The 72,089-nt window shown below is 38.3% G+C and overlaps 1 protein-coding gene across 1 annotated transcript in view; it reads right to left on the minus strand.

Moving 5' to 3' along the window:
• Positions 1–2,071, minus strand: part of LOC141643451 (L-ascorbate oxidase-like) — a 2,540-nt gene extending 469 nt beyond the window's left edge. The window contains exons 1-5 of the mRNA XM_074452621.1: positions 1,763–2,071; positions 1,556–1,648; positions 1,243–1,455; positions 876–1,061; positions 1–637 (exon numbers count right to left, since the gene is read on the minus strand). The exon at positions 1–637 is cut by the window's left edge and continues 469 nt beyond it. Of these exons, the coding sequence (XP_074308722.1) occupies positions 1–637; positions 876–1,061; positions 1,243–1,455; positions 1,556–1,648; positions 1,763–2,029 (1,396 nt within the window). The 5' untranslated portion in view covers positions 2,030–2,071. The remainder of the gene's footprint in view (positions 638–875; positions 1,062–1,242; positions 1,456–1,555; positions 1,649–1,762) is intronic.
• Positions 2,072–72,089: the final 70,018 nt, after the last annotated feature.

Consider the following 72,089-nt stretch of genomic DNA (forward strand, 5'->3'; position numbering starts at 1 on the left):
TCAAGGTGTTTGCATTTTGTAACACAATATCGACCGTTGTATCAAACTTGAGCCTATAAATAGCATTGCTAGCCGTGGCATTTGGGTTAGGGGGTGGGATATTAATGTCGTAGGTTTTGTAATCGTAGCTGTCAGGCGGGGATCCTTGATCGAACACTTGTTGGAGTTTTCCCTTTAGACGTTTCTCCCCGAGAGCCACTAAATAAGGTGTTGATGGTAAGGAGAATGTGACATTGTTGACGGACCAATGTAAGAACCCGTTAACCTTGTTTTGCGTGTTGAGCAGCATGATCACCCGGTCAGAGGTCGGGGGTGGGGGTTCGATGAACCCTTGTCGGGCTTTAATTGCTAAGCTTTGGGCTACTCTTGGAGCTGTGTTGTTCCATAGAGGTCCAGTGCTTGGAGTTGTGGGCGGGTTTTGTTCCGGTGAGTTTGGATAGTAATTGAAGATGGCCAGCCCAGTCGTTGTTTTAGGCAGTCGGCTTACCACATTAGTTGTGGCCCAATAATTCCGGGATGGGTCTTGGTTAGCTTTGATTAAAACCGAGTATGTCTCTCCGGAGTATATGAACAAGTTTTGGACATCAAATGGTTGGACGTAGTGTCCGTCTGCTTCAACTACCGTCATGTTGTGGCCCTGTTTGAATTACATCACACAAGTACAAACCTAATTAATATACATCTTGATTATTTGACCGAAATGATATTCCAATTATTTAAATAAGACCATTACACAATAAGACAAGATAAAACAATATAAGCCTTTTGGTTGAGTCCTAAAGCCTAGAAACTGAACCTGAAACCTTAAATTTATTGATTCATGTGACCATTTTACCGAAATTGTTCAAAAAGAATTCATGAAGCACAAAGTTTACCTCTATAGCAAAGCTAAGAGCAGACAAGGCAGTAAGACTACCAATCCGTAAACGGTATGTTTTGCCCGGAACGACAGTTAAAGCAAACGGGGCGCAGTCGGGACTGGTGGCATTACATATCGTGGGGTCCGCCGGTGTATTGACGGATGAGCAATTGAATCGACCTCTTCCTTGAATAAGTAAAGACTACAAAACCCGAATCAAAGAGAAAGATAAACTAATGGAATATAAATCGTAAAATATTTTGAAAATAATTGCTAAAACTCATACTCCGTGTAACATTAATGGCTTTATCTTCATATGTAAGACCGTCTAATAAAAGTTTTTATTTGGAAAAATGAGCAGAGATATAAAAACAAGTATATACCTGAGGTTCACCAACAAAGACAAACGGGATGGAAGACAATCCGGTAGCGGCCTCAAAGGTGGTCTTATGCCACCAATCAGTTAATAAAATGCTACGATCAAAGTCGTAAGTGAAAGGTTCTGATTGTCCATCAGGAAGCGACACAACGATCATGCCATTCAAACCCGCTTCTCTTTGCATACCATAATGAGCATGGTACAAGTATGTGCCCGCCTGCATCACAACCAAAATCCGACTTTTCATTAGTATTCATCACCACATACGCAACTTCATTGCTTTCATTAATAATTTATCAAGGTTGGAAAAAACTTACTCTGTCAACGATAAATGTGTACACAAATGTGTCTCCGGGAACAATGGGACATTGTGACACCCCGGCAGTTCCATCTGACCATGGTGTTCCAAACTGCGGAAAATCACGAGTTTAAACATTTAATTACGCGTCATTTTATAATACAGAGTACAATATTCCTTTTACATGCATTTTGTTGAAAATGAGTATGGTCCTAGATTCACCAACCTGGCGAATACCATGCCAGTGAATGGCAAGGTTCTCGGTTATCATGTTATTTGTAACCTCGACGACAACCGTGTCGCCTTGTTGAGCAGTGATGGTCGGACCAGGGGATATGCCATTGACAGTAATTGTCAACTTGTTAAAACAATCAGGGGATTTAAATTCATATTTAACGTCCCATTTATAATATACGGTTTTGGCCTCAACAGTTGAAATTGTTATCCGACCAAAGATTATTAGAAGAAGAGTAATAAAAAGTGGATATTTCATTGCAAATTTCTTTCACAATATTTGTGTGTTGTAGTTATGTTTATGCTAATTCATAATATGTCTCCTTTAATATATATACTAATCAGCCATATCGAGCAACGTATACGGTTGACTTTTCTTAGACCAAAAGTAGAAACGAAGTTTCATCGAAAATGCCCATACCTTTGACGGACTTTCTGGTGGTCTTTTTGAAAAGCAGGTCATAAACGAGACTCAGATCCTGTTTTTTTTTTAACTGAAATTGATTTAATTTTAACTTAACTATATTTATAGGATCTAAATTGAACTGAGTTAAATTTATAAGATCTGAACTGAACTTACAGCATCTGAACTGAACTGAACTGAACTTATAGGATCTGAACTGAACTGAACTTATAAGATTTTAAATGAACTTAGATTAAGTGACGTATAAGAGCTGAACTGACCTTATACGATCTGAACTGAACTGAATTGAACGTACAGGATCTGAACTGAACTGAACTGAACTAAACTTATAGGATCTAAACTGAACTTATAGGATCTGAACTGAACTGAACTGAACTTATAGGATCTAAAGTGAAGTTAAATTTAGTGATTTGAAGTCCAAAAGAATAGGGCCTTAGGAGTCGTTTGGTTGATAACGGAACTTCAACTCCCTAGGAACTTGCAATTCATAGGAATTAAGTTCCATCATCTAATTCGGGTAAATTTAGCAAAATTATTTGGTTGCCTACGTAGGAATTAAATTCCACAGGAACTTTCAATGACTAAGAGGGAAGTAGGTAAGCCATTTCCCACATCATGTAGGCATTGGAAGTTCCTAAAAATTTCTAATTCCTATAATCTCCCCAAAAAATGGCAACCAAACCACCTTAATTTATTTAAAATCATGGGATTTTCTAATGTCTGTATTTTTCAAGTGGTAACCAAATAACCCCTTATTACTATTCCTTCTACAACTCTCAATTCATATTATATATTAGAATTAATATTAAATATTTTGATAACTATAATATGTCCCATTTTAGTTTGATCATCTATAGATACAAAGTATGACTCATTTTGGATCTTATCCATACTTTGTGAAAAATACACTGTTGTAAAATTCGAAGTTTTAGCATAATTTGATAAATGTAACGTTTGGTAAATAACATGTCGAAATAGTTTACTTGGTTCAACCTAATTAGTAATTGCCTATTTACACGAGTAAGTCTTTTGTAAAATTGTTTTTAAAGTAAAACCGTTGTAAAATCATCTACAAATGTATTTTGATATTCTTGTCACTCAAACATAGTAGTTGAAAAAAATTCTTGTTAAAATCGTTTTATACCAGAATTCTTGTTACCGTAAGTGATAAATTATAATAAATGGCGATATTTATTTGTAATTAAATTTTAAATTGGGAAAAGGACTTTAATTCGATATTTGGTGCAACTCAAATACGGAGTATGCTATTTATTTTCCAATTTCTGTTGGGGAAGCGTCCTATAAACCCGGTGTGGGGAGTGTCACACCCAACAATGATATTAGGATGGAACACAAATAATAAAAGTAAGTAAGAACAAATAAAAAAGATACCACTATTTCTCACGTGGAAACCCTTCTCAACTAAGGGAAAAACCACGACTCTCTCGACAAATTAAATCACTAATAAGAAATTACAAAGTTCGTAAAGTACAATCACTCACACACTAGTATTGTCACTTTCTCTCAAACTTTGCCTCACTCTTATTATTTCTAATGGATGTTGAACTCTATTTTCTCTCGTTAAGAACAATAAGTATTCTCACCAAATTATATTAATTTGTTTCTCTCTTTTTTGTGTGTATAAAACTATTACCTCTAATAGCTTTTTATACTAAGATAATATCAAAAATTCTAATAAGTTATTAATTACTTTAATTAAAACAAATACATTACTCTTGTGCATTATATGTTTCCTTTTCCAAAAACGTAATCAATTTACGTATTTCCATTTGAAACATCAACACACTTTATTCATCATTTAGTATTAGGAGTTTGGGGAGATTAGTCCAACATTTTCACACTTTGTATTTGTTATTTATACGTAGTACTCCCTTTGTCCCGATTATTTGTTGTACTCCGTACTATTTTATTTTGGAGTCTCTCAATTAATTGTTGTCCTTTCTATTTTAATAATGAACTTGATGAATAATTTGACCATTTACACTCAATTTGGTCCACTTGTCATTTAGTAATTGGTCTACTTTTCTTTCCAACAATTAATTAGAACGAAGGGAGTATATTATTAGGTATATAATAGAAACATTTTCCGTGCTTAATAGCCCCTATTAATATTTTTTCCCGAAACAATGATATATGGCTTAACTTTTATTTCGATTCACATCTCTATAACTCTATTGATTCATGGCAATGTGAGCGAACATTACAAAAGTTATTACCTCAATCTTAATCATTTATTTAACTTTAATTAAATTGCAGTCGCAAAGAATAAAAAAAAGTGAATAAATAATTGAGACAAAGAAGTAATAGGATCAAACCGCCCTATAAATTATCTCATAGTTGTCACTGATGTAGAGACCTAATCAAATATTATTATCATAATGTTGTATCGGTAACAATCACAAATATGGTCAAAGATGGCTCCTTTCCGACCTTCCTGCGAAACGTAAATTGTGAAATTTTGTGCTTAAAATAAACAGCTGATTACACGGTTACACCTAATCTTCTTTTTTTTTTTTTTTTTTTTTTTTTATGTTTTCCCTTTTTTTTTCTATGTTTGAGTTCAAATTCTACTGATTTAGCTTATTATTGATCACAGAGTCTTCGTTTTATTAATTTAGGTAATGACCTATTTAATGTATGGAAATTCATCATGCAAATAATTTCAAGTTTGAAATATCCTTGAATAATTTCAAGCTTTGAGACATATTTTCAAAATGGTTCAGAAAGTAAAAAGTCAACTTTTTATATAAATATTGTATTGTTTTTCTTAAGCTCATTATTTGTTTTACAAAAATCTAAGGTACAAATTGTAATTATTTAGGTATAATTCTTATAAACTTTATACACACAAATTCTTTTTATAATGCTTAAAAACTATACCAACCAATTGTAATATTGTAATAATATCTACTAGTGGAATTAATATGACGTATAGTCATGTTTTCTTGGACTGAAATCGTCTGAATTGAACTCAACTGAAATGGAGTTGAACCGAATTAAAGTAATAGTTAATTTGTGAAAAAAAAAATTAAACTGAGCTAAATTAAACTGAAATAAGCTGAAATTAAGTCTAAAAAAATAAAATATTTTGTCTAATGACAGATTTTATAAGGGGAGAGTATTTCATAAACGTACTTTGTATTATTGATAAACTTGTGTTATGATATGAATACATGACACCGTATTTATAGTACTGACTCAAACCTTAACCCTAGATCTAAAACATACTAACTTATTCCATAAGACAATAATAATATCTCTTATTTTATGCTCACACAATATTTATCATATTGTGTTTCCTAATCTCACTCGGATACCTTATTACCCTCCCTCAAACTTATGGTAATTTGACCCAAATTTCCATGAGTTTGAAATTACAATACAATAATTAATAAGAAAAAAAATTGTCGACTTTTCTTCGTCTTCATTATCTTCTTCTTCATCGGTGCGTATACGACCCGCCGGCCACGATAATGCGTAATCGACTCGCCAGTCAAGATAAGTGCGTAACTCGCCAGTACATACGAGGGGTAACAACCTACCACTCAATTCAATACGTGCGTAACTCGCCAGTACTTTTGTGCGTAACCGACTCGCCAGTCAATACGACTATACGAGTGGTAACAACCTACCACTCATATAAATAAATACTCTTGTCTTACGACAAATAGATAAACAATACGCCTCGTCTCACGACACGAGGAGAGCCGAATTTTAAACATCACTCAAATTTGATCGAGTAAATAGACCGGATAGTAAACTGCAACCAAGGAACGCACACCGTGCGGTCTAACCAACAGATAACAATTCATCAACTTCCTAATCTTTCTCTGGACATACGTCCAATCGACTTGCTGAACAAGAACACCAATATTTTCCTTTTTTTTTTTTTTTTTTTTTTTTTTTTTTTTTTTTTTTAACCAGAACAAATACGGACGAAATAAGGGTACATAATTTTTTTTTTTTTTTTTTTTTTTTTTTTTTTAAAAAACTAGACATAACGAAATCCCGCCGGTAGGTTTCTTACGACATTATTAACCTACCGGCGAGGCAGCGGAAGCGATTTTTGTAGAGTCCTCAGGAAAGAGGCTCTGATACCATGATAGATTTTATAAGGGGAGAGTATTTCATAAACGTACTTTGTATTATTGATAAACTTGTGTTATGATATGAATACATGACACCGTATTTATAGTACTGACTCAAACCTTAACCCTAGATCTAAAACATACTAACTTATTCCATAAGACAATAATAATATCTCTTATTTTATGCTCACACAATATTTATCATATTGTGTTTCCTAATCTCACTCGGATACCTTATTATCTAAAGTCAACCTTTATGATTGGGACTCAGTCCGTGTTGCGTTATTGAAGTTTGATAATGATAATTCATGTCTTCGGAAAGATTAAGATACCTTTCGCGTTTAAACAATTCACATCTCATACCAACTAAACATGTCGTGGGCGGTTTTTTATATATTACTTCTCAATTTCTTTTCTTTTTATTTCCTCTACCTAAGTAATAATTTCTATTCTATACTCATTATATCTTTATTTGCATGCATAAATTTAGAGCCGTTAAATAACATTGGAATACGATCTGGATCGTATAAAGGAAATGAACCATCTATTTTTTTTACGAAATAGGGAGGATCTTAACTCAATTAACTTGTAGGACGTAATTGGTCATCAAGGATTAGGTGGCTTTGGTTGTGTGCTGGACATTTCTTAATTTTTATAGTCCTTAGTTTATTTACAATGTCTTTATCATTTTTTACGAGTATGTCCTTTTTACGGAGTAATTATCTTTATAACGGAGAATTCACACTTGCTATCTTTGTTGTAGTGGTAAGTCCCAAGTATACTACAGAGTTGAAGTTTAGAATGGGAAAGTCTCAAGCTCAGTATAAAATTAGATTATTCTTGACTTTGTTTATTGTCATCGCAAAACAAACAGCGATAATAATATATTCAAGCAAATAAAAGTTTTTTTTTTTTTTGCCAGCTGTAAAGATAAAAGCAAAATATAAGTATATGTTTTTAAATGAATTTTAAATTCATGATCAATTAAATTGGTTAAAAGTATCTAGTGAATATAACATGATTTTAATACATTTAAACTGATATAAAGAGCAAAGAAAAATCTTATATGGAGGGCCGACGGAAGTGAAAATAACTATATATTATCTCGACATGTTAAAATAAATGTACATTTATAAATTATACTCCTATAATATTTAGATCAATAATCCTAATGTGCCTAAATTGTAATTGGGCCGACATTTTCATTTCTTTAAATGCAAATATGACTAAAATATGAGTTCAAAACTATTATTCCCTCCGGCCGAATCATTTGTTATCTGTTTTTATTTTAAGTATATTATTCATTCGTTATCTATTTCCACATCAGGTAAATAACTTTTCACAAAATGACAAATATGCCCCTTACACAAATTATAGAATAGTATGACATCATACTGTAAAACGGTCTATTTTTATTAGAAAACTTTTTATTCAATGCTAATAAATAATTTGTATTTTTAGACAATAAAATCGTCTTATCGGCAAAACCGCTTCACAAAAACTACCATATCCCATATTATTCACTACTATCGTACGCACTATTATTCACTACTACGTACTCCGTAAGTCCGTATTACCTACCTATAAATTCTGATTTTGACATATAAACGGATAAACCTACCAAAACTTAAAAGCTAAACAAATTATACATAATCAAAAATATGTTTTAAGTAATTAACCATACCCAGCCACCTCCTCACTCATTTTACCCCCTCGTCCCATTTCATGTGGCTCTCTACCCCTATCTTAAAGTTCCGCCGCACTCCTCATCATTCACCTCTTATATTTTTAAGTTCATTTAAACCAATCTTTGTTCATCATCATCTTTCTCATTTTGTAGTCCTACCCATTCTCAAGTATCACCTTCACACTTTTCACCTCTTATTCCGATCTCCATCGGGTCTCCACCCTAACAGAAAAAATAAAGATAAATTTTCCTCTAATTTTCCGCCTATCGACAATTTACATCAATATACATATTCTTTAATCTTTAATGCCTTTTAGATTCGAATTTAATAAATTTAATGTCAATATTAGAGTTAATTGAAGAGTATAAGTAGAAGAAATTCATGTAGGTATGATCCAAAAATTATACTCTGGGTTCTTTTATTCGCTTGGTCCATTTCAAAGTACATTTTTTTTTCGATTTTTAAAATTTTGTAAATATGTTTTTTCCAAGATTTTTTCAGATCTAATATGCTTCTTATTTGACTATTTCTTATTTATTATATTTTAGTATATTCATTAAAGTGTTTTTTTTATGTTTCTTTTAGAGAATTATTCGTAAATATTTTTTTTTTTGCTTTTTTTCTCCGAAAATCTCCACTTCTACATTAATTGTTACTCGTATTTTTTTCATTTCAAAAGATTTATCAATATTTTTTTTCGAAAACCTTCAAATCTACAGTTTTTAAAAGATTCAGTAGTATAATTATAATTATTATGGTGATTTAATTTTTTTAAATAGGTCGATGTATTTTGAATGATTAGATTTATTTCCGCAAAACAATTATACACATAATATTTTTAGATACCTGGTATTTTTTTATTAAGATATTATTTCTTAAGGAATTTATAATTATTTACTATACTCCGTACTTCTTTTTTAAACATCAGTTTTTTTTAACATGAAACTATTTTATTTTTATTTTTTTTATGTAAGAGTTGACTTGTTGAAATTAAAAGTCAATATTAAAGTGGGTCGGAGAGTGATAACTGGTTTACAATTATTATCACTAATTATTGAATTGAGTAATTAAGAATTGATAATTGAATAATCAGAATAGAGTATAAATTTATTAGAGAGGAGAGAGGGTAATTAAATGAGAGGTAAAACATGGAGGGGCCCACACAAAGTCAATTTTATTAATTTTATCGGCCAATCAAAAGCCTTTAAAGAACCTAGCTTTTATACTAGGTAGATTAGAGGGAGTACTACGCGGTACATGCGTATAAATTAATCAAAGCGTGATGCCTTAAATCTTAGGGTTTTTTTATAACTACTACCTTTGTATTACCCTGTTTTAAGAACTACTACCAAAATAATTTTCGCTTAAAAACTACTACCAATAAGTTTGATTTTTTTAAAAAAACACTACCAAATTTCATCCAAACTCAATAAAACACAATCTCAGCCATTTATTTTTTAATTTCCATCCTAAGTTGTTATTTTTATACCTTAAACTAGTTAATTTGATGACGTTTAAGCAACTTTTTTACCTTAATTACGTTAGATAGGTGAATTAGATGAAGCTAATTTAAAGTAAATTTGCCCCAAAATGATTGGCAAACAGTAGTATTAGTAGTGCTAAAGGGGTAAAGTTTACAACTTAAGATGGAAATTCAAAAATAAATGGTTAAAATTGTGTTTTATTGGGTTTAGATGAGATTTGGTAGTGTTTTTTTAAAAAAATCAAACTTAGTAGTAGTTTTTAAACGAAAATTATTTTGGTAGTAGTTCTCAAAACCGTGTAATACAAAGGTAGTAGTTATCAAAAAACCCTAAATCTTACTATGGCCAGAAAGAATAATTTTTTTTAAAATAAATTGTGAAATTTTGTGCTTAAAATAAACAGCTGATTGATTACACGGTTACACCTAATCTTTTTTTTTTTTTTTTTTTTTTTTATGTTTTCCCTTTTTTTTTTTCTATGTTTGAGTTATTGATCACAGAGTCTTCGTTTTATTAATTTAGATAATGACCTATTTAATGTATGGAAATTCATCATGCAAATAATTTCAAGTTTGAAATATCCTTGAATAATTTCAAGCTTTGAGACATATTTTCAAAATGGTTCAGAAAGTAAAAAGTCAACTTTTTATATAAATATTGTATTGTTTTTCTTAAGCTCATTATTGTTTTACAAAAATCTAACGTACAAATTGTAATTATTTAGGTATAATTCTTATAAACTTTATACACACAAATTCTTTTTATAATGCTTAAAAACTATACCAACCAATTGTAATATTGTAATAATATCTACTAGTGGAATTAATATGGCGTATAGTCATGTTTTTTGGGACGTCTGAATTGAACTCAACTGAACTTAATGGCGCTGAACTGAATTGAAGTAAAAGTTAATTTATAAAGAAAAAACTTAACTGGAATAAATTGAAATAAAATGAGCTAAAATTAAGTCTAAAAAAATAAAATATTTATCTAAAGTCAACCTTTATGATTGGGACTCCGTCCGTGTTGCGTTATTCAAGTTTGATAATGATAATTCACGTCTTCGGAAAGATTAAGACTACCTTTCGCGTTTAAACAATTCACATCTCATACCAACTATACATGTGTGTTTTTTATATATTACTTCTCAATTTCTTTTCTTTTTATTTCCTCTTTAAGGGTGTGTTTGGATAGCAAAAGTGGAGAGAAAGGGAGGGGAGGGGGAAGGGGAAGGGAGAGAAGAGAAGAGGACGGGGAATGAAGTACGGTTGTTTGGATACAATTTCCCTCCAAATCTTGCCTATTGTGCAGAGATTTTAATTAGACTTGGAGGAGGGAAATTCGATCTCTCCAAATTTCTTTCCCCTCCATTTCCCTCCACACTCATTTGTTATCCAAATAAGGGATTTTAAATCCCCTACTCTCCCTCCCTTTCTTTTTCCTCCAAATACCTCATTCCAAACACACCCTAAGAGATATATAATCAGAGTAATAGTTTCTATTCTATACTCATTATATCTTTATTTGCATGCATAAATTTAGAGCCGTTAAATAACGTCAATTTCGATCTGGATCGTATAAAAGAAACGAACCATCTATTTTTTTATTTTTTTTTACGAAATAGAGAGGATCTTAACTCAATTAACTTGTAGTACGTAATTGGTCATCAAGGATTAGGTGTGTTGGGTTCCTTTTGTTGATGATAACATGCCCATTTGATTTGTGTCATCTTAGTTTACCTTTTCAGGATATATGATCATATCAAGCATGGATTAAGAAGTGTTGAAGTTGTTAATCATCCCTTTGTATTAAGTCAAGTGTCATCTAATGTACAAGTGAGAAAGTAGAGTATATTAGAGTAATAGAAACAGTCCAGAAAACTGTTGCTTTCACGAGTAAACAGCTGCTTGGATTGTTGCCACAATTCGTAAAACTTGAAGTCCCTTTTTATCTTTCAAAAGCCTTTCACGTGACTCTTATTTTTCAAAGATAAAAATCAGATTTTTATTAAGGAGATGGTCTTCAATAAAGAGTGGTTTGAGTTATTATTTTCAAAATGTTTCCTCTTTATGCAAATTCAACCCTTTGGTTCTTTAAGAAAACAAAGAATGCTTTTTGCCATTTTAGTGTTAACTTGTCATCATGTGACTTGTCTTTTCTCTCTTTGTTTTCTGAATTTACATGAGCTTTTAAGGATATCTTTCAAATCATCTTTCCCTATTCTTGCCTTTGCAAAAGAGCCCTCTTTGGTGCAAACTTTGGGTGGTTGCAAATACCCTTCACATGTGAGGTCTTTGACCCTTCAAAACCCTAGCAACCTCCTCACCCATTTCCTCTATAAAAGGCGAGCCCCTCCTTCATAAATCCTCAAGACTTCTTTCTGAATTTATTTTCAAGTTTGCAAATTTGTTTTTCAAAGTTTTAAAACCGTGTTATTTGCAAAACCTTCAAAGAGTCTTCAAGTTGTTACAGTCGTGGCTATTGTTACTTTTATACTAAACTCTCTTGCTTAAGAATTGTTGATCTTGTAAAAGTTGTCCATCTCTATTCTTTTCTAAGAATATGTTAGTGGAAACTTGATCCTATAACATTCTAAGTGTGTTAGTAGAGTTTAGGACGGAGTAGTCTTTAACTCTTGGCAACCGGAGTAGGTTGCGAGTTAGCTTGTCATAAGAACGGAGTATTTCTTGTACTAGCTTTACAACCGGAGTAGGTTGGTGTCTTTTATTGTAAGGGTCTTTTAGTTGTCGGAGTAGATCACTAAAAGAAAGCAATAAAAAGGTAGATTGGACGTAGGCACTTGAGTATTTGCCGAACCAATTCAAAAATCTCGTGTTCATTTGTTTTACTTTATTTTTTTGCAATTTACTTTGTTTGTTTGTTTTGCTTTGCTTAACCTTAGAAATGTGATTCATCATCTTTGTCACATTTGGTCTGCAGTCATATTCCACAAACCGAGACAAATAGATACGATAACGATTGTTACTTTCATACTTCAGCAAACATTCATCGTGATACTTGTTCAATCTTTCAATATTATTCAAAGTATCTTCTCTTCTCTTTTGTCCTCGTAACTCACTTTAATTCAATAAAGTTGGAGTTATAAATTTTTAAATAGTACCTAATTCACCCCCTCCCCCTCTTAGGTACTTGAATCCATAAACTCAACAATTGGTATCAGAGCCAGGTTCTCTTGATCGAGGCTAATCGCCTTAGAGTTTGATTCGTGGGTAATGGATTCCGAGAAACACTCCAAGATCCCAGTCTTTACCGGTTCGAATTTTGGATGGTGGAAACTCAAAATGGAACACTACATCAAAAGTATCGATTATCAATGTTGGAACATCATCCAAAATGGACCTCTTGCCATTGAGGAAACTGATATTCTAAACGGTTTCACCAAGACAAAAGAGGAAAGAAATTACAATGAGAACGACTTCAAACTTGCCGAAAAGAATTCCAAAGCAATGCCGATTCTTCAACGTTGTGTTGGTGAGGGGGAAGTTAGTCGTATTTCCGGATGTCCTACGGCAAAATCTATTTGGGATTCCCTTGTACTTGCATATGAAGGGACGTCCCAAGTAAGAAAACACCGTATTGACCTTCTCATGCAACAATATGAGATGTTTAGAATGTCAAAGGACGAGTCTTTAAATAGTTTCTCTTCACGTTTTTCTTGTATTATTAATGAGCTTAAAAGTCTAGGAAGGAATTTCGAGTCCGAGGACATCATTCGAAAAATCCTTCGTAGTCTAACTCCTAAATGGCAACCTAAAGTCACCGCCATAGAGGAAACTAAAGACTTGTCAACCCTATCTCTTCATGAACTAATGGGATCACTAATGGCTCACGAGTTTAACCTCGATAAGCATTCTAGTGAGTCATCAAAGGGAAAGAGTCTCGCCCTCACATCTTCTCCAAGTGATGAAGAAGATGAGGAGGAAGACGATTTTGCTATGTTCACAAGGAACCTAGCCGGGTTGGTCAATGGACAAGGTAACAAAAGGTTCACTAATAATTACTCGAAAAAACGCTTTCCTAAGAAACGACCTAACTCCACCGTGGGATGCTTTAAATGTGGTGATAAAACTCACCAAATTAAAGAATGTCCCAAGTGGGAAGAAATCAAATCTAAGGAAAGAAGAGAAAAAGTTAAAAAGGACTATAAACATAGAGTCATGAGTGCTATTTGGGGAATGTCTGACTCCGAGGAAGATGAGGAACTCATCGAGGAGGAACTTGAGGCTAAAATGTGTCTTGCAAACCATAGTAAAGAAAAAGTCTCAAAAACCTCAAAACTTGAACACTTAAGATGCCTCATGGCTAACCCCGACGATTCCGACTCCGATTCCGACAATGAGGTAAATCATCTAAAGGCCAAGGCTAGAACTTACTCCAAAGAGAAAGTATGTAAGCTTCTTGACCAACTTTTTGATAAGTGTCGGTTTCAAAATGATAAACTCGAGGCAATGCAAAATGAGATTGAGGAAATTGCTCAAGAGAACTTTAATCTGAAAAATGAACTAAAAGCAACAGACTGCGTCACCGTCACTTCTGAGGCATATAATGAAGTTAAAAGAGTCAACAAGTTAAACAAACATTTGACTAAAGAACTAGAGCGTCTTAGGTTGACACCCACGGACGTCTCTGACCTTGAAAATGTCAACACTACCTTGGTGATGCAAGTTTCCTCTCTAACCAAGGAACGTGATGATCTTTTGAAGGACAAAGATGCTCTTGAAAATGAGATCTATGACCTTGTAGTTGAAGTTGTAGACTTAAGAGAAACAGTGTCCAAGACTGTTGCTTCTGACCACGATTTAGACAAGTCTAAAAGAAAGAGTGAATGGTTGGAAAATGAAAACGAGTGTCTTAAGAGTGAGGTTGTTTGTCTCAAGAATGAAATAGAAGATCTCCATGATAGGCTTACCTTCTTTCAAAAAGGTATGCCCGAATGTAGCACTTCTAGCTCTTCTCCTCACCATAGATCCGATGAAGTCGTTGATCTAAACAAAAGACTTGACGAGATGTCATCTAAATATGAAGAGTCCAAAGAAAGAATCATATATCTCGTGTCTAAGCTCAACAACCACACTCATGACTTCATTGTTGAGAAAAGATTGTCCATAGAAAGTGTTAACAATGATGAACTCAAAAGAGAAAAAGAAAAGAATTTGCATCTCCTTTCACGTGTCAATGACTTGACCAATGAACTTGCTAATGCTAAGAACATCACTGAAAAATGGGAAGGGAGTCAAACCGTGTTAAATTTCCTCACGAATCAAACCGAGAAATATGATAAAGTTGCTGGTTTGGGCTTCAAATGGAACAGTCAGACTGACTGTTGCATCCAGAAGCCTAAAAACGATTTTAGAGGAAGGAAGTATGTAGGTCTTCCCGAATACATCATTTGCAATTATTGTGGTGACAATGGTCATGTTTTTAATGGATGTACAAAACGATTTGATGACATTGACAAAAATACCAAAACTTTAAAGCAAATGAGCATTAAGAAAGACACCACAAGTTATGTTGATCACAAAAAGGGACCCAAATTCATTTGGGTTCCAAAACTCAAAAACTAATCTTGTGTAGGGCTTGGTGAGAGGCGGCCGCAATTGGTACTTGGATAGTGGATGCTCTCGTCACATGACGGGTGATAGAAGCCAATTCCTCTCACTTAAAGCATATGATGGTGGCACGGTAAGATTTGGTGACAACAAGAAAGGTGAAGTAATTGGTATTGGAAAGGTTGGTAAGTCATCCTTACTTTGTGTCGACAATGTGCGGCTTGTCAAAGGTTTGAAACATAATCTCCTTAGCATTTCTGAACTTTGTGATAAGGGTAATTTTGTTGAATTTCGTGCCAATATGTGTCGAATTTTTGATGCCACTACTAATGAACTAATACTTGAAGGAAGACGTGTCAAAGATGTGTACTTAACTAATTTAAACTCTCTATCCGGTCACACCATGTCTTGCATGAGTGTAATGAACAATGATCCTTGGTTATGGCATAAAAGGTTTGGTCATGTTAGTACAAAAACTCTTAATACCCTTAAAAGACTTGACTTAGTTGAAGGCATTCCTAATATAAAGTTTGATTTTGATAAAGTATGTGATGAATGTGCTAGAGGTAAACATGTTAGAAGTTCCTTTAAATCCAAAAGAATTATGAGTACATCTCAACCTTTGCAACTTTTACATATCGACTTGTGTGGACCAATGAGAACAAGAAGTAGAGGTGGTAGTCGTTATGTGTGTGTCATTGTTGATGATTACTCTAGGTTCGTTTGGGCACTCTTCCTAATCTCTAAGGATGAGACATTTGATGAGTTTCTAATTTTGTTAAGAAAGATTCAAAATAAACTTGGTTTAAAACTTGTTTCAATGAGAACCGATCACGGAACCGAATTCGAAAACTCATCATTTGGTGCTTATTGTGATGACAATGGTGTAAACCATAACTTCTCGGCTCCTAGAACCCCACAACAAAATGGTGTGGTGGAAAGGATGAATAGAACCCTTGAAGGAATGGCTAGAACAATGTTATTAACTAGTAAGTTGCCTAAGAACTTTTGGGCCGAAGCGGTAAATACCGCTTGCTACATTCATAATCGTGTCATGATAAGGAGTATATTGAATAAAACTCTCTATGAATCGCTACGTGGAAGAAAACCCAACATTTCATATTTTAGATGTTTTGGAAGCAAATGTTTTGTTCATAACAATGGTAAAAACAATTTGGGCAAGTTCGATCCACGTAGTGATGAAGGAGTATTTATTGGGTACTCCGATCATAGCAAGGCCTATAAAGTTTACAATAAATGAACCTTGTTAATTGAAGAAAGCATCCATGTCATTTTTTATGAATCTAGTGTGCTTGGACAGGTACAACACATGGATTATGATGATGAGGATGAGGATGATGAGTTTGAGATTGGTCTTGTTCGAAAGAACTTCGTGTTCACGGATGAAGAAGCTCCCAGCACTGAATTGCAACAGACACAGAGACTGTCACCTTCAAAGGAGATCAGCAACTCAGGGGGAACACGTAGCACCTCTGCTACTGATTCTTCTCTGGAAGCAAAGACCAACGATCGTTGCATCCACCTCCGTAATCAAGTAACCCAAAACAGTGAGGATGAAGAACCTTCCAGGCCAATAGAAACAGATCTTGTGGATCGATCTTTGTTGAGGGGGAACAAGAAACCATTGTTCCAAAGAAGTGGAAACATCAAAGCTCTCATCCACTCACTAATCTCACAAGTGATCTCAACTCGGGAATTCGAACAAGATCATCCGTCAACAATCTCGCTCATCTCAATGAGTATTGTGCCCACAATGCCTTCCTTTCTCAAATTGAACCTTCAAATGTGATCGCATTGATCGATGCAGACTGGTTGCTTGCAATGCAAGAAGAGCTCAATCAATTCAAAAGAAACGAGGTATGGCACTTAGTCCCTAAATCGCCTAATCGTACCGTCATTGGTACTAGGTGGGTCTTTAGCAACAAGCTTGATGACTCGGGAGAAATCGTAAGGAACAAGGCTAGACTAGTGGTGCAAGGTTATAACCAACAAGAGGGTATTGATTACGATGAAACCTATGCACCGGTAGCTAGACTTGAGGCCATACGATTGCTTATAGCTTTTGCGGCTCACAAAGGCATTAAAATCTTCCAAATGGATGTCAAAACCGCTTTCTTAAATGGATATTTGGAAGAAGATGTCTTTGTAGAGCAACCACCGGGTTTTGAGAACAATGACTTGCCTAACCATGTTTTCAAATTAGACAAAGCTCTTTATGGTTTAAAACAAGCACCAAGATGTTGGTATGATAGATTGTCTAAATTTCTTATTGAAAATGGTTTTAAAAGAGGCTCCGTTGACAAAACATTGTTCTTAAAGCAATGATCCAGTGAACTGTTGGTTGTACAAGTATATGTTGATGACATTATATTTGGTGCAACAAATGAACTCCTTTACTTATATTTTTCGGAACTAATGAAATCGGAGTTTGAAATGAGCATGATGGGTGAGCTAGGATTCTTCCTTGGGCTCCAAATTAAGCAATCAAAGGATGGAATCATGATCCATCAACAAAAGTATATTAAGGAAATGCTTAAGAAATTTGGGATGACTGATGGTAAGCCTCATGATACACCTATGGTAGCCGGGTCCAAATTGGACAAAGATGAACTCGGTAAGAATGTTAGTGATAAGGTGTATAGAGGTATGATAGGCTCACTTCTCTACTTGACCGCAAGTCGTCCCGACATTCTCTTTAGTGTTTGTTTATGTGCTAGGTTCCAAGCAAATCCGAAAGAATCACATTTCAAAGCCGTTAAACGAATTCTTCGGTATTTGATTGGAACACAAAATCTTTACTTATGGTACCCTTTACATTGTCCTTTTGATCTTATAGGCTTTTCGGATGCGGACTATGCGGGGTGCACGGTGGATAGAAAGAGTACCTCCGGAATTGCAACGTTCTTGGGTCCTTGCTTGACTTCTTGGGCCTCAAAGAAACAAAACACGGTAGCTCTTTCTACGGCCGATAGTGAGTACGTTAGTGCGGCACATTGTTGTTCTCAACTCCTTTGGGTAAAACAACAACTCTTGGATTTTGGTATTATTTTTTACTCCATTCCCTTAATGTGTGATAATACGAGTGCAATAAATATTTCCAAAAATCCTATTCAACATTCTAAAACCAAACATATTGATATTCGTCACCACTTTATTCGTGATCATGTGGAAAAAGGACATATCAAACTTATCTTTTGCAAAATCGAAAATCAAATTGCCGATATTTTCACTAAGCCACTTGCAAGAGAACATTTTGAGAAATTTAGATTAGAAATTGGGTTAATCAATTGCTTGTGATTGTTAGTGTGAGTTCTACCAATTTCCTTAATTGATTAAATTAAATTTGGATATATGTTATTAAGTGTTCTAAGTGCATTGACATCATGTTTAGACCAAAAATTGACACCGTATTTGTGAGTCGGTAATCACTCAACCTCATATCTAAATTTACGTTTATTATATGCTACCTTGCGTTTTTATTTCGAGTGATTAAATATGTTTAGTTGGGCCAACCACCTCACTTACCACATTTATTGGGCCATTAACTACCTCAACCCACCATCTATGCCTACCCGTCCAAACCTCCTAATCCACTAAACCCTTCATCTCCCAAATCCACGAAACTCCCTCATCTCACCTACCTCTTAACCCACCATGGTCAAGACCTCTTTCAATACCCACATACCCATCAAACCAACAAACTTGACATCCCCACCTGTCACATCCAACCCACCGACAACAACTCAAACCATGCCCTCACAAAAAATCTCCTACGCCTTCCCTCCACAAACCTCAACCTCGACTCCATCTCCATCACCTCAACCAAACCCAGACCAGCCTAACCCTCTTCCAAATCCTCCTTCCACTGTCCCACCATCATCCGACGACATCCCCATCTCCACTATGGTAGGACGGCGCACACGAGGAGGTCGGAAGAAAAGCTCTACTGTTCCAAGCTCTTCCACTGAACCGGTATTGGTAAATGTTGAAGATGTTGAAGAAGAAACCGAGTTCGATTTAAATGAGAATCCACCCAAGTCCGCCGAGTCTGACCCGACTCCGGCGAAGAAAAACAACAAAAGGAAAGAAAAAGCCTCTTCATCCCAATTACCCCCAATTTCAGAAAATGTCGAGCAAAGTAACATCGAAAACCCCATTGTTGATACTCCAACTGAAACTCCCAGTGAACCTCCCCAGAAAAAATCAAAACCATTGAAGAAGAAGCTTGTATACCTTTCTCCCTCTAATCCGGTTTCCCTAACCTCAAAATGGGACTTGGCTATTGTTTGGGATCACCTTGAAAGTATAGACCTCCCTACCTCCATTTACAAAAATTGTGAGAGGTTGATGAATACCAAAGCAATCCACTCTCCTCGGGTTTACAACCAAACCTGGTTTGAGCCGCCTGCGTTTCATTCAGTCCGTGACATGGTCTTAGCTCAAGGTTGGGAAAAATTATTGGAAATGCGTGAACCGGTCTTTGTGAGCGAGGTGATTCAGTTCTTTGCAACTGTACGTGTTGATAAATCGGGTGAATCTCTTACGGCTAAGGTGAATGGTAAGCCTCTTAAACTGTCTCAATCTGATTTTGCTACCGCCCTTGATATTCCAGTCGGAGGTTATGACAAACTCCCCTCCGAAACATGGGTCGCTTTACCTTATGCCTCACCACTTAATGTCGCCCAAGTAGTGTGTCCTAAAACTGTCTCTCCTGGCCCCGTGAGCAACACCCAAATACCCCCTCCTCTTCGCATCATTTTTAATATGCTTTGTCGCTCAATTTATCCCTCGGGTGATAGGGGAAAACTCACCATAGCCCAACAATACCTTATTTATCACATTGCAACTCATAAGAAGGTGAACCTAGTCGGGTTAATGTTTAAGCGTTTTCATCTCATTTCGACCAAACTTCGTAGACCCTCTTCTAGCATGATTCATTTGCCCTATGGAATGTGGTTGTCGGTTGTGCTCAAGGCACAAGGGGTTTTAGTGAGTACTAGCTTGGGTTCTTTGGATATGTGTGATGTTATGAGTGATGGTCAAATGGGGAAGATGCTTATCAAAATTGAAAATGATGAATTAATTTCGGTGAAAATTAAGAAGGACCCGGAGGTTGGGTCATCTAGTCAAGTGAATACGGGTGGTATGCGGGAAGTTCTTAATGCTGTGGCTGAGTTGGGTGCGTGGCTTAAGGAAGATGCTCGTCAAAAGGATTTGGCAATCTCGGCCCTTGCTTCTACAGTGGACCTCATCCGTGGTGAGGTGGATATCATTTCCACCCTTGTGTCAACAAAAGAAATTGGTGATGATGCTCATGTGGATGATGATCCTTTGGGTAGTGGCTCGGATGGTGAACAAGCTTCCTCCCCTTAACCTATCCTTCCCTCTCGGCCTACTTGACTTTTACCCGTGCCTTTTCGTTTTGTCCCACCTCGGTTGTGCCCCTCTAAAACAATATTTTCTTTGCTTGTTATCTTGACATTTGGTGGTGTATTTTAAACTTTATTTAGCCATGTTGAACTTTGATTAACTTATGTTTAATCCTTGTTTATGTTGACCTTGTTACCTTGTCACGATTACATGTGTCTTTTTGTGTTTTCTTGTGAAATATCTACACTCTAATGCTTTTGACATCCCTATCCGTTTGATGATGTCAAGAGGGGGAAAAGGTAAACTCATGCTCTTAATCTCTTTGCATATTGATTAACTAATGTCTTGTCTAACCTTCTTAGCTTTTACTCTTGTTTTGGGGCAATGTAAAATTGTCATGGTAGTTTGATCTTAGCTCTTGCCCTAAGTAAGGTAATAGTGTCCCTTCTCTCATTTGATCTTGCTTGTTTAAAATCTTGAATCAAGGTGTTTACATTGCTTATACATTCGTTTGGGGCTTGTCATCATCAAAGGGGGAATTTGTTGGGTTCCTTTTGTTGATGATAACATGCCCATTTGATTTGTGTCATCTTAGTTTACCTTTTCAGGATATATGATCATATCAAGCATGGATTAAGAAGTGTTGAAGTTGTTAATCATCCCTTTGTATTAAGTCAAGTGTCATCTAATGTACAAGTGAGAAAGTAGAGTATATTAGAGTAATAGAAACAGTCCAGACGACTGTTGCTTTCACGAGTAAACAGCTGCTTGGATTGTTGCCACAATTCGTAAAACTTGAAGACCCTTTTTATCTTTCAAAAGCCTTTCACGTGACTCTTATTTTTCAAAGATAAAAATCAGATTTTTATTAAGGAGATGGTCTTCAATAAAGAGTGGTTTGAGTTATTATTTTCAAAATGTTTCCTCTTTATGCAAATTCAACCCTTTGGTTCTTTAAGAAAACAAAGAATGCTTTTTGCCATTTTAGTGTTAACTTGTCATCATGTGACTTGTCTTTTCTCTCTTTGTTTTCTGAATTTGCATGAGCTTTTAAGGATATCTTTCAAACCATCTTTCCCTATTCTTGCCTTTGCAAAAGAGCCCTCTTTGGTGCAAACTTTGGGTGGTTGCAAATACCCTTCACATGTGAGGTCTTTGACCCTTCAAAACCCTAGCAACCTCCTCACCCATTTCCTCTATAAAAGGCGAGCCCCTCCTTCATAAATCCTCAAGACTTCTTTCTGAATTTATTTTCAAGTTTGCAAATTTGTTTTTCAAAGTTTTAAAACCGTGTTATTTGCAAAACCTTCAAAGAGTCTTCAAGTTGTTACAGTCGTGGCTATTGTTACTTTTATACTAAACTCTCTTGCTTAAGAATTGTTGATCTTGTAAAAGTTGTCCATCTCTATTCTTTGCTAAGAATATGTTAGTGGAAACTTGATCCTATAACATTCTAAGTGTGTTAGTAGAGTTTAGGACGGAGTTGTCTTTAACTCTTGGCAACCGGAATAGGTTGCGAGTTAGCTTGTCATAAGAACGGAGTAGTTCTTATACTAGCTTTACAACCGGAGTAGGTTGGTGTCTTTTATTGTAAGGGTCTTTTAGTTGTCGGAGTAGATCACTAAAAGAAAGCAATAAAAAGGTAGATTGGACGTAGGCACTTGAGTATTTGCCGAACCAATTCAAAAATCTCGTGTTCATTTGTTTTACTTTATTCATTTGCAATTTACTTTGTTTGTTTGTTTTGCTTTGCTTAACCTTAGAAGTGTGATTCATCATCTTGTCACATTTGGTCTGCAGTCATATTCCACAAACTGAGACAAATAGATACAGTCAGAACGATTGTTACTTTCATACTTCAGCAAACATTCATCGTGATACTTGTTCAATCTTTCAATATTATTCAAAGTATCTTCTCTTCTCTTTTGTCCTCGTAACTCACTTTAATTCAATAAAGTTGGAGTTATAAATTTTTAAATAGTACCTAATTCACCCCCTCCCCCTCTTAGGTACTTGAATCCATAAACTCAACAAGGTGGCTTTGGTCGTGTGCTAGACATTTCTTAATTTTTATAGTCCTTAGTTTATTTACAATGTCTTTATCATTTTTTACGAGTATGTCCTTTTTACGGAGTAATTATCTTTATGACGGGAATTCACAGTGCTATCTTTGTTGTACTGGTAAGTCCCAAGTATACTACAGAGTTGAAGTTTAGAATGGGAAAGTCCCAAGGTCATATACTCCCTCCGTACCATACAAATGGCAACGTGGGAAAAAAATGGGGTTTTTAAGAAAAGAGGGTAAAAGAAGGGGTAAAGAGGGAAGAAAATAGGTGGGGTATGTAGTTGTTGATTTAATTGTGAGTAGGTAGGTGGGATATGTAGTGACATTTTATGTAAATATCAAATGCGTATAAGGATAATTTGGTAATGTTGTGGGCCAAATAAAGAATGTTACCATTGTTGTGGTACAGCTGTATTAGATAAGTGTTACCATTGGTCTGGTATGGAGGGAGTATAAACCCTTCATATAATTGTTCTTGATGAGATTTGAAGTGAATCTAGAAAAAATTCACCCAAATTTTTACCATTTTTTCACATTCATTGTGGGAGTATATTAAATTATGTATGGGGTATAAAATGATTATTTACGTCTTTTTTTTTAACCGGCCAGTCTAGGGTTAGGGTTGACCACCTGCCTCTTTGGAAGTATATTTAAATTATGTTTGGGGTATAAAATACTTTCTTTGATTCAACAAGATGTTTATACTTTTATTCTTTTGTAAATATATAATTAAGTGTAAACAATTCATTGAATCAGTGGGAGTACTACGCGGTACATGCGTATAAATTAATCAAAGCGTGATGCCTTAAATCTTACTATGGCCAGAAAGAATAATTTTTTTTAGTGCTCCGCCCACGTTTTTATAGATGATGACAATCAATTTAAGTGGGTAAAATTAACTTTTCTTTTTTGCACTTTTTTTTGGCGTGCTTGGAATGGAATTTGGAGGGCTTGAATAGGACGATTCAGTGTATAATGAATTATTCACGTCCAATGTATATGTATTGGCTCCATGGTTTTGTCTAAAAAACTACATTTAAGCCCACATATGTGAATTATGAAGGTTAAAAATTTGGTGAATTCATCTGTTTTGGACGAAGCTTTTTCAAGAGTAATTTTGTTAGTGGTTATTTATGTCCTGAGAGGCTGAGACTAGTCTTCTAAATTTTGTATACGTCATCCTGGTAAAAAGTGTGACTATTTTGGTAAGCGTAATTTGTAAATTGTCACGTATACTTGAAAATTTACCCAAGATATACCCGGTAACAAAATAATGCTTGCCGATTTCTTAATCATAAAAAAATGAAAGATATTAAAGAAAAAAAAATACATCTATACTCCTGTTAGCGTTTCAATGTTTCATTTGCACAAATAGGATTATACATCCAGTTGTACCATAAACATTGTACAACCAATGTGTAAGAATCCGAGTTTATATGTATTCTTTTTGAATTAATTCAAAGTTAGTGTTTTTAATATGTAAATGGATGAGCTCAATATATTCTATTAAAGCTCATATTCTTTAACATAAAACTCGGATACATTATCACAAAGCTCAGATTATACACCGTACAACATATACAACTGGTTATATAGTCCATGAATTGTTTCATTTGCCTTTGTGATATTTGTGCTTTTATCTTTTAAAACCCTTAATGAGTCACGAGTGATGACATTTTTATCAACGGTAAAATATATGATTTGAGGAGACCAGATATTATAAAATTAGTAGTCACTCATTTTTCGATTTTTTTTTCCATTTGTTTTTTAAGTTAAATTTGCTAAAGCTTTGACCGCGATATGTTGGAAAATAAAAAATACGACCATGTAATGCATAAATAAAACTAAAATATTTATATTTATTATCAAAATGTATGTTAAAAAAATATTATTTTCAACAAAAAAAGGATAACTTATACTGAGTACAATAAAAAGAAAAGGTTAAAATTCGGTTTATAAGATAACTGAAACGTAGTAAATCGAAAGAAAATAGAAAATTGAGTGAATATATGAGTATATGAAATATGAGTAGAGATCTCATGTCCCATTAGTTTTATCTTGCGACACGTCATCATTCACAAAACAAATTTAATAACACTTTCTCTTAAATTAATGACGTGTCACAAGAAGAGTATTATAATGGGATAAGATGAGACACAAAATGAGATAGAGAATCTGCTCTCATGAAATATACCCATCTTGTATAATTAAGACTGTCTCATACAAAATTTTTGTAAAACATGTTCAAATTACAAAAAAAAAAAAAAAACAAATAAGAACCGATGTTAGAGTAATAAAAAGTTACTCCTCCGTTTTGATCAATTATTATTCTTTAGTTTCAGGCCCGTCTAACCCATGGTGCTCTATGGACAATGGCACCGGGCCTCAAAATTTTGGGGCCCAAATCTAGGCATTCCCATGTGATTGTTTAAAAAAAAAAAAAAAATTGAACAATGAAATCAGAGTATAGACGCTTACATTCAATAGTCAACACAGGCTGACTATTCCAATCCTCAATAATCTCCATCCTTCCCCAAATAATTAATTTCTTTCCCCAAAAATAATTAAACTTGCTCTTTAATTTTTCCATTAAATTATCTAACATTTCTTTTGTAATCAATCTTTAAATGTGATTACCCCAAATCAATTCCTCACAAATCATTCCAAATTTACAATTGGAGAAATTAGAATCAAAACTTTTCAATGTAGTCAGTTTCAAATGCCTATAAAAATCCCAGATTTATGCTTCAATTTCAAAGAAATCGAATAGGTAATTTTTCTTCTTAATTTTAATGAATTTCACATTCTGAATTTTGTATTCATGATTTTTGTGTAAAATTACACAACCCAGTGGGTATATGTAAATGTTTATACTTAAATTGATTAATTGTTCTGTTTATGGTGATGATGTCGATTTTTTGTGAATTCGGTCTTTATTTTTCATTCATATACTGACTTATTGTTTTTTTTTGCTTTGGAATTTTCAATATTGTACTAAATTTGCTGCATTTGCTGCTATTGAACGAAAGACAAAGAGTTGGATATCAGAGGACTTTGTTTTTATTGGTTTTTATTTCACGGACGGTTGTGCAAGTTCTCGGAAAACTACAAGAAAAAATCGCCTTTCAAATAATTTTTAATTTGCTTTTATATTTTATATATATCAATATAAACGTTCTTTATTTTGTAATTTAATGCCTCATATGAACGTTCTTTATTTTGTAAATTTAAGGCCTTATATTATTTTTTGCGCTGGGCCACCACTTTTCTTGAGACGACCCTGTTTAGTTTGGTAAAAGACCAAGAAAAAGGGAAGGGATCAATCATTAAATGACAAGTGGAGCAAAATTGAATATGAATGATCAGATTACTCATCAAGTTTATTCTTAAAATAGAAAGGATAACAACTAACTTATACACCCCAAAATGGAACATGACAACAAATGACCGAAATATAGAGAGTATAAAAATGATTCTATCTTTCTTGCAAAAAATAAATAAATATAAAATAACCATTTTACAGTATACTTGTATATAGACCTGTGAAAACCCAACCCGACCCGAAACCCGACCCGTTTTTAGGGTTACGAACACAGTTTTTTCAACCTGCGACCCATTTGACCCGACCCGAAATGACCCGTTATTTCAGGGCGAGACCCAACCCGAACAGGTCGACCCGTTGAGTCAAAGATAAATCATGAATTTTATTAAAATATTTATGTTTATATATTATATTTGTAAAAATAATTAAAAAATTATATTTTTATTACTTAATATTACAAACATAACTAAAAAGTCAATTTTGTATAACTTTTATAATATTTAATAATAAAATAATTATTAAAAAACATTATTATGTCAATATAATTAATGTAAATTTTTAATATGATTAAATTATTAATTTTAAATATGTTTTTGTTTTTTAAAAGAATACTTTTTCACTTAAAAAAATCGTTTAAAAAAGACCTGTCCGAGCCGTTTCAGATGTCTACTTGTTTATGAGTATATGAACTTCTTATAATTAAATGACTTTTTAAATTAACTAAAAAAATTAAACGCGTAGGAAAACATGAGTTAGACAAGGCAAGGTCTCTCAAGTCTGGCAAGTCGCATGGTTGAATTCGGTCCTCCATTAGACCATTACTAAAAACTTTGACGAAGGCTGAGTTGGTGTTGGTGTTGGTGTTGAATCGCGTCCCCTGCCATCTTTTCTATTGCTTGCATGCGTTGCCTTTTTCTCTGCATGATTTTTCTACGTGTATAAAACTTGTACACTAGAAATCTAGAATCACGACTTTTAAAATATCTATTTTTTCCATTATATTTATTAGTCTACAAATGAAGTTGCAATCAAATAGAGTAACTTTCATCATCTCCTTGCTCCTGATATACTTGCGTGACTACCTCCAGCATATTGACAAGTGACAACAAAGAAAACAAAAATTAAATAACTCCCTCCCCCCAATCACAGGTAGTTGGCCGAACCGTCAATTTACCAAACCTTAACCTACTCTATCCTATTGCTCTTACGTTGACACTGCTGCCCTACACTCTCATCTCCAAATTTAATCAATGCGTATATGATAAGATTTTTTTTATAAGAACCGTTCTGATATAGTATAATTAAAATCCTCTATTTACTAAATGAATAGGCGAAACTCCAAATTTTTCCGCCTAACCATATCTTCTAAAATAAAGTTTAGTTATTTTTAGCATATTTTATAAGTATGGTGGGCTATAATACACATAATCTTCCAGATTTATATATTTATGTCATTTAGAATTTTACATTCTACACAAAATTATCTCGAATCTTTGTATGATATAAAAATGAATTATTTTTTTTTGTTTAAATAATCATACAAAAAAAAATCATTGATTTTCTATGATAAAAAGTTTCGGCTAAAAATATATTATTAGAAATTTTTTACAAAATAACACCATTAATCTCTCGCTAATAGGAAAAACATTCATTGAAATACATTTCATGATTAATACGATTTTGACTTTGATTTTTCAAATCAAAATATAACAATGAGAAATGTAAAAAAAAAAAAAAAAATAGCTAATTTAAATTTCATAAATATAATACACTAAAAAAAAAGTAAAACTTTATATATACCGTGCATACATTGCACGAGAGCTAAACTAGTTGTATACTGTATCATAAATGGACCCTTACCATCTTTGAGCTTATGAAGATATACATTTTTGGGCTTATATAGAATAATCCGAACATGGAATTGAAACTGTCATGGGTAAAAAGTGTTCCCTAGGGTTTCTAGTGGAGATCTCATAGGGCTTCCTTGACTCCGTCCTTCCCTTCGAGATTTCTTCTTCTTCTCTCTTTCTTTCTCTTCTATACTCTTCCTGGTTTGCTGCGCTATTTCAAGGTAGGCTCATCCTACTGGTTTGTTTTCTCTTTTTTCTTTCGGTTTTTTTCTTTTTGTTTGCATGGCTTATAATAAAGGCAAAGGAGTTTGGGGGGACGATGATGATGATGATGATGGGGAGGGTTTTGTCTGGGACGTAGGGGGCACATCGTCGAATTCTGAAAAAGAGGAGTTTATTTTAGTTGGGAAATTATGGGCATCAAAATCTATAAATACTAGAGCGGTCATTGAATCGATGACGAAATTATGGAACCCTAAAGGATCGATTGTGGGGAATGTAATTGATGCAAAGGAGAAAATTTTCATCTTCAAATTCTCAAATGCAAAAGACAAAGAGAAGGTGATGGTAGGGCAACCGTGACACTTTGACAAATTTATTTGGGGACTCAATGAACCAAACGAGAATGGTAAGCTGACCGAGACCTCACTCCATTTGGTTCCAATTTGGGCTCGAATATATGACTTGCCGATCAAGGGGAGAACGAATGATCATAATTTAAAGAAAATGGGTGATCAAATAGGAAGTTTTATAAGTGCTGATGAGGCATCAATACCAGAAATTGAACGAGCAGTAAGGATACGAATCCTGCATGATGTTAGGGTCCCATTTAGAAGGTTTGTGACTATCAGGATGCCCAATGGGTTCGCCACACGGTTTAACGTGAAATATGAGAGGGTACCAACGTTCTGTTATGGGTGTGGTGTACTAGGGCATGGCGAGAAAGACTGTGATGAGGGCCTTATGAGGAGGGAGAGCTTAAATATGGAGAGTGGTTACGTGCCTCACCTTGGAAAATCACGAAGACTGAACCTGCAACCCCAGCTGCAGCAGCACGATCTTTGACAAAATGTTTTGATGCGGAGAGCAGACGAGGACATAGAACAAATGATCGCTCGTTTACAGAAGGTTGTCATTCGTCCTAAGACTAGACAGGGGGAGGCAGTAAATGTCCCGACTGGTTTTCGTGCTACTAAGGAGTCTGGTTCTGCTCAAAGGGCAGAGAACGAAGGGGGAAGAGAAGGAGGAAGTGGGGGACATGTAGGATGGTGGAAACTTTTCGAGTGGATGAGGGGACGATGGAGACAGTTTTGACTGATATGGAGGACCAAGACTTACGCTATGAACAGGGGGAGCAGCTAGTACGGTTGGGGGGTGGGAAAACGTGTAGAAGGTTGGAAAGGGATCAAGTAGCAGAGGGGAATGTTAAAGTGCAGATGAAGGTGCATACTAAGCGGGGCTTTGAGGGAGGTGATGCGGATGTTTCTGTGACAGGGGAGGCAAAACGACAATGTATCATGGGTGTAAGTTCACCCGAGGCGGAGGTTGAGACGACTTAACCCCGCCGGGCCCAATGAAACTTTTAAGCCTTAACTGCAGGGAGCTGGGCAACCCCGATGCAGTAGGCGGTCTAAGAAACCTTGTCCGGAGGGAGGCCCCGATTCTTATTTTTCTTTGTGAAACAAAGCTTAGTGGAGTGGAAATGAGGAATGTTAGGAATCGTCTAGATGGTTATGAGGGTTTTGAAGTGGATAATGGGGTAGGTCGGGAGGGCTAGCCTTATTATGGAAAGAGGAAGTGACCTGTACTCTTAGGTCAATGTCAAACCATTACATTGATGTCACAGTAGTTCATGAAAGTTTTTCATGGAGATTGACGGGTTTTTACGGGTGGCCTGCCATACAAGATAGATGGTTGTGTTGGCAACAATTAAGGCTTTTGGTGGAGGAGGGACCTGACCCCTGGCTTTGCATAGGAGATTATAATGAAGTTTTGTATGCTAACGAGATGTTGGGTGGAGAGCGACAACAATGGCAAATGAATAATTTACGGGATGCTGTTGATGTGTTGAACCATATAGCTTATATGTTTATGTTTTGATGATGTCAAGGTGTTTTATATTTTATATACTTGTTGCGCGTAATCGTTTGTCTAAGTGTTTTAGAATCAACTTATCTAATACAAGCAACAAAGGAGATTGTGATGAAAGTATAAATGTTCAAGCCTCTATTCAAGATCAAACGATATGAAGATTCATTCAAGATTTATGTGAAGACGAAGTCCGTCAAAAGATTAATCAAACTTGGATGATGACGTAGCCTATACTCGAAGATCTCCCTGAAGATTAGAATAGTATAGGTGATTATCTCGTAATGATAACCAACACTACTACAAATTTAGGCAACTACAACGCCCCTTTAACAACGATTATTCACGAAAATCACAATAGACGTTGTAGAATGTATGGCGCGAATTTTACTAAAATCAATTACAACGGGTATGGTTATAAAAACCGTTGTTATTATTTTTAACAACGGGTCACACATGCGGAACCGTTGTTAATAATTTGGCGCAAAATTGGCGCCAAGTTAGTGAAAAGTAATCACAACGGTTACTTTTGAAACCCGTTGTTAAAACATATTTGACAACGGGTGTTTTTTACAACCGTTGTTAAAACATATTTCACAACGGTTGTTGTTTAATAACTGTTGTCAATACTTTCCATACTATAAACCACACAAACAGAAGTCTGCTGCAGCCACAAAACACAACCCTTAATACACAAACACAAACACAGCAGACAAACAAACACAAAACACATACACACTCTCTTTCTCTCTTTCTCTATTTCTCTCTTTCTCATCGTCGCTTTATCTTCTCGCCGTCACTGTGATTTCATCGTCTATTACGTTCTGTATTTATCAGGTAAATCTCGCTAAAATCACCGTTAGTTTCATCGTCATTATTTTCTTTTTCTATTTATTTCTTTTGCATATATGTGTTTTTATCGACCATTATGTTATTTGTTTAAGTATTGTTCGCATAATTAGTTACTAAAACAATGAAGAAGCAAGATGAAGAAGTAAGATAAACATAATTAATATATATATATATATATATATATATATATATATATATATATATATATATATATATATATATATATATATTTAGAAATACATAAATTAAAAAAAAAATTACATATGTAAAAATGCAATTCTTATATTTTCATGGAGGATCTTATTGTGCTCTATCGTATCCATCCTCTCCTCCTTGGCTATTTGGAGGTTCCGTTCAGCAGTTGCTATATCGTCATATAGCCGCAATCGCTTTGCTCCGTCAAGCCATCTTCTTTGGCGTGCTTGATGCGGATCGAGCTTCCGCAAGGTAGCTCCTGAAACTTTCCTCAATATGGAGGAACCGGCGGATGAAGTTGTTGTTGTTCTCGATCATGGTAAGAGTCTTTAGGATGAAATCATTCATTTTGTTAGAGTTTTTTGAGTTTGATTTGAAAGATTAAGTAGAGTTTGTTTTAACAGTTAGAGTTTGGAGATGAATATATGAGATAATGGAAATGTTAGTTGAGATATGCAATGTATTTATACTAAGCAATGTGTGGGTTGAGTTAATTGCTTTTTAATTAATAAATATGTTAGGAAGTTGTGCCATAATCATCATCATATCTCTCAATAATGCTGCTTCAAATCCTATTACTAACCCTTCTCATTCCATATTATCCGTTCATATGTACAGTGATGTCAGTAATAATGCATGCATCGGAATTCTAACAGGCCGTAATTATGCATGCATCTAGTAATATTTAATTTAATTTTTTTTTATTTTTTAAGAAAAAACAACAACGGTTATTTTATAACAACCCGTTGTCTTTAGTTATAACAACGGTTTTGCATATTAAAACCCGTTGTTATAACTTTCCCCCCAAAATTGTGTCACACTTTCTACAACGGGTTTTTATACATAAAACCGTGGTTAATAGTTTTAACAACGGTTTCCTTAAGTAAGCCAACCGTTGTTAAAACCTTCTACAACGGACGCTTTAACAACGTCCGCTTTTTTATATAACAACGGTTTTTGACCGTTGTTATAGCCTGTATCTGTAGTAGTGCAAGAATGAGTTTCTTGAATTAGTAAAGTTATAGCTTTGCAGCTATAACATTACTAGTAAAAGAGCTCAATGTTATAGCTCCCCTACTATAACATTGAGATGCTGAGTTTATTATACACGACTTATAATGTTTCAAAATTGTTTTGAAAATTGTTTAAAGTTTATTTTAAATGTTTTGATAAAAGTATTTATATATTAAAGTCGGTTTAATACGGAGTTCGGTTTTATGTTGAATGTTGACTAGTAGTTGTTTTGGACCAACTTATGAGTTGGACCATGCTACTAATTAGGGTTTCAACAAAGCCTTTCCTAAAACCTAAATTCTAACCCATATATTGAGTTAGGGTTTGCACGAGTCACGAGGCATATGAGCAGTGACATCTCGTGTAACCTAAGGTGCATTTAGTAAAGATTTTATTCCATAATAATATCTTTACATATCTTATATATCTTGCTTAATATATTTGTTTATGATAAAATATATTCTTATTTTAGGAAATTTTATTGATGGGGCATATTCTGCACCGCTGACCAAGTCAACATATTGAGCAAGGTCAAGGATATCCACAGCAAAGTCAACGACTTAGACAGTCTAGCCGATGCAACCCATCGGCCTGTCACCTGGGTCTCGGCTAGGCAACTAGCCAGCCGGGACACATATCCGCGTACTCATATCCAAGACCCCTCGGCCGGCCTGCCATGGGTCCATCGGCCGAGGGTAGAACGGTCTTTCCACCTGCTAGCCACTTGGCCACTTGGCCACTACGTGACAAAAGGTGAAAGCCTATAAATACTCCTCAACCTTCATTGAGGAGGGGATCCATAAATTAACCTAAGAATCACTATTCATCTGGTAATATCTTCCTTATCTCTCCATAATACATCCTTAGCCAAGTAATAACAACTTATCCCTCTGAGTTTACTGACTTGAGCGTCGGAGTGAGTACGCTTGGCACAAAGCCAAGCCCTCAGTTCGTTCATTGTTGCAGGAGAGGCCGAGAGGAACGATAGAGACGAGGGATCCAACTCAAGACATCATTCTACAAGCCACGGGTGGTAAAAGATTTGCTCGGGAATTACACCCGAACAATTGGCGCGCCGTCGTGGGGAAAGACACTAGAAGCTAGTCACATTCATTCCCAAACAAAAATATACACACAAAAACCCACCCCAAAAGCCAAGAAGATGTCGAAACAACAAGAGGCATTCGTGGATCGACGAAACCGAATTCTACCAAGATGATACCGTCCACAAATCTGAAGTTGTGCAACCCTCCGCCGGTCAAGTGATTCAACCGAGTACGGGATGCCAATAATACCGACACACTCACGCCCGCCGACCAGGTCACTATCATGGGGAATGTGGTTGACGCAGCAAAACTGAAGATGCTCCTGGACCTAATTGGGAGTACGCCGGCTCACACTGTCACGCCGACAAGAGCGGCGGAAACCGTCCAGGAGGCCAGGGCCCGAAACGTGACCCCAAGAAACTTGAACGGAGCATTAGGAGAAGCTGACCCTGTCAAGACACCGGAGGACCTAAGTCCTTCTCGCACTCGTGAGAAGACTGCGTCGCCGCGGCACGAACGAGGCACACCCCGGAGGAGCGAAAGAAGCCCAACTCGTCAGAGTTGGAGAAGAAGCCCGACTCACCAGAGTCGGAGGAGAAGTCCATCTCGCTATGAGGAGAGAAGCCGGACTAGGAATGCAAGGAGCCGATCGCCGCGTGTCGTCCGACATGTGGTCAGACAGCCCCTCAGCGCCTACGTCCTAGACACCCCGGTGCCGACTAAGCTGAAGTTACCACCTATAGCATACAAAGGGGAAGGTGACCCGACCGACCACGTCGAGGCTTACGAGTCTCACATGTCAGTATGGGAGCAACCCGATGAGGTTTGGTGCCGAATCTTCCCAACGACACTGCATGGGATGGCACAGAGTTGGTACAAGGGGCTACCCGACGGGTCGGTATACTGTTACGCCGACCTAAAGGACGCATTCCTAGCCCAGTATTCCTGCAACAAGAGGAGGGCCGTGGAGACATCGGACCTCCTGACTATCAGACAGGAGGGAGGCGAGTCTCTCCGAAGTTATGTGAAGAGGTTCGACGCCAAGGTTCAACAAATTCGCGAGCTGAACAGCGAACTAGCAGCCTTCGCGCTGATGAAAGGCCTCCCAATGGGAGACCTAAAAAACGAGCTCATCAAAAGCGGCGGCCTGACCTTGGACGCCGCCAGGAAATTGGCTGATCAAGCCATTAAAGTGGAGGACTATCACAAAACCTGGGTAGGCCCTAGCGAGGCCAAAACCTCAGAAAAGAAGAGCCGCCGGGAGGACAACCCGGATGAAGGGCGCCGTGACAATAATCGGTCACGGTCTGGCGAAACACGCCGTGACAACAATAGGTCACGGTCTGATAAATCTGCCAGGAAACAGGACTCGACGGGCGCCGGGTGGAGTTCGGGATCGTACCACCAGAGGCGGTATAATGATAAAACCCCCCTCGTCGTATCGGCCGCCGAGGTCTTCGCCCTGAGCAAAAACGAGGGCCAGAAGTGGGAAAGGCCCCCCAAGCCGAAGGGAGACGGTGACACGAGCTAGTACTGTGAGTATCACGGCCACACCGGTCACCTTACTGACAACTGCCGGCATCTGAAGAATGCCATTGAAGAACTGATCCGGAAGGGGAGCCTCGGCAAGTACGTTGCCAAAGGCCAAAAGACTGACGCCCGCAGTTCAGATAAGAAGTCCGTCTTCGAACGGATAGGAGTGATTCATGTTGTCATCGGGGGCAACGAGAACGGAGGGTCCGCTCATGGGCACAAACGGCACCTGAACGAGCTATATCAGGCCATCAACTTTGTGCCCAACACAGCGATCCCCGCTTCCAACATCCCCGATATGACTATTGGAAGGAAGGACTACGGAGGAGTCATCGCTCCTCACAGCGACCCACTTGTAGTCAATTTGGACATATCCAACCACCTGGTCAAGAGGTGCCTGATTGACACAGGCGCCTACACGAACATCATGTTCAGGGAGTGCTTCCTCAGCCTCGGTCTGAGAGTCAAGGACTTAAGCCCCTGCACCAATCCACTATACAGCTTCTCTGGGGCCGGCCTGGTACCACTGGGGTCAATCAGACTGCCTATGATGTTCGGCGAGGGGAAGGCGGCTAAGAATGTCCTAGCCGAGTTCGTGGTCATTGACGGCTCGTCCGCCTACAACGTTCTCATAGGCCGAGTCACTCTGAGCGAGGCCGACGCAGTGATGTCCATCCGGGCCCTAACACTGATGTACGTCTCGGACCGGGGGGAAGCGCATAAGCTCGTCTCCAAGGACGAAAAGGACGAGGTGGTCAACGTCCGGATAGCGCGCGGAGGATGCAACATGCAATCCTCAAACCGGCAAAGAAGTCGAAAAAGGAAAAAGTCCATCCTTACAACGGGAGGGCGACCTCATGGATGCAACTAGCGGCCGATCGGGAAGGTGTGCCTTTGATGAGCCATTAGGACGCTGGTAATCTCGGGAAAACTTTGTATAGCGGCGGAGGTGTCCAAGATAGCTGTGGGCACCCCAACGCATGTTTATACCTAATGAAAAATCGTCCAAGTCTTCCATCAAGGTGTCCATTTTTTCCCCATCAGTCATTAACAGGAAGAAGATGCCGGCTCACACTGTCACACCGACAAGAGCGGTAGTCTCCATAAAGAGGCAGGCACCGTCGCAGTCACCCCAAGTAGTAGACGCCACGGCAGTCACCCCAAGAGGTTTGACGCCGTCGCAGTCACTCCAAGTGGTAGACGCCACGACCGTCATCAAGAAATAGACGCCAGCTCACACTGTCACACCGACAAGAGCGGTAGTCTCCATAAAGAGGCAGGCACTGTCGCAGTCACCCCAAGTAGTAGACGCCACGGCAGTCACCCCAAGAGGTTTGACGCCGTCGCAGTCACTCCAAGTGGTAGACGCCACGGCCGTCATCAAGAAATAGACGCCAGCTCACACTGTCACACCGACAAGAGCGGTAGTCTCCATAAAGAGGCAGCACCGTCATAGTCGCCCCAAGTAGTAGACGCCACGGCAGTCACCCCAAGAGGTTTGACGCCGTCGCAGTCACTCCAAGTGGTAGACGCCACGGCCGTCATCAAGAAATAGACGCCAGCTCACACTGTCACACCGACAAGAGCGGTAGTCTCCATAAAGAGGCAGTGCACGTCGCAGTCACCCCAAGTAGTAGACGCCACGGCAGATCACCCCAAGAGGTTTGACGCCGTCGCATCACTCCAAGTGGTAGACGCCACGGCCGTCATCAAGAAATAGACGCCAGCTCACACTGTCACACCGACAAGAGCGGTAGTCTCCATAAAGAGACAGGCACCGTCGCAGTCACCCCAAGTAGTAGACGCCACGGCAGTCACCCCAAGAGGTTTGACGCCGTCGCAGTCACTCCAAGTGGTAGACGCCACGACCGTCATCAAGAAATAGACGCCGGCTCACACTGTCACACCGACAAGAGCGGTAGTCTCCATAAAGAGGCAGACACCGTCGCAGTCACCCCAAGTAGTAGACGCCACGGCAGTCACCCCAAGAGGTTTGACGCCGTCGCAGTCACTCCAAGTGGTAGACGCCACGGCCGTCATCAAGAAATAGACGCCAGCTCACACTGTCACACCGACAAGAGCGGTAGTCTCCATAAAGAGGCAGGCACCGTCGCAGTCACCCCAAGTAGTAGACGCCACGGCAGTCACCCCAAGAGGTTTGACGCCGTCGCAGTCACTCCAAGTGGTAGACGCCACGGCCGTCATCAAGAAATAAGACGCGACCACATGTCACATCGACAAGAGCGGCCGTCATTACCAATAAGCAGACGCTGGCTCACACTGTCACACCGACAAGAGCGGCAATCACCCTCAGGAATCAGACGCCGCGGCAGTTACGGCCAGCGCAGTTGATACTCGCAGAAACGATCAAAACGCCTTAAAAGCATTTAAACACAGTTGGGATGCGCACTCTAGACTGCCTCAGCCAGGCCGAGGCGGAAACAAAAAGGCAACTCAGACGAAGACGAAAAAAGACCTCGGCCAAGCCAGAGGCAAAGTGAAGACGCTAAGTACAGTTGATACGCTCAACTATTAGCGCAAGGAAACTCAAAGTGAGGTAAAGACCTCGGCCAAGCCAGAGGCAAAGTGAAGACGCTAAGTACAGTTGATACGCTCAACTATTAGCGCAAGGAAACTCAAAGTGAGGTAAAGACCTCGGCCAAGCCAGAGGCAAAGTGAAGACGCTAAGTACAGTTGATACGCTCAACTATTAGCGCAAGGAAACTCAAAGTGAGGTAAAGACCTCGGCCAAGCCAAAGACAAAAGAAACGAACTCTTATTAAAAATGACAAGTTACAAGTGAGGAGAATACGCATTACGCCGCCCCCCATAAGGACAAGCCGTAACACAACCTACCAAAGTTGTACAAAATACAAGGAAAAGAAAAACAAAAGATTACAAGTATCATTTGAAGCGCCAAAAATGGCAGGGAGGGAAGGCTTAATAATTGGCTCCCGAACACCGGCTATCCGAGACGCCGGTGAGCCCGGTGACGACCGCCCGTCTCCCTATGCTCGTTCTTGCTTGCCATCGCAGCGGTAGCAAAGATCTTCTTCGATGGGCAACCCAGCGGCGTTCTTAGCAGCCTCAGCCTTAGCAGCCTCAGCCTTAGCCTCGGCAGCCTCAGCTGCCCTTGCCCTCTCGGCTTCCTCCTTGGCCGCCTTAGCCTTCTTAGCAAGGGCTGCACTCTTCGCGGCCGCCTCTTTCTCTATCTTCACCCTCACCGCCTCCTTGGCCTTCTCCTCCACGGCTTTCTCCTTAGCTTCGAGCTTATCGTCAAACAGCTCGTCAAATTTGCCCCACGGGAAGGAACCAGCAAGAGGGAAGAGCTCCTCAATCGCTTCCCTGGCAGCTTCTTCGGCCAGATCCCGGAATTCGGTGCACATGTTAGGGAGCATGACGGTTTGGAGCATCTCAATGTCCTCCTCCTTTTGTCTAATAATGGCCTCCTTGCTCCGAATCACCTTCCCCTGGATCTGAAATTTGCCCCTAAATTCATTCCTCTGCTGGAAATAAAGGTCGGCGTGCCTCTGAACAAGGTCACACTTCTCCAGCTTTGCAACTCGGCCGCAGCGCAGCAGCCTCGGCCTTGGCTCTCTCAGCAAGGACCTCCTTTTCAGCGTCCTCCCTAAGTTTTCTCTCAGCCAAGAGCGCTTTCTCAGCATCTCCCCTAAGCCTCTGCTCATTGAGGAGATTCTGTCTCGCCTTCGCGGCCACCTTCTTAGTGGCATTAAGCTCAAGAGCGGACTGAGCCACGGCCTTCTCCTGCTCTATAATGCGAGCACCGGTCAGCTCGTTCCACCTCGCCAGCTCCTCGATCAACCTCGCGCCTTCCGCTACGAGCTGGGAGGGGGAAGCCTTCTGGGGTGAAGGGTCAGTGGTGACGTTTCGATCACCAGCCTGCAGCCGGGAGGGGGAAGCCTTCTGGGATGAAGAGTTGGTAGTGACGTTTCGATCACCAGGCTGCAGTCGGGAGGGGGAAGCCTTCTGGGATGAAGAGTCAATGGTGACGTTATGATCACCAGCCTGCGCGGGTTTCTCCTCCACTTGCTGCTCATTAAGAGCGACGGCCGACAGCGGCTGATCTGCAAAATTTAACGAAAGCATCAGTGTCAACATGCATAGACATGCCAGAGAGCCCGTCATCAGCAGCGCCTAATGAACCGGCTAAATCTGAGCCACAGAATAGATCAGTACCATGCTTGGCCTTCTTGGCCGGAGGACGCGTTTCCTCGCCAACAGCAGAAGCAACGACAGCGGTAGAGGCTGTCCCCTTCCTCTTACGGACAAGGGGAGACCCCTCCTCATCAGAGTCCTCCCCATTGGTGATATCAACGATCTCCACCGTTGCCTTCTGAACAGGGGGGGAATGGGAGGTGGAACTGATGTCGACGCCATCGCCGCCGAAGACCTTGTTTTTCGCGTGTGGCGCGGCATGTTACTAACAACCTTCGCCTGGGCCTCCACCACATTCAAGCTCTTCAGCTGCTGATCCATGAGATCATTCGGCGACGTCCTGCGGTCATGGGTTAGAGCCTTGGGATGCAAGTTAGCAACGGTTTTATCTTTGTGCAGCCCCATTCTCCGGAGGATATCCTCAGATAAGTCCGGTCCAAAGTGGTCTGCGAAGGAAACAAAGCAAGAGTTAAGTAGAAGAAATAAATTGGAGTTCGAAAAACAGGAACATTGAGAGCAGTGATGGGCCTCACACCGACCCCACTCACCCTGTGCTAGGGCCGGTATGAGGCCGACATGGCAGAGCGGCTCATCCTGAAGAATGATCTGCGTTGGGGGGAATCCATCTTTTCGGCACCCCACTCTTGTCCGCCTCAAAAAGCCTCATCGCCAGTTTCTCATCCTCTTTAAGAAGGACCTTGCTGGCATCCATCTTGAGCTTTTTCCGGGTGACCCATCTATCATGCTCCGCCTTAGTCTCGCACCGCAAATTAACTTGGTGCTGAAAGGAGCGGGGCAGCGGATAGTCATCCGGCACCTTAACGTATACCCACCGATCTCTCCAGTCCTTGCAAGAAGTAAGTTTGTCAACAGAGACATAACCCTGCTCCATGTGCACACTGTACCATCCGACGCGGCCAGAGATTGATGGCCGGAGATGATGAAGCCGGCGGAATAAATTCACCGTTGGGGCCTCTCCCTTGAAGAGACAAAGCCAGACAAAGCCGACTATGGTCCTCATAGCCAACGGGTGCAGTTGGGCAACGGCAACGTTCATGGCCCTAATGATGGCCATAACGTACTCATTCAGCGGAAACCGGAGCCCGTACTCCAAGTGCCGCATGTATACGCCGATGTGACCCGGGGGAGGGCAACAGACGGCCTGACCCTCCTCAGGGATAACAATTTTGTACCCCCTGCCAAAGAAGAAATGACCCTCGAAAAATTTCTCGCCGGAACAACTGGCGAACTTATGGGTCCAAGCACGGTCAAGGCGGACCTTACAGGCGTCACCGTGATCCATAACGTACTGCCTCCCCTCTTTAGGACGAGCCTTTTCAGCGTTATCACCAAAATCGTCTGCGTCATCATCGACATCATCGTCATCCTCCCACTCCTCCAAAATTTGAGGATCAACTTCAGAAGAAGGAGACCTAGGGCCCCCAGGCCTCATCAGGAGGGCATCTAGCTTCTCCTCCTCATCAAGACGCGACGGGGAACCCCCCGACGCAGAAGTACTAGCCCCGGCGTCAGCAGAAGACATGATAGCAATGGCTACTTAACAAAATAAGAAGTGAGGAAATTTGTTTGTTTACCTTGAAGAAAAACACTCGCCGGAATAACAACTCTGAAAATTAGAAGACAAAGAAGCCCTTGAAAGTTTAGAGAGAAGAAAATTTTGGTGTGTGAAATTGGTGGCCAATTTCACGGAATAACTACCCTATTTATAGGGAAAAGCCCATGAAGAAGAACCAATCAGGGAACAACCCATGAAACGTCAGCCAATCAGCATGCAGACACGTGTCGGACATGCAACCACGGAATGTCAATCGTCGCAACAGTCAGACGTCAATCAATGCAACAGTAGTCAAGCGTCTTCAACACGCCCCTTCACCTCTCTTCGCCCATTCATCTTCCTCAACAAATTCCTAGGTATCTGCTCTCCGCCGGCCACAAGATCAACCAAGCTAGGAAGCACCGGCCTGGGGGCAATCAAAAACAACCGGCACTCCCAACCCTGGTCTCGGCCAGCGTCACTTCCTTTTCCACATCGGATGCCCTTTACGCATCCATGTGGAGGGGGGATATGGTACGGCCTAAGAAGAACCAGGCCGAGATAGAAGAAGCCGATACAGAAAAGTTTCAGAAATTACTTTCGCAGAATATACGCTAAGCATACATCGGAGCCCATACCACGGCATAGACTACGCTGGGGGCAAATTGATGGGGCATATTCTGCACCGCTGACCAAGTCAACATATTGAGCAAGGTCAAGGATATCCACAGCAAAGTCAACGACTTAGACAGTCTAGCCGATGCAACCCATTGGCCTGTCACCTGGGTCTCGGCTAGGCAACTAGCCAGCCGGGACACATATCCGCGTACTCATATCCAAGACCCCTCGGCCGGCCTGCCATGGGTCCATCGGCCGAGGGTAGAACGGTCTTTCCACCTGCTAGCCACTTGGCCACTTGGCCACTACGTGACAAAAGGTGAAAGCCTATAAATACTCCTCAACCTTCATTGAGGAGGGGATCCATAAATTAACCTAAGAATCACTATTCATCTGGTAATATCTTCCTTATCTCTCCATAATACATCCTTAGCCAAGTAATAACAACTTATCCCTCTGAGTTTACTGACTTGAGCGTCGGAGTGAGTACGCTTGGCACAAAGCCAAGCCCTCAGTTCGTTCATTGTTGCAGGAGAGGCCGAGAGGAACGATAGAGACGAGGGATCCAACTCAAGACATCATTCTACAAGCCACGGGTGGTAACAGTACTTGCTCTGGAATTACACCCGGAACATTTATCATATCTTAGAATTTATAGTAAAGATCATATTTGAATAGATTATATTCTATCTTTTGGAATATTCTTTATTATCTTTTAAGGCTTTTTAGGAAAGAAATAATAAAAGATATGATTTGTTAGCATATCTTCTTTATTCGGACATTAGGGTTTTTGTAAACCGAGTTGCCCTACTCTTTCCTTCCTATAAATACTTTACTCTTTACAACATCTAAAATAGAGACCTTAAGCATAAAAATTGATTTTAATTTTAAAAAACAAACCGTGTGTTTTCAAGCAGAAAAACCGTTTTGTTATTTTTGAAAGGTCGTGTGTTTTAAACTCGTATACTCGTTCCTATAGTTATCGTTATAAGATAATAGTGCTTAGTTGATTTCTTACTTGTTCATTAACGTGAACCTTTGCAAGAATCATTAGTGCTTTCTTATTAGCGTAAGTTAGACACTCGGGTATTTAATGGTACTCATTGAGTTACAGCTATAGTTAGTTGTACGAGTTGAGTTAGTAAATTTGTAATCCGTAGAAAGGTACTAAATTTATTAATCGAGAATAGTGGACGTAGGTTTCGACTTGTGAAACTGAACCACTTCAAAAACCGTGTGTCTCCTCGTTCTTTCGTTCGTTTGTTTATTTCGTTTTACATTCACTAGTTGATTATTTAAAGTTTAATCAATAAACTTTAAATAATCAATTACATACACATAATCGAAAAAGCTTTCAAAAGTTTTAAATCCTCAATTCACCCCCCCTCTTGAGTATTTTGGATCAGTAGACTCTTCAATTGGTATCAGAGCCTCGTGCCCTTGATTGCCTAACCGCAAAGAGGCTGATCTATCTTGTTTTTCATTTATCTCATCGTTTTATATTCCACTGCCTATCACGTGATAAATGGATTCCAAATATCTCAAGTGTCCTGTCTTTGATGGGAAGAATTATGGATTATGGAAAAACATGATGACTCACTATGTGAAAGGTCACGATTGGGAGTGCTGGAGGATTATCCAAAACGGACCGCACAAAATTCTTGTAGCATCCGAGGAAGGCACTACCTATGAAAAAAAATAAGAGGACTACGTCGAGGCCGACTACAAGAAGGCCGAAAAGAACTCCAAAGCAATAAGTCTCCTGCAAAACGGAATGACTTCCACAGAGTTTGATCGGTTTTCTTCATGCTCTATGGCCAAGGAGATATGGGATGGGCTTGAACTATCTTATGAAGGTACTTCCATTATTAGGAAGCACCGAATAGATTTGCTTATGCAAAAATATGAGCTATTCATTATGGAGCCTAATGAGTCCTTAGATAGTACGTCCGCAAGGTTTTCAAGCATCATAAACGAACTGAAAAACCTAGGTAGGAAATTCAGTACTGAGGACATTGCTAGAAAGGTTCTTAGGAGCCTGACTAAGAAGTGGCGTGCTAAAGTCACTGCAATGGAGGAATCACGAGATCTTGAAAATCTATCCTATCAAGAACTCATCGGTGCTCTCATGGCCCATGAAATTACTCTTAACAAAGATGACGCTGAACCAAGCCGTAATAAGAGTATGGCCTTAAAGAGCGAAGAAGTTGACTCTGAACTAGAGGATGAAACTGTTCTGTTTGCACGCCGTTTCAAAAATAAGATATTTCGAAACAAACAAACAAAATCATCCTACAACAACAACAACAACAAGTCATCCAACAAAAAGGTTACTGAATCAAAGTCGTCCTTTGCAAATAGAGGTTGCTTCAAGTGTGGAGAATATGGTCATATGATCAAGGATTGTCCAACATGGGAGAAGATCAAGGACAAGACAAAACGCGAGAAGACAAAGAGAGAATTCAAACAAGTGATGATGGCTTCGTGTTGAGGAGACCTTGACTCAGAAGATGACGAAGAATCTGAAGACGACGAAGTAGCAAACCTTTGTCTCAGCAGCGTTAGTCTTGACCTAATCTCCGATAGCGACGATGAAAGCACAAACTCACACTCAAACTATTGCTTTCTTGGAGAATCAGACAAAGATGACGATGAAGAGGTAAGTTATCTTGAGCTTAAAAAACGCGTTAAGAAATTGTCTAAAAATGCTTTAATTGAATTTTTTGAACAATCTCTTGATAAGTGTCACGAACAGGACTTGGAATTAAAATATCTAAAGGAACAGATTCTCGAAATTGCAGAAGAGAATTACACTCTAAAGGCTAAGGCTAATAAGTTAAAGTCTAAGGTTACAGCTGAGAAAGCAACAACGTTAGACTCTACTATGGCTGAAAAGAAGGAATTGGAGTCCAAAGTTATAGCTAATGAAGCTATAACTTCCGACCTAAAGCTTAACATCAAGCACCTTCAAGCCAAAGTTATAGCTAATGAAGCTATAACTTTAGAACTTAGAAAAGTCAAAGAACTTTTGGAAACTAGAATCACATCTGATGAAGCAGTGATTTTAGACCAAAAGAAAGAGATAGATTCCCTTTCAAAGCAATTAAAGGAAACTAAGACCGACATGATCAATGTTAAGAAACAACATTCTGATGTTGTATTCCTTCTTAACAAACGATTCCAAGACTTTCGTGATAACTTTAAGAAAGATAATGATGTAGATCACACGAAATGTCAAGAGGAAATTAAAACCCTAAAAGACCTACTTCTACATGCTAGAAAGGTCCATGATAAGTGGGAAGGTAGCACAAAAGTCCTAAACTTCCTAACCGAATAACTGACAATAATATGAAGATGGGGTTAGGACATGAGTGCTACAGCCGTAGAGATCACTCTAAATGCAAATCAACACCTTTGGATTTTGATTTCAGAAAAAGGAAGTATGCCGATCTTCCTGAATACCTGATTTGCAATTACTATGGTCATACGGGTCACATCCAAATCAATTGTGTCAAAAAGGCTCATGACATACGAAAAAATGCCGACCATGCTAAAACTGTTGACGAGAATGATGAAACCCCCATTAAGGAACCTAACGAAGAAAGGAACAATAAATTTCGTTGGTTCTATGACATGGCCTTCGACTATAGCAAGAAACCTAGTACCTCACAAAACCCTTGTCGATCTCAACCTAGTAAACCTATTCACAAGGGAAATAGTTATGAAAGACCTAGAGAAATTCCTAGACCAAGAGAAAACCCTAAACCTAGAACTCCTCCCAAGCCAAATAAACCAAGGGTTAGAAAAACGGTTATTAGACGAGTTTGGGTTCGAAAGGATTTAGTATATAGAGTAACTAATCATAAGGGACCCAACTTAGCTTGGGTATCTAAAAACTGTATCTAATCCCTTCTGCAGGAAGTAGTGAAAGAAAACAATCAATGGTATCTTGATAGTGGATGTTCAAGACACATGACTGGAGATAAGCATCTGTTTCTTTCACTCAAGCCCTTCAACGGAGGAAAAGTAACGTTCGGGGACAACAAAAAGGGAAACGTTATTGGCGTTGGCAAAATCGGAATTTCTAAGTCTCACGCAATCAATGATATTTATCTCATGGACGGTTTAAAACACAACTTGCTAAGCATATCTCAACTATGCGACAAAGGTAACAAAGTAGTTTTTCATACTGATAGCTGTCGCATTATTATTGAAGGAACTAGCAATGTTATTCTAGAAGGCCACAGGAAAAGAAATGTTTATATGGTAGATTTAAATGTTGTGCCTACTAACTCTTTTTCATGCATGAAAGTTACTCTTGATGATCCTTGTTTATGGCATAAACGGTTTGGTCACATAAGCTCATTGACCTTGAACAAACTCAAGAAGTGGGACTTGGTTGAAGGGTTACCTAATATCAAGTTCGACCAAGAAAGGATGTGTGACACGTGTGCAAGGTGCAAACAAGTAAGATCATCGTTCAAACCGAAAAGAGTAGTAAGCACAAATCAAGCCTTGGAATTAGTACACATGGATTTATGTGGACCAATGAAGGTAAGGAGTAGAGGAGGATCTAGGTACGTCTTTGTTCTTGTAGACGATTACTCAAGGTATGTATGACCTATCTTTCTTCATTCAAAAGACGAAACTTTTGATGAATTTGATTGTCTTATGAAACGTGTTCAAAAAAAATATAAGACTAATCTTGTATCTTTTCGTACGGATCATGGCACCGAGTTTGATAATCAAGCTTTCATAGAATATTGTAGAGTTAATGGTGTAGGGCATAACTTTTCTGCACCAAGAACTCCTCAAGAAAACGGTGCCGTTGAACGTATGAATAGAACCTTGGAAGATATGGCACGTACAATGATTTTGTGTAGTGGTTTACCTCGTAACTTTTGGGCTGAAGCCATTAGTACTTCTTGCTATATCCATAATCGTGCTATGATTCGACCTATTCTTAAGAAAACCCCCCTACGAACTCCTTAGAGGTCGAAAACCTAATATCTCTAATCTTCGTTGCTTTGGGAGTAAGTGTTTTGTTCATAATAACGGTAAAAACCGTTTAAGTAAATTCGACCTTAGGAGTGATGAGGCGATTTTTGTAGGATACTCAGATCATAGTAAGGCCTACAAAGTCTTCAATAAAAGAACTCTTTGTATTGAAGAAAGTGTCCATGTCATCTTTGATGAGGATAACGTGTTTGATAAGCCTATACAGGATGAGGAAGAAGACTTGGATAAACTCGACTTCCGTCTCTCAAGAGACGATCCCCTGGAACTAGAATTGGAGGATAATGAGATTGAGGGAACGAATGATGAACTTGATCTTCCTCAAAAGATAAGAAGGAGAAACCAAAGTTATAGTTGATGATACTATAACATTGACTCAAAATAAGGACTCCCAAACCAATGTTATAGATGATGTTACTATAACATTGAATCCAAATCAAGGTGTAGAGTCCGAGGTTATAATCGGCTCTAATACAACACCCGAATTGGATTCAGGGGGAACTTCCTCCAATTCCGAGCCAAATGAAGTTGGGTCAAACTCAAATAACGATAATGAACCAAGTACTTCAACAAAGTGGAAATACAAGAGCTCACACCCCATGGACAATATTCTAGGGAATATTAAGAAGGGTGTTCAAACTAGACGTTCCTTGAATAACTTCTGCTCTTTCTACTCTTTTCTATCCATGGTCGAACCAATAAATATAAATGAAGCTCTTGCTGAATCTGATTGGATTATAGCTATGCAAGAAGAGCTACAACTGTTCGAAAGAAACAAGGTTTGGCATTTAGTTACTAGACCAAAGGATCGATCTGTCATTGGAACAAGATGGGTCTTTAGGAACAAACTAGATGATGCCGGAGTCATTATCAGAAACAAAGCGAGATTGGTGGTCCAAGGTTATAATCAACAAAAAGGAATAGATTATGACGAGACCTTCGCACCTGTTGCTCGTCTTGAAGCTATTAGACTTCTGATAGCATTCGCAGCACACAAGGGGATGAAGCTCTTCCAGATGGACGTCAAGACAGCATTCTTAAATGGATATTTACAAGAAGAAGTTTTTGTTGAACAACCCCTTGAATTTAAGAATAGCAAATTTGAAGATCACGTCTTCAAATTGGATAAAGCCCTATACGGATTGAAACAAGCACCTAGGGCATGGTACGACAGATTATCCAAATTTCTACTTGACAGGATTCAGTAGAGGATCTGTTGATAAAACCCTATTTCTAAAATCCGAGGGATCTGACCTTTTAGTTATTCAAATATACGTCGATGACATTATCTTTGGATCGACCAACCGAAGCTTGTGCAAGTATTTTTCTGAGTTGATGACTTTCGAGTTCGAGATGAGTATGATGGGAGAATTAAAATTCTTCCTAGGTCTGCAAATACAACAAACTGAAGAAGGCATTAAAATCCATCAACAGAAATATATTAAGGAATTAATTTGAAAATTCGGAATGGAAAATTCCCATGCTATGCCTACTCCAACGGTCGAGAACAAGAAATTGACATTAGATGAAGACGGTAAATCAGTTGATGAAACTACTTACCGTGGAATGATTGGGTCACTGTTATATTTGACCGCAAGTAGACCCGATATTATGTTTAGCGTATGCGTTTGTGCGAGATATCAATCATCTCCCAAAGAATCGCATATGACGGCCGTAAAACGAATTTTACGATATTTAATTGGAACGGCCAAGCTGTATTTATGGTATCCGATGGAGTGTAACTTCGATCTAGTCGGTTATTCTGATGCCGGCTACGCAGGATGTTCTCTAGACAGAAAAAAGCACGTCGGGTGTCGCCACATTTGTCGGACCGTGTATTATTACGTGGGGTTCGAAGAAACAAAATTCGGTTGCTCTCTCAACTGCTGAAGCCGAATATATTGCTGCAGGACTGGTATGTACTCAACTTTTATGGCTTAAGCAACAATTACGTGATTATGGTGTTCACGTAGGATGTATTCCTGTTTTATGTGATAATACTAGTGCAATAATAGTTTCTAAAAATCCCGCATAACACATTGAAATTAGACACCATTTTATTCGAGACCATGTTGAGAAGGGGAATATAAAACTTGAATTTTGTAGTACTGAAAAACAATGGGCAGACATTTTGACAAAATCGTTAGCTAGAGAACGTTTTGAGACTTTACGGTTGGAAATTGGTTTAATCGGTGGTACCTAAGTTCTATACACGTTCAATTTCTTTATGACTGACTAGTTAAGTTAAGATTGTATGACTGTGTCCGTATATTGCGTTGCATGAATAATTTCGTTTATAGGAATATTTTTATCATAAATTTCTATTTGATATTTAGATTTTAATTGTCTATACAAACTTAATTCCTTATCAAAATAAATAAACACACCATATCTTTTATCTTTCCAAATCACATACAAATTCTCCTAAATTACTTTCCATGCTACACGACTCATCTTTCCTATACACATTCAACTTTCTAAATTTTATCTTTTACCATATTAATTCTATCACCTAACATCCTATACCTACCATAACTCCTATCACTATTTGACATTTACCATATTTGATAACCACTTGCTATGACCTAGACCTAGACCTACTCCTATAATTACCCCCTCCCTTGCGTGTGAACCATACCACATCCCCCACTTGCATACTTTTTATCTTTTCAAAATAATTACCATCATCACCATCACCTCATTTACACAACCATCACCATCACCTCCTTTACACAACCATCACCATCACAATGAATCCTAACCATGCAAAAACCTGATCATCAACCCGCCATCAACAAAGCCGCCACTTTTACAAACCATCATCACCACTACCATCTCATGATATTAACTCCACAATTTTCCTACACCTCAACCAAACCCAACTACGCCCCTGTTTCGTGGTCGGGACGAGTCGATGTCCGAGGGAAAAAGAAGCCGCCTTTTTAAAGGGAAAAATAAGGTAGTTGTCGATGAAGGTGAAGATGTTGAGAAACCCGAGGTTATAATTCGGAACGGTGTTGCTCGTACCTTGCTCCGAGATGTTTCGAAAGCCGCAACAAAAGAAGGGTTAAATCGTGTTCGGCTAACTCATGATGAAAGCATCCTTGTTTCTCGTGTTTTCAAGTATTGTATTCATGGAGGAAGGTATTATCCGAAATATGGGTTGATTAATGTTCCCGCTCTTAAGTTCTTTGTTGATTTTCTTTATTTTCAAGGGTGGAGTCACATTAGTCAATTTTCGGGTCCTATTTATCCGGTTGAAGTTGTTCAATTCTTTGCTAGTGTGTCGGTTAAGAAGGGAGTCTTGCATGCGTTGGTTAATGGGGTTGATGTGACGGTCTCTGTTTCGGATTTTTGCTCTGCTTTTTCGGTTCCCGATGACAGAATTGAAATTAATCCGAGTCTTGAATGGTCTAATGTGGTTAGTGAAAAGGAGATGTTAGTTAAAAGGTACTTTGAGGAGGTTGGGACGGACGAAGGTAATATTATGGTTCGTCCTCTCTCGACAAAAATCAAGTTCCTCTTGAACTTTCTTTGGAACACGGTTGTGCCGAGGAGAGGAGGTCTAGATAAAGTTTCGAGTTATGAGGCTATTATAATCTATTCATGGTTGGAGGGACAAAAAGTGAACTTGGCAAGTCTTGTGTTGCATCGTATCATCCAAACGAGTCTCACGGTTACCAAGGAAAAATTAAGTACAAGTGGTGGGACGGGATAGCTCGGTGTAAGTGCACGGGATTGCATGTGTGATCAGTTGATCAAGCTTATGGGTCTTGCCGTTGATGGACCCGAGTTACTTCTTGTCAAGGATATTGAGAAAAACCGGGTGATTCGGGTTTGGGGACTATGGAGGCGAAATTGGAAGGTTTTATGACTAGTTTAATGGAGAAGTTTGAGGAGCATTCAACCAACTTGGCTACGGTTTTGTCACGTGTTGGACCATCACGGTATTTGGAGTCGGGTTTGGATGCTTCTCGGGTTTATTCTTGGATGGATGAGGTGGATAAGAGGCTAGAGGGTTTTGAACGGGAATTGAAGGCAATCCGTGGGGAAGTGTTCCCACATGGAGATCGTCTCATGTTTCTCACGAGTCAAGGTGGAGCGTTGGTCATGCACGGAAAGGCTATGGCAAATGATCAATCTCTTAAATTGGAGGCCACAAAAGCTTTGTCCTTGAAGGTGCTCAACTTTGAACGAAGTATTCAAAATATGTCCCAACTTGTGCGGAGCTCATTCGATCCTCTCGATGCCTTGGAGCATCGTACTCGGCCCGACTACGTGAACCCTTACAGAACCCGCAACATTTGATCTACCTCTGCCTTACCATATTTAGCCCTTTCTATTTTTAGCTTTCTTTTTTATTTTCTCTTGGTGTGTTTTGCAAACTTATCATTCGGCCCAATTTTGGCATGCACTTGTGGATTATGGCCCAAGTGTTTCTCTAAACATGTGTTTCATTCGGCCCATTCGGCTTTAAACATGTTTTCTTAAGTTTGTGTGATACTTAATCCTCTAGATGCTTATCGTTATGGGTGCTAATATTATTTTCTATGACGTTTTATCTCTTGTCTCGTCTTATATTATTCTAGTCATTTTTGATTTGTTCTTTACTTTTTGATGATGTCAAGAGAGGGAAAGCACGTCTATAATAAGCATCTACCTAAGCTTGCTCCTTGTCAAGACCGATTGTCTCTTAAAGTCCTTAAAGTTTCGGTTTTTGATAAATCGTTTTGATCTTGCGTTGTCCTTTATTATTAAGATGACGATATTATATTTAGGGGGAACTCTTTACTTAGTCACAAATTAGGAGGCTTGCCATCATCAAAAAGGGGGAATTTGTTGAACCATATAGCTTATATGTTTATGTTTTGATGATGTCAAGGTGTTTTATATTTTATATACTTGTTGCGCGTAATCGTTTGTCTAAGTGTTTTAGAATCAACTTATCTAATACAAGCAACAAAGGAGATTGTGATGAAAGTATAAAATGTTCAAGCCTCTATTCAAAATCAAACGATATGAAGATTCATTCAGATTTATGTGAAGACGAAGTCCGTCTAAAGATTAATCAAACTTGGATGATGACGTAGCCTATACTCGAAGATCTCCCTGAAGATTAGAATAGTATAGGTGATTATCTCGTAATGATAACCAAGAATGAGTTTCTTGAATTGGTAAAGTTATAGCTTTGCAGCTATAATATTACTAGTAAAAGAGCTCAATATTATAGCTCTCCTACTATAACATTGAGATGCTAAGTTTATTATACACGACTTATAATGTTTCAAAATTGTTTTGAAAATTGTTTAAAGTTTATTTTAAATGTTTTGATAAAAGTATTTATATATTAAAGCCGGTTTAATGCGGAGTTCAGTTTTATGTTGAACGTTGACTAGTAGTTGTTTTGGACCAACTTATGAGTTGGACTATGCTACTAATTAGAGTTTCAACAAAGCCTCTCCTAAAACCTAAATTCTAACCCATATATTGAGCTAGGGTTTGCACGAGTCACGAGGCATATAAGCCGTGACATCTCGTGTAACCTAAGGTGTATTTGGTAAAGATTTTATTTCATAATAATATCTTTACATATCTTATATATCTTGCTTAATATATTTGTTTATGATAAAAGATATTCTTGTTTTAGGAAATGTTATCATATCTTAGAATTTATAGTAAAGATAATATTTGAATAGATTATATTCTATCTTTTGGAATATTCTTTATTATCTTTTAAGGCTTTTTAGGAAAGAAATAATAAAAGATATGATTTGTTATCATATCTTCTTTATTCGGCCATTAGGGTTTTTGTAAACAGAGTTGCCCTACTCTTTCCTTCCTATAAATACTTTACTCTTTACAACATCTAAAATAGAGACCTTAAGCATAAAAAATGATTTTAATTTTAAAAAGCAAACCGTGTGTTTTCAAGCAGAAAAACCGTTTTGTTATTTTTGAAAGATCGTGTGTTTTAAACTCGTATACTCGTTCTTATAGTTATCGTTATAAGATAATAGTGCTTAGTTGATTTCTTACTTGTTCATTAACGTGAACCTTTACAAGAATCATTAGTGCTTTCTTATTAGCGTAAGTTAGACACTCGAGTATTTAACGGTACTCATTGAGTTACAGCTAGAGTTAGTTGTACGAGTAGGGTTATTAAATTTGTAATCCGTAGAAAGGTACTAAATTTATTAATCGATAATAGTGGACGTAGGTTTCGACTTGTGAAACTGAACCACTTCAAAAACCGTGTGTCTCCTCGTTCTTTCGTTCGTTTGTTTATTTCGTTTTACATTCACTAGTTAATTATTTAAAGTTTAATCAATACACTTTAAATAATCAATTACATATACATAATCGAAAAAGCTTTCAAAAGTTTTAAATCCTCAATTCACCCCCCCCCCCCTCTTGAGTATTTTGGATCAATAGACTCTTCATGATGAATGCGGGCTTAGGGACATTCCTTATGTGGGCGATGGATATACTTATGACAATGGACAAGCTGGAAGCGATAATAGACAGTGCCGACTTGATAGAGCAATGATGACGGGCCTTTGGTGGGATTTGTTCCCATACTCTAAATTGTTTCATTTGGATAGGGAATGGTCTGTCCATTCCCCAATATGTGTCCATATAACCAGAAATAGAGAGGTGACGGAGAGGAGGCACAAACCGTTTCGGTTTGAGCAAGCTTGGGTTGGGGAAGACGGTTGTGAAGACGCTATACAGAGGGCATGGTTGGGAGGTAATGGGGATGTAATGAGGACTATCAGACTTTGTGCGGAGGAGTTGAGGGCATGGAAAGGCATTAGCATAGGAAGGTGGTGCATGATCTAAAGAAGAAGAGAGAAAAATTGAAAAGTTTGAATGAAGGGGAAAGGAGGACACGGGATATACATGAAAGGAGAAAGGTCATCAAGGACATTGCTAATAGTATCCGCCAAGAGGAAATATTTTGGAGGCAGCGATCACGGGCTCTTTGGCTCCGGAATGGTGACAAAAATACGTCTTTTTTTCACCAAAAAGCAACAGAACGTAAGGCCAAAAACCATATTGCAAGAATCGTGGATGACCAAGGGCGTGGATACGAGAAAACATCTGACATAGCTGATTGTGCGGTGAGATATTTTTCAAATTTATTTAAGACTTCGAGACCGAGAGATTTTGAGGGGCTCATGATGGGGGTTGAAGGAAGGGTGACGGATGACATGAACATGATTCTCAAGGCAGATTATAGGGGTGAAGAAGTGGTAGAAGCGCTAAATCAAATGCATCCCTTGAAGGCACCGGGTTTGGATGGTATGAACGCTCTTTTTTATCAAACATATTGGCACATTGTCGGCCCCTCGGTAGTGCGAACAGTGCTCGGTATCCTCAATGGAGGTAGATCCCAGACGGTTTGAACCATACAAAAATCGTCATATCCCAAAGAAGAAAGCCCCGGATAAGTTATCGGATTTTCGCCCTATAAGTCTATGTAATGTTTTATACAAAATTATCTCTAAGGTTCTAGCTAATAGGCTAAAGATGTTTTTGGATAAGGTGGTCTCTGAAAACCAAAGTGCGTTCACGCCCGGACGACTTATAACCGATAATGTTCTTGTAGCTTTCGAAGTCTTCCACCATATGAAGAATAATAGGAGTGGAGGTGGACACATGGCCCTAATACTCGACATGGCAAAGGCATACGATAGGGTCGATTGGCCTTTCCTTGAGGAGGTATTATTGCGAATGGGTTTTGATCACCGGTGGGTGGATAGAGTCATGTCATGCGTACAAAAAGTGACGTATACAATCGGTGTTAATGGGGAAAACTCGAATACTTTTCGACCTGAGCGAGGGTTGAGACAAGGGGACCCGTTGTCGCCATACCTCTTCATTTTATGTGCTGAAGTTCTATCAAGTCTTATCCGAAATACAGTTGAATGAGGATCCATACAAGGGGTAAGGATTGCACCTACTGCTCCCCCAATCTCGCACCTTTTTTTCGCTGATGATAGTCTCATTTTTACGAGGGCAAATGAACGGGAAGCTACACACATTTGTGATATCCTATGCCTGTACGAGAATGGCTCCGGCCAGTTAGTAAACCTCGATAAAACAACCGTCTCTTTCAGCAAGGGCACGAAATGGGATAGGAAGCAAAGGGTCAATGAGGTTCTCCGGGTAAGAATGGTTGATGAACAGGACCGGTACTTGGGATTACGCACCACAGTGGGACGGTCGAAGAGAAATCTCACGAATATCATCCGAGACAGAATTAGCAAGAAACTCAAAGGGTGGAGGGGTCGTATGCTCAGCAAGGCAAGAAAGGAGATATTGATAAAGGCTATTGGCCAAGCAATTCCTTCCTACACAATGAGCGTCTTTAAACTCCTATCCAACTTTTGTAGTGAGCTACGGTCCCTGGTATCGGGTTTTTGGTGGGGCTCGGAGAGAGGTTAGCGGAAAATACCGTGGGTCGCTTGGCGAAAGATGTGTCGACCTAAAGGAGAAGGAGGGATGGGATTTCAAGACTTCGAAAATTTTAATGATGCTCTGCTAGGCAAACAAGCTTGGAGGATTATTACCCATCCCGACAGTCTTATGGCTCGGATTTTTAAAGCTAAGTATTTCCCAACAACAAACTTTATGGAGTCTGTGCTAGGAAACATGCCGAGTTATGCGTGGAGAGGAATTTGGTCTGCGAGAAGGATTGTTTTATTGGGAGGGAGAAAATGAATTGGAGACGGTAACTCAACTCGTGTGTGGACTGATCCCTAGATTCCCGCTACTTAATCCCACCGTGTCTTATCGCCAAGAGGATACAATGATCCCGACATGAAGGTTAGTGAGCTCTTCCATGAGAATGGTATTGATTGGAACTATGAGAAATTAAATGCTTTGTTTCTACCCTTTGAATGTGATCGCATCAAAACCATTCACATTAGTGAGAGGAAGCCCCACGATGAATGGTGTTGGGAGCTCGAGAAAGATGGTAATTACTCTGTGAAGTCGGCATATCGAAAGTTAATTGGGGAAGACAAGGACGAGGCTGGACAGTCCGAGGATAGCAAGGCTAGGTGGGTCTGGAACAAAATTTGGAGCGCCCTTGTTTTGCTGAGGATTAAAACCTTTTTTTTTGGCAATTGTGTAATGATGCACTTGCCACGAGAGGTAATATCGCTGCCCAAATGGAATTGACGGATGAGACTTGTCCACGATGTCGTTATGGTATGGAGACGTGTCTTCATGCTATACGAGATTGTGATAGGGTGGGGGATATATGGGATGGCTTGGGAGTGGAGAGGATGGAGGGAGTTGGGTTTGGGAACGCAAAGGACTAGGTGGAGGAGATGTTGAGAGGGATGGATATGTGGGAAAGCGTGGAATTCATGGTGAGCAGCTGGGCCATCTGGGAGGACCGCAACAAATTGGTGTTTGAAGAGGAGAGTGGGGATGTGGCTAAAGTAGTGAAGAGAGTGAGGGACATGGTGTGGGAGATGCGAGAGAGCATATGGAAAGAGGATGGGGATGCCATGGCAGAGGGAGCGGGGAGTGCAAAGGTGAGTGCGGATAGAGGAGGATGGAGGACACCAAGACAAGGATGGGTGAAAGTTAATGTGGATGCTGCAGTTCTCGAAGGAATTGGAGTGGGCTGGGGGAGTGTTGCGAGGGATAGCTAAGGCCGAGTGTTGTGGTGTGCAGTGACTCAACAAAGGAGCGAGATGGGTGTAGTGATGGCGGAGGCGATGGGCATATGGCACGGCCTGCAGGAATCTAAACGGCATGGACTTCAAGCTATGGAGATTAAAAGTGATAGTGCAGTTGTGGTGGAAGACTTACAAAGACGGACAAAGGGTCGAAGTGACTTACATCTCATTTACGATGATATTTCTTTTTTGTGTATTTCATTTCATAAATTGGTTTTTAAATTTACGCGTAGGACAAATAATATGGTAGCGCATAAGATGGCCTACTTCGGTCCATGGTCTGAGGGCCGACGGAGCTGGTCAGATACGATACCGCTAGATATTGCTTGTATGGCGGAACGTGATTTTGTTGCTATGAATTGATTCCCCTTTGGGGTTTCCTTAAAAAAAAAAAAGAATAATCCGAGCATGGATTAGGGTACATGATTACCTAATAATAATTACTACTCGTGTAACACTAATTGTTAGAAAAGGCGGTCTTATAGTATAAGACCAGCCCAAACTTGCAATAAAGCCCATCTCTCTGTTTATTAAAAACCTCTTTAAAATCATGATGATAAACCTCTTACGGTTATTTTTGTTGCTAGATACAACTTACCAATATCTTCCTATTTCAACCTCTTTTCATCTCCCTTCAAGCAAGAAATTCTATGAGCGTCTTATGCAAACGTTACAAACTTCAATTCATATCATCTTCTTCATCAACCAACATCCAATATCAAGACTCAAGAATGATTTAGTAAATAAGGTTTGTTTGTTGCGCTTATTTGTTTTTATTAGGAAATATCTCATATTATTAGGAACATATTGTTAGTCATATCATATTTGTTATTCATCCCGATATTCTTGCCATATGTTGCGAGTTTACGATTCCGTTTGTAATGCTATTTAAGTCGTGTTAGGCATAGTAATACAATCAACCTTTTCCCTCTACTCTCCTAACATGGTATCAGGGATTACGATCCTTCAAAACCTAACCTGAAAAAAAAAAAAAAACGAAAATCCTAAAATTTCTTCCAATGACTGGCAACGACATTCCGTCGTCTGAATTTCCCAAAATAGATCCTTCAAGCCCTTATTATCTTGGATTACACGATGGTCCAGGAGCCAAAATTTCAACCATTACCCTTCGTCGTGACAATTACGATGATTGGAAACAATCGATGAAGATGTCTTTGAAATCCCATCGCAAGTTCAGATTTGTGGATGGCACAATCAAGAAACCCACCACAAAATTCGATTTGGAGAATTAGGAGGTTGTCCACTGTACACTTGTACAATGGATTCGCAATACGATCGATTCTTCCTTGCTTGAATCCGTCTCATATGTCGATGATGCCTCTGTTCTTTGGGCCGAATTGGAGTCGCAATTCGCTGTTGTCGACGGCACCAAAATACATGGCTTGAAAACTCAATTGCATAACTGTAAACAGACGAAAGGTATGTCTGTTACCTCCTATTACGGAAAATTGAAATCTTTATGGGATGCTTTAATTGTACATGAGCCTCCGTTCTCATGCAAGTGCAACATGTAACACCCCACGGTAATTGAAGAGGTCCAGTGATAGGCTTAAATGACTAGTGCTTAAAGGGATTGGAAGTACTACTCATATCAACAAAGTGCACTTTCTTTTATGGTCATCCATGCGAAAGAACTCCAAAGTTAAGCGTGCTTGACTGGGAGTAGTCTTAGGATGGGTGACCTCCTGGGAAGGTTTCCGGGATGCGCATGAGTGAGGACAAACTGCGCTATAAAGGACCCGTGTTGATCTGTGGGCCATGTACACAACCTGGTGAGCTATCATAAGTAACCGCTCTCGACCCGGTTTGGGTCGGGGTGTTACAAGTGGTATCAGAGCAACCCTGCGACCGTGTGGTGATCGGGCGCGTTGTTATACGCTCCCGGAGGCGGTGGTTATACGCTCCATTGTGATCACACACCTAGCGGGGGAGGATTAAGGTTAGCGGTTATGCTCCCAGGCGCAACGAGGATGTTGCGTTCTTCAAGTGGGGGTGACTGTAACACCCCACGGTAATTGAAGAGGTCCAGTGATAGGCTTAAATGACTAGTGCTTAAAGGGATTGAAGTACTACTCATATCAACAAAGTGCACTTTCTTTTATGGTCATCCATGCGAAAAAACTCCAAAGTTAAGCGTGCTTGACTGGGAGTAGTCTTAGGATGGGTGGCCTCCTAGGAAGGTTTCCGGGATGCGCATGAGTGAGGACAAACTGCGCTATAAAGGACCCGTGTTGATCTGTGGGCCATGTACACAGCCTGGTGAGCTATCATAAGTAACCGCTCTCGACCCGGTTTGGGTCGGGGTGTTATACAACAAATGCGAGTGCGACATAGGCAGAGACGCTATCTAGTGCCTTGAAAACGAGAGGTTTGATGCGTGCCTATTTTATACATTTACCTTACTCATTTGCACGCATTTCTATGCTTATTTAGTAGCGACTAGCTACTTTTCTCCCATGAATCGTCTACTTTGGGCCGTGTGGTGTTTTATGCAGGTTATAGGCTCGAGTATGTGCAAATAAGCTAAAACTCATCACGAAAGCTTGAAATCTTGGTCTTAATGGAAATGAGCTTGGAAACCATCCTTTTGGAGTACTTAGTGAAGTAAAGAAGCTTAGCGAGCAAAATAAAGGCTTCACATTACTAGTGCCTACTTTGAAGAGCCATAACTCGGGTTATAAAAATGATAATCAAGTGATTCCAATTGGAGGTGAAAGCTTGTCCTATTAGCTTTCCAACGCCACTGAAAACGCTTTATTTGCTCAAGTAACAAAGAAATGGCGGCTGTTTGAAATTCGGTGCGCGTTGTAGGAAATGCGCGCTGAAGAAAAGTCGATCGACTGGTTATTATAGTCGATCGACTGGTCTGTGTAGTCGATCGACTTTTCTGTGTAGTCGATCGACTTTTTGCTAACTGGAGACCTGGCGCTTGTTCTATTTAGTCGATCGACTGGAATTTTGGTCGATCGACTATTTTACTTATCAGGCCGTGTTTGCTTAGCTTTTTATTTCGGCCCATTAGTCGTTTAATTAATAATTCTTAGCTATTTCTATATAAAGACAAGCTGAGAACTTGATTAGGGCATCTTTCACTTTTGCAAAAACACAGTTTTACGTTACTTTGTTCTTTCAATTTTCCGGATCTAAACTTGTAATCTTTCTTTCCCTATTTCGGTAATTTCAATTGTTCTTCATTCCTTATTTTTATTATGGTTCTTTTATTGTTCTTATTCGCTCTGCTTTATGCTATTTTATTTACCTAATTCATTATGCAATTCCTAATTTTCTCTTCCTCTTTAATTGTTGTTTTCCATTTAATTATGCGTAGCTAATTCTTTTATGCTAGGATTTGTTATAACGAAGTGCAGTAACAATGAAAGTAAGAGAAAAGAAATTAGAACCGATTTGCAGCGGCGAGGTATGAAGGCCTCTGCCTTGAAAACTATTTCGGCACGACCGTGGTGGCGATCAGCAAATACCGTGTTAGAAATTTTAATCTCATTTTACAACATATTCATATATGTTACAATTTAATTTAGTTATAAAATTAAATATAGATCTTATGCATGCAAACAAAATGAGAAAAGGGAAGAAATCGTCATTCTTACTATGGGTATTTCGGATTTAGGGCACAAGTGAGTTCTCCTTGTCACTTGTTCTTAGACCTGTCAAACGGGTCGGGCGGGTCGGGTCCCGGGTCGGGTCATACGGGTCGGGTCAGAATACGGGTCGGGTCAAATACGGGTCGGGTCAGATACGGGTCGGGTCATACGGGTCACGGGTCGGGTTAGGGTCAGAATACGGGTCAAGAAATAATTTTTAACGCCTTTTTAAACGATTTTTTTAATTTAAAAAATATTTTTTTTAAAAATTAAAATATGTTTAAAATTATTATTTTAGTCATATTCATCATATACAATAATTATATTGATATAATTATTAAAATAAAGTTTTTTTAATAATTATTTTATTATTAAATATTATAAAAGTTATATAAAATTGACTTTTTAGTTGAATTTTTAATTTTAGGTAATAAAAAAATAATTTTTTAACTATATTTTCAAATATAATATATAAATAATAATATTTTTAATAAAATTCATGATTTTCCCTTGACCCAACGGGTCGACCCGTTCGGGTCGGGTCTCGACCCTAAAATAACGGGTCATTTCGGGTTCGGGTCAAACGGGTCGCGGGTCGAAAAAACCGGGTTTTTAACCCTAAGAAAACGGGTCGGGTCGGGTCGAGTTTTGACAGGTCTACTTGTTCTTGAGCTTTCCTTACAAATGGAAAACAAGGATTCAAAGGTAGAATCCCTCCCAAAGATGTATACCCAAGATAAACTCTTAAAGACTAATATTATTATTACTAGAACAATACTAATCTTAATAAAAATTGACCCAAAATATTGTTGGTACTCTTGTTTATTCGGCCAAGAGTAAGGAGGAATTTTTGGAGTTTTTTCTCTCTTATCTTTCTATAAGTTTTATGAGAGATATATTGAATGAATAATACACTAGTTTGCATGTAGTGTAAGAGAGAAAAATTAAGCAAAAATATTTTCTCTTTTCTTATGGGAAAACCGGAAATGGGGAGGGGAGAAAGCCCAATGCATGCTCTCCTTTTGTTCCCAAGAGAAAGCTATGTATGCAAGGCTATGTGTAGGTTTTATAATTATGTTTTTCACTTATAAATAATCAACACAATTTTTATCCTAATACTCCCTCCATTTCGGTGCACACACATAAAATGGATGAGTCCATTTTATTTGTGATTTTGTCAATATGTCACATGTGACACATTTCATGACATCTTATATATAAAATGTATTTTTAACAATTAAAAATCAACATATTAATAAAATATGTCACTTATAAAAATTATCATAGTAATTCATAATTAATTGTACCAAAAGTGTTTCCGAATTATAAACTACAACATTCTGTATTTATAATAATTTATTCATTCCGTTTCAATTGTTTCCGTAAACAATAATTTCATCTAAGTAATAAAACAATTCGATTACTTAGACCGTATCTTATTATAATCAAATTACAATAAGACACGTAAATATTACTTCCAAAATCATCCGTCAATTTTAAGCAATTTAATTAATTCGTATCGACATACGATCAATTAAATAATCAATTAAGAGTGTTACCCTTTAGGTATGACCTAAGGGGATCAACTGATCACCACCGTCGCACGACAGTAATGTCAAACTCTAGTCAGCCAATCATTACCGATATGTGTGGACCAGTTGACAGTAAAATGTTACTTCCCACATGTATTCTTAAAATGAGACTTAAACATGTGATCATCATGATCGACAGTTGTGATCGCATTATTGTCGGAGGACACATATTCCAACAATCTCCCACTTGTTCTCGACAAATGTGCGTCACCAATTCTCTTGTCCTATTACTATCTCCCACTCAATGCAAGGTGTCTTTCAGGTCGTACTTGCAAGTGATCATATCGAGAGTGGTTTCTTCGATATGGAGAATAACTGATTGACCGGATTTATCTACCATAGATACCTTCCGAGTGTGGCCACGCATTTCCAGTTCATTACTCCTCGAGTGGCCCTGAGATATTGTTATAACCTTGACAAGGGGTGGACAACTCCTATCACACTTATTCCCCTCGACTAGCCACAACCATCATAACCCAAAATCTGCCCATTTGACCCCATTTACGAAAGTCGTAGTAACATAAATCAAAGTTAATCTGAAACTGTGCCACCTTAGGCAAATAGTCTTTAGTCAAAAGAATCGACTTATTAGAATACTATAGTAGCTCTCGCCACGACTAGGCTATATAAATTTGTCAGAACTCTATAAGCGGTCATAAGGTCCGACAAAGTGTTCCTAACAGTCTACCTATGTGATCGACTAGTCATCACACATGACTCCATGGCACTTGAACTTGCCATCAATCGCATCACACTCTAGTCACTTTGAGACGCCACCTCATACAAGTGACTATGGGCGAATACAATGTTAATCCGTGTTCACTTTAACGGGGTTCAATTGTCATTACAACCCGTTTGGATGTAACAATGTATAAAGAAAAGATAAAAGACAAATGTGATTATGAACATGAACAAAAACAACACTTTTATTTCATTTCAAAATCTAACACAAACTTGGTACACGTTTAAGTCTCATGGACGCAACATGTCCATCATGCTTAGCCTGCGATAAAGGCTTGGTGAGCGGATCAGCTATGTTATCATCCGTCCCAACCTTACATATCGCAATTTCCTTTCTTTCAATGAAATCTCTAGTTACATGATATTTTCTAAGTACATGTCTAGATCTATTACTAGACTTTGGCTCTTTAGCTTTGAAGATTGTCCCACTATTATCACAATAGAGAGTGATGGGATCATTGGCGGTAGGTACTACTCTTAGACCTTCCGTGAATTACCTGATCCACATGACTTCCTTGGCGCTTCGATCCGCAATGTACTCACCTCCGTTGTTGAATCCCATGATCACAACTTCCTTGAAGCTTCTCCAGCTAACGGCACCACCATTGAGCATAAAAACGAAACCAGCTTGTGATTTCATGTCATCTCTATCTGTTTGGAAACTTGAGTCCGTGTAACCATTAACACGGAGCTTGGTGTCTCCTCCAAAAACTAAGATAGAATCCTTAGTTCTTCTCAAGTGCCTAAGGATGTTCTTGACGGCTATCCAGTGACTCTCACCTGGGTTTCATTGATATCTACTCATCATGCTCAAGGCATACGGGACATTAGGACGTGTGCATATCATGGCGTACATGATTGATCCAACAATGGAAGCATAAGGGATCAACTTCATGCGTTCAACATCATGGGGTTCGGAGGGCGATTGAGACTTGCTCAATATCGTCCCAGTTACCATAGGTACCAAACCCCTTTTTGATTTGTCCATGCTGAAACGTCGAAGAATCTTATCAACATAAGACTCTTGACTTAGTGCCAATATCCTCTTGGATCTATCTCTATATATCCGGATACCTAATATACGTTGTGCCTCTCCTAAATCCTTCATTTGGAAATGGTTACCTAACCACTTCTTAACAGAAGACAACATTGGAATGTCATTTCTAATGAGTAGTATGTCATCGACATACAAGATTAGGAACACAACATTGCTCCCACTAGATTTCATGTATAAACATGGTTCCTCAACACTTCGAGTGAAACCATTCTCTTTTATCACATGATCGAATCGATGATTCCAACTTCTAGATGCTTGCTTAAGACCATAAATGGATCTCTTAAGCTTGCACACTTTGTTAGGATTTTTAGAATCAACAAAATCTTTGGGTTGTATCATGTACACCTCCTCTTCTAAATGCCCATTTAGAAAAGCGGTTTTGACATCCATTTGCCATATTTCATAATCATGAAATGCGGCAATCTCTAACAAAATCCGTATGGATCTTAGCATGGCTACGGGGGTGAAGGTTTCATCATAATGAAGACCTTGGACTTGGGTAAATCCTTTTGCCACTAGCCTAGATTTGTAGACATCATCATGTCCTTCTATGCCATTCTTAACCTTGAAAATCCATTTGCATTGAAGAGGTCTTGCCCCTTTAGGCAAATTCACCAAGTTCCAAACTTGGTTTTCATGCATAGAATCCATCTCGAACTTCATGGCTTCAAGCCATAAGGAGGAATTTGGACTAGAGATTGCGGCCTTGTAGGTGGTGGGCTCGTCACTTTCTAAAAGCAACACATCGAGTGTTCCATCTTCTTCGATAAGTCGCACATATCGGTCGGGATGGCGAATAACACGGCCCGTTCTTCTAAGTGGAGGAGAGACAACCGCGTTAGATGACGAAGGAACATCTTCTTGCGTCTCTACTTCGGTTTGTGGCTTTTGAACTTCATCAAGTTCAAAATTTCTCTCACTCTGTCTCTTAGAAATAAATTGACTTTCTAAGAAAACAGCTGGGCAAGACACAAACACTTTATTTTCTTGAGGTTTGTAGAAGTAGTATCCTCGAGAGGTCAAGGGGTAACCTAAAAAGATGCATTTTTCGGATCTTGGGGCAAGCTTGTTGTCGGTCTTTGCCTTGACGTAAGCATCACATCCCGAAATTTTCATGTAGGATATATTAGGAACTCTTCCTTTCCACATCTCATATGGAGTCTTTTCGGTTGTCTTCGTGGGACTATTATTCAAAGATCTAATTGAGGTTTGAATCGCAAATCCCCAAAACGAGTTTGGTAGCTCGGTTTAACTCATCATTGATCGAACCATATCAAGTAGGGTTCGATTTCTCCTTTCGGAAACACCATTGAGTTGTGGTGTTCCGGGTGGAGATAGTTGTGATATTATGCCACAACCTTTCAAGTGTGAATCGAATTCAAGGCTAAGATATTCTCCACCACGATCGGATCGTAGTGCCTTTATCCTTTTGTTCAATTGGTTCTCTACTTCGTTTTGAAATTCCTTGAATTTCTCAAAGGCTTCACTTTTATGCTTCATTAAATAGATATACCCATATCTACATAAGTCATCGGTGAAGGTTATGAAGTAGTCATAATTTCCTCGAGCGGTGATACTCATTGGTCCACATACATTGGTATGTATGAGTCCCAATAGTTCACTTGCTCGTGTCCCTTTACCACTAAAAGGATTTCGAGTCATTTTGCCAAGAAGGCAATATTCGCATGTTCCATATGATTGAAAACCAAATGGTGTAATCACATTAGACGAAATTAATCTTTTTATGCGATTCTCGTTTATGTGACCTAATCGACAATGCCAAATGAACGATTCATTTGGATCACTTGATTTGAGTTTCTTTGATTGAATGTTGTAGATGTCATTAGTCGGATTCGAGGTTTCTAAAATGTAAATGCCATTAATGGAAGGAGCTTGGCCTATAACCAAGTCGTTCCTTGAAATAGTACAACGATTGTTCTTAATGACAAAACAAAAACCGTCCATGTCTAACATAGCGATAGAAATAATGTTTTTAGAAAGTGTAGGCACATAAAAACAATTATGTAAATACAACTCAAATCCATTAGGCAAAGCTAATACATAAGTTCCCTTGGATTCGGCCGTTACTCGAGCTCCATTTCCAAGGCGTAGATCCACATCTCCTTTTCTAAGCCTCTTCACGTCTCTTAACCCCTGTAAATGATTACAAAGGTGAGAACCACAACCGGTATCCAGTACCCATGTCGTAGTGGAAGTATAATTTACATCAATAACATAAATTTCCTTAGGAATTTTACCTTTTGGAACGATGATTCCTTCCCTTATATTTCGCAAATATACGGGACAATTCCTAAGCCAATGTCCCATGCCATAGCAATAATGGCACTCATCTTCAACTTGCTTGAAGTTTTTCCCTTTCTTTCCCTTCTTCTTAAACCTTTTGCCCTTAGAAGCAAGAACTTGATTGCTTGAGCTCCCACTAGTTTTGGCATCTTTCTCTTCCTAAGACAAAGATCCTATAGATTTTATGAGGCGGTCTTCCTGAGACCGGCTCACAAGAGATCTTGTAGTAGTAGTAGGAGGTTTAGAAGAAGTGATGAAGTTTAGGTTTCCATCCGAACCTATCCCAAAATGAAGTTCTCTAGTAGTGTCGAAATCATTGTTGAAGCAAACGTCGTCAAAAACATTGTGGCAAGACTCAATAGTTATCGGTGTAGTAGCGTTTGATGGATTCATTATAATGAACTACAAGTATGGAGGAAAAGGAAATATTAACATTTGTCTTTTTAAAATCATACTTGTAAATAAATTAACAAGATATGAGCATTTATATAGTGACCTCTACCCAACTATTATAAATGATTCCAAGATCCAAATTCATATTAACTTTGGCACGGTGTGGCCGATGAAACCCTTATCAATATAACTCGGTGGATTAACTCTTTAATCGATTCTACTTTTAGAACTCTTGGTCGATAAAATTACATTAACATTTATCTTTAGCCCGGAACACATGCAACTACGGTCACGAATACTTCCGTTGAGCTCAATCCAAATTTCGAATAAATGTGTCCATGATCCAAACCCACATTAATTTGGGCACGGTGTGGCCGATAAATCCCTCATCAACATGAATTCGGTGGATAGACATTTATCACCCACTCCCCCTACGTAACAAGGTTTGTACCTCGGTGTGGCCGAGTGCACTCCCTCACGAAATAGGTTTTCATGGTTTCTACTTTTTGGTAAGGCTAAGTCTCAATTGTTTGTTTTAGCGAGAGGTCATGTCAATTTATTATCTATCACGTTTTAAGTGAACTAAAGCGGTGAACTACGATAATTGTAATTGACACGGTCGATAAACTCGATAAAAAATGACAATGCATGTTTTAGTTATGGCGATTTAGCGATGCATGCAACATATAAATAAAATGCAAAGCATAAAAAATAAAATCCTAGTATGGCCTTCCTAAAATAGTAAATCTAATAAACTATTACAAATTTGGAAATCAACTCCTTTTGTCCCTTGAACTTCGGTCTTGGCACGCATCTCGAGGTAATACCGTCTTCATGGAAACTCCGGGAAATTACAAAGTAATAAATAAAATTATAAATGAATTACATAATTTCCTATTATACATTTGTAAATAAAATAAATCTATTAAATTACAAAACGGTGATACGAGATCACAATAAATTACAACCGAATCGATATTCCCATACATTTCGGGTAATACCAATTAAAACTAAGGCCATACTAAGTAAAATTACATAATTCAAAATTACATAAAAATAAAATTATGACAATCATAAATAAATGCAGCATTATAATATGTATGAACATGCCCAATTTTATGCTAAATCGCCTTTAGGGAGCCAATATCGTATATTAATCGGTTTTTACGGATTTGCGTGATTTAACCTTTTATAATCACAATAATTACATAAATTCATATTTATGTACAAGTTAATTACCCTAACCAACTTAGGACTCAAAATTAGTCTCCACTAACATATTGACAATAATTAACTTATATTTCTTAAAATTGTTCATAAATGGACTCAAAATTACAATATTATGTCATAAACTTCAAATAAATCATAAAAATTTCAAATAAATTCAAAATTTGAAATTTAAACTCATGAACATTCTGTAAAAATACCATAACACTCATAATTTTCAAAACTTAGGTTAAAAATTTCGAAAATTTATCGAGAAAAACAATGTTGCGGTTTATCGGATTAATCAATTATTACCATAAAAATGAGAAAAATTATTTTTATTAACTTTTCACTTTTAGATCTGAAATATATGATAAAATGCAACATGTGTCGTTTTTCCTTAGTCATGAAGTATGTTTTAGCAATTTTTACTAATTAAAGTCACTATTTATGTGATTTTTCATCAAAAATTCATAAATCATGCATAACGACTTCATTATAGCCAAATATTTTATACATATATTTTAAAATTTCATGTGACAACATACTAAATTTATATGACCAAATTCGAAATATAACTCATATTAACCTAATTTACCATTTAAATATGATTTTAACTTGAAAAATTCATATTTTGAGCATAACAACTCATATTATTATGAAAATTTACATGCCATCAGTATATAATATATTTGAAAACATATCCAAAAACTACTGGAAAAAACGAAGTTTAGCTATTTTTAGTCCAAAAATGACATTTTAATCATAAAAATCACATTTTAATGCCATTATTAATAAAAATGAACATTAAAATCCATAAATAAACCAAAATATCCTAAAAAAATTTTAGGATCAAAAAATTTAACATGCATAATAAATTTCGTGATATATCATAATAAACACAAATTTATAAGTTTTATTTGTTAATCGTATAACTCGGAAAAACAATAACCGATTTGCATGCAAACAACCTAAGGCTCATGATACCGCTTGTTAGAAATTATTAATCTCATCTTACAACATATTCATATATGTTAAAATTTAATTTAGTCATAAAATTAAATATAGATCTTATGCATGCAAACAAAATGAGAAAAGAGAAGAAATCGTCATTCTTACTATGGGTATTTCGGATTTAGGGCACAAGTGAGTTCTCCTTCTCACTTGTTCTTGAGCTTTCCTTACAAATGGAAGAACAAGGATTCAAAGGTAGAATCCCTCCCAAAGATGTATACCCAAGATAACCTCTTAAAGACTAATATTATTATTACTAGAACAATACTAATCTTAATAAAAATTGACCCAAAATATTGTTGGTACTCTTGTTTATTCGGCCAAGAGTAAGGAAGAATTTTTGGAGTTTTTTCTCTCTTATCTTTCTATAAGTTTTATGAGAGATATATTGAATGAATAATACACTAGTTTGCATGTTGTGTAAGAGAGAAAAATTAAGCAAAAATATTTGCTCTTTTCTTATGCGAAAACCGGAAATGGGGAGGGGAGAAAGCCCAATGCATGCTCTCCTTTTCTTCCCAAGAGAAAGTTATGTATGCAAGGCTATGTGTAGGTTTTATAATTATGTTTTCCACTTATAAATAGAGGTGGCAAACGGGTCAATCGGATCAGTTTCGGTTCGGGTTCTTTCGGTTCGGGTTATTTCGGTTTATCTTTTTTTTCGATTTCAGTTCGGTTCAACTCAGGTTGGATTCAGTTTCTAGTTTTAATCGGCTGTAGATATTTCAGGTCGGTTCAGGTTCGAGTCGGGTCAATATCGGAGCAAATAAGGTTCGAGTCGGGTCAATATCAAAGAAGATGAGATTCGAGTCAGGTCATAATCGGATCGGATGTCAAGAAGTAATATATAATGTTTTGTTTGTATATAATACAAATAATTTTTATTTTTAAAAAGTAATATATAATGTTTTTTTTTGTATAACTACGATATAATAATAATTCATTAAGATCAAATGGGTGACACTCATGTACAAAAAGACACCTTAGATGTGATGCCTAGGTACATTCGGGTCATTTCGGGTTTCAATGTTGGGTTTCAGTCATCAATGTACGGGTTGGAATCGGTTCAGGTATATATCGGTTCGGATTAAAACAATTCAGGTTGAAACGGTTCAGGTTCATTCGATCTTGGGTCTATTTCGGATATTACAAATTCGGTTCGATTTCGAATCAATTCGGGTCGATTCAGGTTTCGGGGTGAAGTTCAGTTATACCTTTCGGATGTACGGTCAGGTGTCGATTCAGGTATTTTCGATCGGTTTTTCGGGTTCGGTATACTTTTGCCAGGTCTACTTATAAATAATCAACACAATTTTTATCCTAATACTCCCTCCATTTCGGTACACACACATAAAATGGATGAGTCCATTTTATTTGTGATTTTGTCAATATGTCACATGTGACACATTTCATGACATCTTATATATAAAATATATTTTTAACAATTAAAAATCAACATATTAATAAAATATGTCACTTATAAAAATTATCATAGTAATTCATAATTACTTGTACCAAAAGTGCTTCCGAATTATAAACTACAACATTCTGTATTTATAATAATTTATTCATTCCGTTTCAATTGTTTCCGTAAACAATAATTTCATCTAAGTAATAAAACAATTCGATTACTTAGACCGTATCCTAGTATAATCAAATTACAATAAGACACGTAAATATTACTTCCAAAATCATCCGTCAATTTTAAGCAATTTAATTAATTCGTATCGACATACGATCAATTAAATAATCAATTAAGAGTGTTACCCTTTAGGTATGACCTAAGGGGATCAACTGATCACCACCGTCGCACGACAGTAATGTCAAACTCTAGTCAGCCAATCATTACCGATATGTGTGGACCAGTTGACAGTAAAATGTTACTTCCCACATGTATTCTTAAAATGAGACTTAAACATGTGATTATCATGATCGACAGTTGTGATCGCATTATTGTCGGAGGACACATATTCCAACATACCGGTAGTTCCCCACGGTTTGACACTGCAGCACCCACACTCACCCACTCGAGGCCAGGAGCTTTGGAACGAGAGCAAATACTTTACCCAGAATTACAGAAGAGAGAAATAGGGGAGAAGATTTGTGATTGTTGTTGTGTGTTTACTCTGACGATAGGGCTCTTATTTATAATAAAATAAGAGCAATTAGAGGAGCCTAAACAGCTTCCTAAAACCGAGCAGTCAAGGACTGAAAGTGGGGAGGAAGAATAGCACCCACTAACAGTCACAAAGACGGATTAAAAACCGCACATACCAAATGAACTCAGACAGTTCAGAAACACAAAAAACCAAAAACAAAGGACAAAAGGGGGCCTTTGGCCCGCACCGTAGGTGCTCTACCCAAACCCAAACCCGAGCCCGAGCTCAATCTAGGCCGGGCTGGCGCGCGCGCGTGTGTGTGTGTTTGGACCCAAACCCACAGGCTCAACAATCATCACAAAAGCCTCCTTGGTCCAATCTCTTAACCATACAAAAGAGGGAGGATATATAAACATATGGAACTTGTTGTTTCCCACCGATGTGGGACAACAAAAACAAGATTTTGCCTTCTACTTGTGGACAGCGGGCCGCCCACGGGGGCGCTTGGGTCGGAAAAGAGAAACAAGCGTTTGCATTTTTGTATGGAGTCGCCACCAATTTTTATGGGAAATTGGAACCGTTCGAATACCTCGTGTCATGTCAAGACACAAAGTAAAGACATGAACACTAAGCAATCGTTACCCTTAGCATTCTATGTCTAGAATGACTCTCGCGGATGCCAATGAGCACGGGTGCTCACGGAGATCTGGAGTAAGGGGTGAGGGTACGTATTAGGAAGCTCTTTTGATCGAACACCTAATCCCGCCCGCCTCGATAGCGGCCTCTACTAATGATTAGGGAAGTTATTCGTACTTGATATATCATCGGCTATATGCATGCAATGCAACATCCAAGTTTTAATCCTAGCATGTGAAGAATTAATACTAAGTCGGTGAACAATTAATTAGCATACAATTGGGTCGAAGTAGGATTTAATGCTCATTTACATGTGAAAACATACAAACAATAAAAGAAATACAATAATGAAAATTACATTAATTACAATGGATTAGGCGATTTATGTCGAAAATACCTTTAAAACGGATAATTTGAGAAAAAGAATAAAAAGAAAGAATCAAATAAATTAACGAACAAGAATTAGCGTGATATTACGGATAATAATTGATTAATACGTAAACTAATTAAACTAGGTCAAGGCAGAAACGGAGTTCAGGGACAGAACTCAGCCAGGAACAGGCGCAGCAGAGCTGCGTCCCTTGGAATAGGCGCAGCAGACGCTGCGTCTGTTCTTTGGCTCAGTTCTGGCTGTGAAGCCGTAATTGCAAGCCATTAATGTTAATTGGTGATTTAATGATCAATTGGTGATATTTACTCGGATGAAAGTGATTAATGGGTTATTTAACATACGAATGGGTCATGAAAAACAGTAAAACATGAATAAGACGGAATTGAACGAATTAACATAAGATGGATTAATGATAGAAGTGAAAAATATTAATGAGTGAACAAATTAATTCAATTAAGTAGGTTAGATACAATGGATTAATGACGAATATGTGATGAATATGACAAATAACAGATGAAAACTATATCAAAGACGAATTCCAGAAACCCAATATTGACGAATTGAATCTCTACAATCCGGAATTGAATTTAATGACGAAAACCCGCAAATATGAGATTATTTAGGATTTAAGTCGGATTTATGATGGTTAAAACATGTTAAAGATGATGATTACAATATACATGTGAATTATATATTGTCATGATGGAGAATTAACAAACAAACAAAACAAAAGAAAGAATTTGGGACGAATAACAGAGGACGAACGAAGAAGAAAGGAAGCAGGAACTGCGGCAGCCTCACGAAGAGGCGCAGCAGGAACTACGCTCCTTCGAAGAGGCGCAGCAGTTGCTACATCCTTTCTCGACGGTTATCTACTGGAAATCCGTAAAAAGAGGCTTTAAAGCATGGTTTTAGAAATCGGTTTTAATGGTATTTTCGACGTAAACCTTACAATTATGATACAATAAATAAAAGGAGATTATACACCCTCAGACTTACATGTTGACGAAACGAGAAGGACTAAGATATCGATTAGTGATGCTCGACGCGAATGTAAAGAAAGTGCCCTCGTAAGAGGAAAACGATTAAGTTAATTAAGTTGATTATGGTGGAATTGGTCAAATTGGTCGGTCATGCAAACGGGGAGGCTGGTACTCAGAAGGATCCGAGCTTACGTGGTCGAAAGTTCAAGCACGTAGACGCCAAAAAGTAAGAACAAAGTCTAGAATGCAAAGGGAGAAGAGAAGGGCGGACACTCGCGTGAGAAATATGAGGAGCGAAGGCTCCCATTTATACTAATCACGTGAAGGAATTAGGGTTTCGGAGACTCTTTGGAAGTGAATCTCGGAAAGATATGAAAAAGATACGAGAAATACGCATAAAAGGGCCTGGGAAGAGGCTCAGCAGCCACTGCGTCTCTTGAAAGAGGCGCAGCACCTGCTGCGTCTGTTCCCAAGGGGTTTCCTCCTGCGGAAGAAAGATTTCCGTGTTTGAGTTATGGTAGGACGAAAATAAGTCAGTTTTCCTTAATATCTTATGTGAATATTACGGGAAATTGTTTACTAAAAGATA

Source organism: Silene latifolia, chromosome 2 (genome assembly GCF_048544455.1).
Source record: "Silene latifolia isolate original U9 population chromosome 2, ASM4854445v1, whole genome shotgun sequence".
Classification (NCBI taxonomy): Eukaryota; Viridiplantae; Streptophyta; class Magnoliopsida; order Caryophyllales; family Caryophyllaceae; genus Silene; species Silene latifolia.